The sequence below is a fragment of the Urocampus carinirostris genome, chromosome 15, assembly GCF_059441175.1.
Source record: "Urocampus carinirostris isolate Australia breed hairy pipefish chromosome 15, RoL_Ucar_1.0, whole genome shotgun sequence".
NCBI lineage: Eukaryota > Metazoa > Chordata > Actinopteri > Syngnathiformes > Syngnathidae > Urocampus > Urocampus carinirostris.
The window spans coordinates 2,581,797-2,634,050 of record NC_142363.1 but is presented as its reverse complement, the minus strand read 5'-3'; the positions used below and the strand labels follow the sequence as shown (position 1 = coordinate 2,634,050).

Below are 52,254 nucleotides of genomic sequence, written 5' to 3'. Positions count from 1 at the left end.
TCCATAGTCTCAGATATTAAATAAAAGCCTGAAGATATAATGGTTGTCTTTCATGTGAGATATTACATTCCAGTGAGATATTATATACAGGAAAAACAATGTTAAGCTTAACAAAGTAAATGCTAAGGTCACCAAAAACAAATGTTCTAAAGGATACCAAAATAAGAACCAATCTTTTAAATCCATTTGGTTTGACTCAAGTCACATTTATTTGTTTAGCCCTTAATCAAACAATGTCTCAAAGGACTGAACAGGTTGCAATTACACCATCCCCTGATCTTAAAACAAAATGCGGGCAAGGAAAAACTCAAAACCGCAATATGAGGAAAATAGGAAACCTTGAAAAGGGGCCACACAAGTGGTAATCCCCATTCCATGATGACCAGTCTGCAATAGAAGTTGCATTGGGTAACAGTACACACAACATGGTGAACATCAATTTAAAAAAAAAACATTAGTAAAAAAATCACCCAAAGAGTCCATGAGAGCAACAACGGAGCTAACCATCTCTGCCGGCTGGATAATGTAGACGTTGACATGCTTCATTGCAGAACTTGATCTTATTGTACCACCAACCAGGCAGCAGGGAATGACAGGAAAAGAAAGGTTTTAGGTGGGCATCAATCATAAGCTATTGAATAGAAGCTGGTCTTAAGTCTAGATTTAAAAACATCCACAGAGGTTGCAGATATTATCTCTGGGGTACAGCATTCCACAGCACCGGAGCCAAGATGCAGAATGCTCTCAAGCCTGCACATTTCTTCTGGGCTCTTTGAGTCACAAGTAGAACGACATTTTCCAGCGGAGGCTCCGTGCCGGAACACAGGGAAAAGTCAAATAAGAGAGATAAAAATAGCATCTTAACCAGCTAGCTTGCTCAGGTAGAATGGCAAACAGGTTAAAACATAAAAGGGAGCTTGATAGCTAGCTAAAAGAGTAAAGAGACAACTAAATAATCAGATAGAAACCAAAAACAAAAAAAGCTAGATAGCTAGCTAATTAAGGACGCCAACATTTAGCTTAATAACTCAAAATAAAAGATACTGTGTGCTAGATAGCTTGCAAAAAACCTAAAAAGGTAGTAAGATAGCTAGCTACAAATCTAAATGAGTAGCCAGATAGATAGTGGATTTTTTTTTTGCTCATTAGCTTCTAAAATCCATAGATTGGATTTTTTTTGTTGTATTTCCTTTAAAAAATTAATAAACAGATAGACGAATAAATGTGTTTAATACACACATAGATTCTCATTTTACTTTGTTAATACTTGGATGTATTTTATTTTGTCCGTGAAGCCCATGAACTGGAATTTATTTATTTGAATTTCTAAAAAGACCAAAAACAAAACAAAAACGTATTAAATTATTACTATGTTGTTACGATGTTGTTTTAAAGATTTTCATTCTACTCTCTTAATTAATTTCTTAAAAATAAGTATCAATACCTGAAGATATTTTATTTTGTCCATGAAGCCCATGAACTGGGATTTATTTTTTTTACATTCCAAAATAACAACTTATTGTGTTGTTAATATGTTGTTGCTATGTTATCACCAGGTTAATTATTATGAAATAGTGTAAAATTGACTCAGTCAACCAATAAAAAAAAAAATCAATTTACTAGAAAATCACAAAGACCCAGCACTGGTGAGCTATTTTTAGAACAGGTATGCAGGCATCCCAGCTGTCCAACGTGGAGTCCGCTGGTGCCCACGGGCTCCACGTTGGAGACCCCTGGTTTACCACAATCACCTGCAATCCACCACCCATTGAAGCGGACACTCAAGAATTCACAAAGAAAATAGCACAATATTTTTGAGAACTGATCAGACTTTTTTCACAATTAGGGGTATCAGATGGCGATGACTCACCAAACTAACATAAAAAGAATGAAGAAGAAACACACACAAAAACAGATGAAGTTATCAACGACTGAGCATTTTAAAGCAGGAATTACGTTCAGTACAGTTTGTAGATTGCGATGATGCGCTCATGTTTTTTCTGAACTCACTTTATGCTTGTAAATAAATGCTATCATATTTACGATCACAATTAGTCGTACACAGTTAGGTTTTATTTGGCGTGCTCTAGTAGCCTTATTGTAATACCTGTTTATTGTACGGAGTTGTGATCACTGTAACCAGAGCACCACTGTGAATGAGACACCTGCCTTAATTTAAGAGACAAAAAGTCTGAACGACTTCAAAATTGCTATGGTGACATATTGAGATTACTGAATTTTACCCTCGAAGCCACAAGGGACCACTTTGGCACGGGGTATTGACAGACCCCTCCCCTAAACTTCAGAGAGCAAAGTTTGAATCACCTCAAAATCACTGTGGTGTCATATACAGTAAGGCACGGGTGTCAAACATGCAGCCAGCAGGCCCACCAATATTTTCAATTCATTCGGCGAGACAACACCTAGAAGAGCACAAGAGAAAAATCAGCTTCAGTTTTAAATTAGTCTACCTGATTTCGAGAAAGCCAGGCATCACTCGCAAAGCAAATGGAGCCGTTTTATTTTCACTCTTTCTTTTTTCCCTTTTTCTTTCTTTCTCTAGTTCTCCTTTTTGTTTCTTTATCTTTCTATTTTTTATTTCTTTTTCTCTCTTTTTAACCTTTTTCACTCTATATTTTTCTTGTCTTTTTCTGTATCTCATTTTCTAATTTTTTTCTCTCTTCTCTCTATTACTATCTCTCTTCTCTTTCTTTTGCTTTCTCACTATCTCTCTTCTCTCTTTGTCTTTGTCTATCTATTTGTCTCTCCTTTTTTCTTTTCAGCTCTCTTTCATTTGCTTTCTTTTCTCTTATTATCCCCCTCCCGTTTTCCCTTTTTCATTATTTTGCTCTCTTTTGCACTCTCTTTTGTCTCTTTTTATCTCTCCTTGTTCTCTCGCTCTCATTTTTTCTTTTTTGTTGTTCTCTGAATCTCACTTTTTCGGTTCTCTCTTTTCTTGTTCTTCCTTTCTTTCTTTTTTAGTTTCCCTTTTAGTTAATGTATTTGCTTCATTTCTCTCCCTCTTGCACTCTCCCTCTCTCCCTTTTTCTCTTTCTCTCTCTTGCTTTCTCTGTCTGTCTTTCTTTCGCTTTTTCTTTTGTTTCTATTTCACCCTTTTTCCTTTTTTCTCTTATCGCACATCACACGTGAGGAGCATGTTAGAAAGCAGGTACAGCTCATGTTCGATTGGAAGATGGCTATAATTTGTGTGAAGATAGATAGATAGATAGATAGATACTTTATTCATCCCCGCAGGGAAATTCACATTTCCAACAGCATCCCTTCGCTGAGAACAATACAATAATAAAGCAAAAGGTATACAATATACAAATACCCAATGTGACGTGCTAATACCCACTGTAGCGTGTTGTCTAGAGTCTTTAAATAGTGCTACATAAAATGCACACTGCAATAAAAATACGGTAATATGCAATGTAGGAGGTGTGGTTTAATGTGGGCCTGTACTCCGCCGGGTGGAGTTAAAGAGCCTCATGGCATGAGGAAGAAATGATCTCATCAGTCTGTCCGTGGTACAGGACAGTGACAGCAGTCTGTCGCTGAAGCCGCACTTCTGTCTGGATATAATGCTGTGTAGTGGATGTGATGAATTGTCGATGATTGACCGCAGCTTTTTCAGTGCCCGTCTCTCAGCTACTGTTGTCAGGCTGTCCAGCTCTGTGCCCACAACAGAGCTCGCTTTCCTCGCCAGTTTATTGAGACGAGAGGCATCCTTCTTCATAACGCTGCCTCCTCAACACGCTGCCGCATAGAAGAGGGCGCTTGCCACAACTGTCTCATAGAATATTTTCAGAAGCTTTGCAGATGTTGAAGGAGGCCAGTCTTCTGAGGAAGTAAAGTCGGCTTTGACCTTTCCTACATAGGGCTTCTGTGTTGGCAGTCCAGTCCAGTTTGTTGTCCAGCTGCACACCCAGGTATTTGTAGGTCTGGACAAATTCTACACATTCTCCTTTGATGGTTACAGGAACCGGGTGAGTTCTAGTTCTCCTGAAGTCCACCACCATCTTCCTGATCTTGGTGGTGTTCAGGTGCAGGTGGTTTGCGTCGCTCCATTGGACAAAGTCCTGAATCAATTTCCTGTACACCTCCTCCTGCCCACTTTTGATACGTCCCACGATCGCAGTGTCATCTGCAAACTTTTGCACGTGGAAGGACTCAGAGTTGTATACAGAGTCAATAGAAACGGAGAGAGCACGGTTCCCTGCGGAGATCCTGTGCTGCTAACCACAGTGTCCGATGTACAGCCCCCCTGTTTCACATCCTGGGGTCTGCCTGTCAGGTAGTCCGTAATCCATTCTACAAGGTGTGAGCTAACTCTCATCTTTGTCAGTTTCCTACTAAGTAGCAGAGGCTGTGTGGTATTGAAGGCACTGGAGAAGTCCAAAAATGTAATCCTCACAGCCCCCTTAGCCCTATCCAGGTGAGAGAGGGATCGGTGTGGCTAGTAGACTATAGCATCCTCCACTCCCACCTTCTCCTGGTAAGCAAATTGCAGAGGGTCGATGGCGTGACGGACCTGTAGCCTCAGGTGGTGCAGCAGCAACCGCTCCAAGGTTTTCATCACATGTGATGTCAGGGCGACCGGCCTGAAGTCGTTGAGTTCCTCAGGTCTTGATTTCTTTGGGACTGGGATGATGCAGGATGTTTTCCACAGCTGAGAGACCCTCCCCTGTTCACGGCTCAGGTTGAAGATGCGCTGTAGAGGGTCTCCCAGCTCCAACGCACAAGCCTTCAGCAGTCGGGGGGATACTCCATCTGGACTAGCTGCCTTGCTAGTTCGCAGCCTCCTCAGCTCTCCACACACCTTGGTTGAAGTTATCTTGAGTGGGGGGATGTCCTCCGTGCTAGTGTCCAGAGGGGGAGGGATAGCTGCAGTACTCTTGGGTGAGGATGAGTTGGGGTGGTCAAACCTGTTGAAAAAGTTGTTTAACTGGTTGACCCTCCCCACATCTACATCCACAGCCACACCCTGCTCGGTGCTGCAGCCAGTAATGGTTTTCATCCCTTCTCACACCTCCTTCATGCTGTTGTTCTGCAGCTTTTTCTCCAACTTCCTCCTGTACTGCTCCTTCAACAATGGCTATAATAAGTGTGAATGTGGGTGGAGACAACTGTTTGGCTCCATGTGATGAATGCACACAAGGTTACTCTGGCATATAAAGTTTGGGGAATGGATGGAATGCTCCTACTTTGACAGCACTATTAAAAACGGCACCGAATGAACCTTGTAAACAGATGCTTGAGATGCAACTTATCTAATTATGCATACTTGGTCGAAATGTCACCTAAATAGTTCACAAACGAGACAATTCGCAACAGTGGTAATAAATGAAACAACTGATCAATTGCTATCTAACCAGGGTGGAGTAGGACCCAGGAATTCCAAACAAGCCTTAGGCATGTTTAAAATTACAAGTGCCTCAGACACATTGTTGAACCGTTTTTGATACAAAACACTCTACTAACAAATCTTTCAGGTTACAAAACTTTTCTCAGAAGGAAATTAATTTAGAGGTAGAGGTTACACTGTACAAGCGTGTAAATCACATGTGATAAAAAGATGGAGGGCCTGAATCGGCAGTAACCAGCTGACGTCATCCTCACATTCAGATTGGCTGAGAACAAGTGCTATCGGATCAATTAAATGAGTTCAATGTCCACAAAAATTGGCTTTGTTATTTCCAGGATAGTCCATTGAATCCAACCGTTTAAAATATTTACTCCAAAACACACGATAATTCCAACAGTATTGGCTGGCCATCGAATTTCCCAACATCAATGTATGCAATTTTTGTGTTCAATTCAGAGCTGAAAATAAATGCGAAAATACAACTTCGGATCAAACATTCACAACTCTTTTAAAACGTCTGTAAAAAATGGCCAAAGAAAAATACGCAGGTACAGAGTTTTTATAACCGGAAACTTTCCAAATGGCCACTTTTGGAAACAGCTAGACCTGACCTTAGAAAAATGTGTAACACACAATGTTTAGTTTTTCAGATTACAACCAAATTTGACCTGGGAACCGGGTAAGGCCTCATGCCATTGCCGCTGCTGTTTTCCAGCTAAGATAAAAATGCTACACTCTTGCAAGCAGGTGATAAAAAAATAAATTTTAAAAAAACATGACGCAAGAATAAAAAACCTTCTGTTTCGGTGTGTTCCTACTCAGATTACCGTATTTTCCGCACTATAGGGCGCACCGGGTTATAGGGCGCACCCCCAAAAAATAGTTTTTGGTCCTATATCTTCCATAGATAAGGCGCACCGGATTATAAGGCGCTACAATGGGAACGTCGACAAAACAGTCAGATGATTCAGTCAAACTGATTACCCCCTTAACATTCCCAAAGCTTGCAAAGAAGCAAATACGTGTCATAGACACGTGCGGATGCGGTGTCCGTACGATGTCACTTAAATGCGTCATTTCAAATATCATTCGGAAGGTTGAAGTTCTCACGTTCAATAAAGATACGCAATCATGGTCTTCTTACAACCGTGAGTGAAATAAATCCAGGAGAGTAGAATATTTACAAATACAGACTAATGAAACATGTTTCTTTATGGCGTACTTTAGCAAGCTTGCTACGCCATTGCTAAACTCGGCCGATTGCAGCGTTTGTTTTGGCCATCCAGCCAATCCGAGGCTCCGAATAACTTCAGCCAATAGCGATCGATTTAACGGATGATTGACACATCTTTTTCGGCCAATTGCAGGGTTTGTTTTGGCCCTCTAGCCAATCCGAGGCTCCGAATAACTTCAGCCAATAGCGATCGATTTAACGGATGATTGACACATTGGTTAGCCAATGAAACGCCGGTATATAAATCCCAGCATACACCGCGGACTTGCTACGCCATTGCTAAACTCGGCCGATTGCAGGGTTTGTTTTGGCCATCTAGCCAATCCGAGGCTCCGAATAACTTCAGCCAATAGTGATCGATTCAAATGATGATTGACACATTGGTTAGCCAATGAAACGCCGGTATATAAATCCCAGCATACACTGCGGACTACTCCACGTTCGGGGTAAAATCGAGTCGGCGACTGTTGAGTAAGTTGCGAGACCTTGCGAATTTAATATTGAGCCATATATAAGGCGCACTGTGTTATAAGGCGCATCGTCAGCTTTTGAAAAAAATTAAGACTTTTTTAAGAACAGCCTTCAATCTACTTTGGGTACGTCTTGGATTAGGATTTTAGGCAAAATTTAGAGGTATTTTAGGGGCTTAACCAAACAACCATCCTTCAGTCTGTAAATCCATCTGATGATTTAATCCATCAATCCAAGTCACCCATCCATTCAACCACCATTTACTTATCATCCATCCATGCATCAATCGTCTACCTATCCGTCCATTATGTACCCATTCGGCCATCCATCCATCAAATTATACAATCCATCAATTAATCCAATTTACCCATTCATCTCTCAGTCCGTCCAACCATCATCTACCTGGCATCCATCTATGCATCCATTATTTACATATGCATCAGTCATCTATACATCCATCTATTCATCCATCCATCATGCACCCATCCTCGACCTATGCACACATAATTCATGGTCAAGAAACCCACTACAATCACTACAAAAACTGTGGGTGAGACTGGAAGAAAAATGGACCAAAATTACACCAGATCATTGTGTGATACCAGTGCTATCCTGTGGCTGCAGATGTGCAGCAGTCATTCACAGCAGAAGCCTAACTGCTGACTAACCCTAACCATCAGAATTTTTTTCCATGCCATAGCCATTGATGTTCTCCAATTTTGATCAGAGCATTCTTTAATTTTTGATTGGTGCTTTTTCTAAAAATAATTTATTTTGTGAAATGCCTTTAGTCATTTTGTGAAAAAAAGCGTTGTAGTACCATGAAATAGACACAATAAAATGTAATTTAGCTGTAGAACGCTGAACAAGGTATTCTTTCAAAATGATTCATTTTTTATTAGTATGTCTCTAAATTTGATTTCTAGTGTATTTTCAGTACAGAACATATTAAGACTTTGTTCCTCCCCTATCCTCCTACAGTGGTTTGCAAAACTATTTGGCCCCTTTGAACTTTGTGACCTATTGCTTTCCACAGGTTCTCAATTGGATTGAGGTCTGGACATAGACTTGGCCATTCTAACACCTTGATATGTTTTTTGGGTGTACCATTCCATTATAGCTTTTTCTCTAAGTTTTGGATTATTGTCTTGTTGGAAGACAAATCTCCGTCCCAGTCTTAGGTCTTTTGCAGACTCCATCAGGTTGGTCCTGTATTTGGCTCTATCCATCTTCCCATCAAATTTAAACATCTTCCCTGTCCATGCTGAAGAAAAGCAGGCCCAAACCGTGATGCTGCCACCACCATGTTTGACGATGGGGATGGTGTGTTGAGGGTGATGAGCTGTGCTGCTTTTACGCCAAACATAACATCTTGCATCGTTGCCAAAAAGTTCGATTTTGGTCTCATCTGACCAGAGCACCTTCTTCAACATGTTTGGTATGTCTCCAAGGCGGCTTGTGGCAAACTTTAAACAACACTTTTTATGGATATCTTTAAGAAATGGCTTCCGTCTTGCCACTCTTCCATAAAGGCCAGATTTGAGAAGTATACGACTGATTGTTGTCCTATGGACAGTTTCTCCCACCTCAGCTGTAGACCTCTGCATTTCATCCAGAGTGATCATGGGCCTCTTGGCTGGATCTCTGATCATTTTTCTCCTTGTATGAGCTGATAGTTTAGGGGGACGGCCCGTTCCTGGTAGATTTGCAGAGGTCTGATACTCCTTCCATTTCAATAGTATTGCTTGCACAGTGCTCCTTGGGATGTTTAAAGCTTGGGAAATCTTTTTGTATCCAAATCCAGCTTTAAGGGGTTTTGGGGTTTTTAAGGGTTATTGTTCTATCTTCGTTATTCATTATCCATTATCCGTTATCGGTCAGTTCATAATACGCTACAAAGCCTAGGAGCCGGGACACTTACTCTCAGCCAAAAGGCCAAGTTAAGGTCCTAGTCCCACAAATTTAACTGAACATAAGGTACACAGTTCAAAAACCACAGCCAAACTTCTCCACAACAGTATCTTGGACCTGCCGGGTGTGTTACTCGTTCTTCATGATGCTCTCTGCGCTTTAAACAGACCTCTGTGACTATCACAGTGCAGGTGCATTTAAACAGGGACGTGATTACACACAGGTGCATTCCATTTATCATCGTTAGTCATTTAGATTAACATTGGATCATTCAGAGATCCTTACTGAATTTATGGACAGAGTTTGCTGCACTGAAAGTAAAGCGGCTGAATGATTTTGCACACCCACTTTAGTTTTTTATTTGTTGAAAAAGTTTAAAATATCCAATAAAGTGTGTCCCACTTCATGATTGTGTCCCATTTATTTTTACTGCTTCACAAGAAATTACAGCTTTATATCTTAATGTTTGAAGTCTGAAATGTGGCAAAAGGTCACAAAGTTCAAGGGGGCCAAATAGTTTCGCAGGCCACTGTATCTCTTAATAGGGAATGCTAGTTGTTTTCATTCCTTTGATCTTTTAATCAACCCCCCCGTTTTTACAGACACAATAAATGCATTTTAATGACTGGATGGAGGTCAACTCTACCATGTACTGTTTCATAGCACAATGAAAGCTGCTGTTTTATCCACTGTTACAGATGCTTTTGGCTGTCACGCAGTTTGTCATGCAGCGGTTTGTTCCATTCGCCAATATTTCAAAGCACTTGGGCCTCTCCCTTTACGGGAGGGGGAAACCGTTGCATTTCTGCTTTTATGACTCCCACGTGCAAAGTGCAATGCCTCTCCCTAGTTTCAAAACTTTAGAGTGTGACCCTAGCTAGACTAACCGAGCAACAAACATCAATTCCAACATAGCTGTGTTAAGTGAGTGCGAACATTTTGTTTACCCACTTGCAGATTATCTGGATTGCCAAAAGTACTCAGTGTCACTTTCAAGGGCTTTTTGCATAATGACACACGGAAATGTAACTTCAGGGTATTTGGACCAGGAGTTGGGAACCTATGGCTTGAGATCCATATATGGCTCTTTCCATTAGTTCATATGACTAAAATAGGTCTTGTGAAATTCTTATCTATTCCTTTAAAATTAAGCTGATAATTATCCATGTGAAGCCCCAGAGAATTTTGATACCTAAAATGTTTGGTCCAGTATATATATATGACACAATTTTAAACTAGTTTACTGTCTGGGTGTCACACCAGCAGACCCTGTTTCGGCTGACTAAATACTGCATTATATGGAAGCTCATCAAATAATTTAGGGTAACTATTGAGAAACTTTATGATATAAACTCACAGAACAAACCCCAAACAAACGTTTTACACCGAAGTTTGAGCAAAACACCTAGAATAATTTAATTGGGAGAGTGGAAGAAATGGGCGGAGCTATACACAGGACAAAATGCGCGCAATGAAGATACAGTATGTCACAAAAGTGAGTACACCCCTCACATTTCTGCAGGGATTTCATTATAGTGTTTAGTGCAACACTGAAGAAACATCAGTTAGACACAATGAAATGTGTAAAAGTATTATGGCAATGTAAGTTTCTTTTAACACCCAAAAAAACTCAAAATGTAGCTGTCAATAACGAAACCCCTTTGCAAAAAAGGGAGTACACCCTAAAGTGAAAGTTCCCGAGGTGTATGGTTTGAGTACTTCCAGGCTAACTCCCCACCTCTTCAATCTCTGCAGCAATGCTGACAGCACTTATGTCCCTATCTTTCTTAGATAGCATTTGGATGTAACGTTGTGCACGTTCACTCAGCTTCTTTGGACATCCAAGACAAGCCCTGTTGTGAGTGCATCTTGATTTTTTAAAACGCTGGAGGATCTTGGCCACTGTATTGCAGTTAAACTTTAGGGTAATGGCAATCATCTTGTAGCCTTGGACAGCCTTATGTAGTGCCAGAATTCATTTTTTTTGGTCACCGGGAAGTTCCTTGCCATGGTGTGCCATATCGGGATTTTTGGTGACTAGTATGACATAGTGGGCAGCACGGCGACGCAGTGGTTAGCGTGTGTGCGGCACAGTTCTAAGGTCTTAGGAACCTCCTGTGTGGGTTCAAATCCAGCTACCGGACTGACTGTCCGGAGTTTGTATGTTCTTCCCGTGCTTGCGTGGGTTTCCTCCGGGCACCCCGGTTTCCTCCCACATTCCAAAGACATGCATTTCAGGTGGATTGGTCGGTCCAAATTGTCCCTAGGTGTGAATGAGCGAGCGAGTTGTCTGTCCCTGTGTGCCCTGCGACTGGCTGGCAACCAGTTCAGGGTGTCCTCTGCCCACTGCCCGATGATTGCTGGGATGGGCTCCAGCACCCCCGCGACCCTACTGAGGATAAGCGGTGCAGCTAATGAGATGAGTATGACATAGTGTACTTCAAATTTAACACACCTGCTCCCTAGTCATACATGAGACCGAGTGAGAGTATCCAGTCACAAGGTAGGAAATGTGATGGTTGTACTCACTTTTGTGATATACTGAAAATACATTGGTATCCTCGTTTGCAGTAATTTGTGAAATGTTTACAAAAAATATTGCAACTTGTTTTGAAACCATTACTTAGGAAAAAAATGACAGTTAAACTGAGCCTTAACACTCTTAAGTAACTGCGGGGAGCGAGACAAATTTTATTTGGTATATTTATACTGACATGGAATACAGACTCTGGCATTACAGTTATTTCATAAATTGTATGAAACAATCAATTATAACACAGCGGAATAAAATGCGTTGGAGTATTAGCTTTTGTCTGGAGAGCATTATTGGCAATTTGTTTTCTTAAATTTTGTTTTAAGATATATGGTGTGGCTCTCTCAATAATAATAACAATAATAATAATAATACAATATGGCTCTTTGGGTCTAAAGGTTCCCGACTGCTGGTTTAGCCCATCTCCCTCTGTCTTTAATTATCGTAAACTCCGGACTATAAGCCGCTACTTTTTTCCCAAATGTCCAGCCCTGCGGCTTATTCAGTGAAGCGGACAATCTATGTAATTTTTTTAACGACCACCAGCGGCACTCGAGTGCAAAAAGTAAAATTTAGACCGATGGCATTGTGCGCCAAGGTAGACTGCGTCAAATCTTAAGTAATTATAGATCTGTGTCAAACCTACCTTTCCTCTCTAAAGTACTTGAAAAAGTAATGGCACAGCAGCTGAATGATTTCATATCCGAGAATAACCTTTTTGAATCCATGCAATCAGGATTCAGGGCTAACCACTCTACTGAGACAGCTCTGATCAAGGTAACAAATGCTCTCCTACTGGCAATGGATTCTGGCGCTTCATCACTTTTGCTGCTGCTGGATCTTAGTGCTGCTTTTGACACAGTGCACCACAATTTCCTACTAGAACGGTTGGAAAAATGGATTAGTCTCTCAGGAACCGTCCTCTCGTGGTTCAGATCCTACCTCTCAGATAGGACGCACTGTGTTAAATATGGTGAAATGACATCTGAGCCCTTTAATGTTACCTGCGGTGTTCCACAGGGTTCAGTGCTTGGCCCCCTTCTTTTCAGCATTTACATGATTCTATTAGGTGATATTATTCGCAAGTACAATATCAGCTTCCACTGCTACGCAGACGACACTCAACTATATCTTCCGTTGGGGGAATCTCCCACACTAAACTGTGGAAATTTGGAGGCCTGCCTCATTGAGATAAAAGAGTGGATGTCACTCAATTTCTTGCGTCTTAACTCTGAAAAGACCGAAATGTTAGTTAATTATAATTCATGCATTTGTTACCTCCCGTCTCGATTACTGTAATGCACTACTCTCTGGTCTCCTGAAGTCTAGAATCAAGTCTCTTCAGCTGGTACAAAATGCCGCAGCGAGGCTTTTAACTAGGACAAAAAAGTATGATCACATAACACCGATTTTGGCTAACCTGCATTGGCTCCCAGTTAGCCTTAGATGTGATTTCAAGGTTCTCTTAGTATTATACAAAATCATACATGGACTTGCTCCCTCTTATCTTTCAGATCTGATTTGCCCCTATGTCCCGGTCCGAAGCCTACGATCTGAGAGTGCCAGTCTTCTGGTGATCCCAAGAGCAAAGAAGTGTTCTGCTGGTTCGAGAGCGTTCTCCATCCGGGCACCGGTGCTGTGGAATGCTCTTCCCCCGGAGATCCGATCTGCAACCTCAGTGAAAATGTTTAAATCTAAACTTAAAACTCACTTCTACTCCATAGCATATGAATAACCTACTCTTGTCGTCGGCAGAAAAATGGTCTGTGTAATATAGTGTAATAATCTGTGAAGCCCTTTGAGGGCTATACAAATAAAAATGATGAATGATGATGATCGAATTGTCCGTATGACAGGGTACGGTGATTCGTTTCAAATATGAGGAAGACGCCCTTGATGGCGACATTCATGAGGAGGCAATCGGGGGGGGGGGGGGGGGGGGGGGGGGGGGATTAAGGGTTATTGATCTATCTTCGTTATTCATTATCCATTATCCGTTATCGGTCAGTTAATTATATGCTACAAAGCCTAGGAGCCGGGACACTTACTCTCAGCCAAAAGGCTAAGCTGATGTCCTAGCCCTAAAGCCTTGTTGCGATCATTGCGAATGCACCGTTCACGGAGGTACTGCAATACCGGGCCGATGCGTGGAGTGGACAGAGCAAGCTCTTATTCCATCTCCGGAATGCAAAAATCAATAGGCCAAGCTAAGGACCCAGTATCTAGGGCCAAGCTAAGGCCAAGCTAAGGACCGATCTGGTATACCGGGGGGGGGGGGGGGGGGGGGGTTTAAGGGTTATTGATCTATCTTCGTTATTCATTATCCATTATCCGTTATCGGTCAGTTCATAATACGCTTCAAAGCCTAGGAGCCGGGACACTTATTCTCAGCCAAAAGGCCAAGCTAAGGTCCTAGCCCTAAAGCCTTGCTGCGATTGGGGTTTTTGGGGTTTTTAAGGGTTATTGATCTATCTTCGTTATTCATTATCCATTATCCGTTATCGGTCAGTTCATAATACGCTACAAAGCCTAGGAGCCGGGACACTTACTCTCAGCCAAAAGGCCAAGCTAAGGTCCTAGCCCTAAAGCCTTGCTGCGATCACCGTTCCCGGAGGTACTGCAATACCGGGCCGATGCGTGGAGTGGACAGAGCAAGCTCATATTCCATCTCCGAAAATAAAGTACACAGTGAGGGGGGGGGGGTTTTAAGGGTTATTGATCTATCTTCGTTATTCATTATCCATTATCCGTTATCGGTCAGTTCATTATACGCTACAAAGCCTAGGAGCCGGGACACTTACTCTCAGCCAAAAGGCTAAGCTAAGGTCCTAGCCCTATAGCCTTGTTGCGATCATTGCGAATGCACCGTTCCCGGAGGTACTGCAATACCGGGCCGATGCGTGGAGTGGACACAGTGAGGGGGGTTTTGGGGTTTTTAAGGGTTATTGTTCTATCTTCGTTATTCATTATCCATTATCCGTTATCGGTCAGTTCATAATACGCTACAAAGCCTAGGAGCCGGGACACTTACTGGGGTTTTGGGGTTTTTAAGGGTTATTGATCTATCTTCGTTATTCATTATCCATTATCCGTTATCGGTCAGTTCATAATACGCTACAAAGCCTAGGAGCCGGGACACTTACTCTCAGCCAAAAGGCCAAGCTAAGGTCCTAGCCCTAAAGCCTTGCTGCGATCATTGCGAATGCACCGTTCCCGGAGGTACTGCAATACCGGGCCGATGCGTGGAGTGGACAGAGCAAGCTCAACATCACAGATAGCTGAACCGTGATTTTCTGCAGTTATCCAACACTTTTTTTGGTTTGAACAAATTTATTGACACTAAAAACAGAAAACAATCATGACAATCTCAACAGCAATTAAGCACATTCACAATATTATATTCCAATATTACGTTTTTAACAGCAAACACAAAGTGGTTAACTACTGTTAAAAGAAAATAACTCTGAAATTGTTTAATTAATGTTGAAAATGTCAGGAAAAAAATGATAAAAAGTCATATCGTCACGTCATATTGTCAAATATAAAAAAAAAATGTGAATATGCTTGATGGCTGTGTTTTGCTGCTGTTGGTGTCAGTGGATTTGTTCAGACCGAGGACAATCGACTTTGGCCTGGACGGATCTATTGACACTAACAAAGATGTTATATAATGAAATTGTGAATATGTTTGATTTTCGAGAAGGTTTGTTCAAACCTCACTTTGTGTTTGCTGTTAAAAACGTAATATTGGAATATAATATTGTGAATGTGCTTAATTGCTGTTGAGATTGTCATGATTGTTTTTCTGTTTTTAGTGTCAATAAATTTGTTCAAACCAAAAAATGGCATAATCGTAGCCTGACGAAACGGCAGCCTATGAGGTTTATCCGAGGCGCGATTACGCATCAGGTTAGCACTGCTCGTTCTATGCGTTTATACTGTCATTGGCGTCGGTTTTAAGAGTATTGTTAATTATTAATTTTAGAATTCTAACCATTTTAACATAGTTAGAAGTAAAGCAGCCGAGTCCTGCCATGGCCGGGCATTATACCGGCGGGCGGAGACGTAACTGCGTGAGATTCTTGCTCAAAGATGTTGTGGCAATTTCGGAGGGCATGTCAAGGACGGATTTTATTAACAAGTTTGTTGAAAAGATTCTGAAGTTTAAAAAGGAGGAGGTACATGCTGTCATAAAAATGACTTCTGGCAAAGGCTTTGATGTGAGTTTTGAAACGGCAGCTCTTTATCAAGAGTTTTGGAATCGCTTTGAGGGAGTGAGGTCCCAGTTTTCAGGATTTACAGTGGAGAAGCTGACTGATAATACTAACAAGATTGTCGTTGTTAGAATGTTTAGTGAAATGATCAGTGCTGATGACGTCTGTTATTGGTTGAGTAGATACTGCTCAGTAAAAGGCCAGGCTATGAAGGTGAGGTGTGAGAAAGGCTATTGGAATGGTGCCTGGAGGGTACCAGTCCAACTACGGCAAGATCCTCAGGGCTTTCAGGGAATGAAACAAATTCCGTCGACTATATTCCTGGGGGAAAACCGTGGCTTTATCCACTATCAAGGGCAACCGAAACTCTGTCGCAAATGTGGTGAGCATGGGCATCTGGCTGAGGTATGTGATCGAATTTTTTGTGGAAAGTGCAGAACAATTGGACATTCCTTTGAGGAATGTAGCAATAGCAGAAAATGCAATCTCTGTGGAGAAACGAATCACCTCTTTAGAAACTGCCCGAATTCGTTTGCTAACAAATTGAAAGCTAGGAAGGCAGTTAACAAAGACAACAAAGACAATGAAATGATGTCAGACAACATAGATAATGAAATGAATAAATGTCACAAAGACAATGAAGTGAATAAAGATAACAAAGACAATGAAATTAATAAAGTCATGGAAATACAAAATGAAAATGAACAAGAAATTAATGAAGTTATAGAAATACTCAATGAAGATGAACAGGAAATGAATAAAGTTATGGAAATACCCAATGAAATTGATCAAGAAATGCACAAAGAAATTGGACAAGACAAACAAATTGAAAAAACAGATGTACCTACCAAAACCCCTGGAGCAGAGACCAGAGAATCAAAATTGAAACAGGAAGAACCTGGAACTTCTGATTCGATTTCTCGTAAAATACCTGAATTTGGACATGACAAACGAATAGAAAAAGAAACTGCCACTCCGAAAACACATATTAATCAGGAAGGGCCTGGAAGAGAGTTCAAATTAGCAAATTTGTTTGCTATGCCATTGCCGGGATTTGGAGAAGTCAAACAAATCGAAAAGGCGAATGACTCTCCAAAAACCCATACGGGCACTGGAAAGAGGAGTAAAAGTAAGACAAAATTGGGAGTGGTGAAAAAACCAGAAACAAAGATAAGAGATTTAGAAGAAAGCCGATTGCCGGTGAATAAGCCCACAAGGGAACTGTGTGAAGTTGAGACGGAGGAAGTCGGGGAGGGAAAAAATCTGACCCTTAGTGGGCAAGGAAGTAAGAGACCCTTTGATAGGTCCTCTGGCTCACCCCCTAACCCAGAAAAAAGGGGAAGACCTGGAACCACAGACAGAGAGTCAGAGGGTCCCAGAGTTTTCCCCGGTGAGTCTCAAAATGAGGTACTACTCTTAAGTGATGTGTCTGACACAGGTGACACTCTCGATGATCTCGATGATCACCAAAGAATGGACTCAGATCCCCCGGTTTTGTCTAACTAGTTTAAATACTTTAACAACAATTATGAACATTACATTCTCTACTATCAATGTGAGAAGTGTGAGATCAAAGGTTAAGGCTCACAGTGTTTTATCGTTCTTAAAAACTATCAGAACGGATGTGTTTTTACTACAGGAATGCTGCATCCCCTTTCTAAAAAATTATAAACAGTGGGAAGAGATTTGGCCATATCCGTCATTATGGAGTGGCTCGAATGAAAACCGTAACGATGGGGTAGCCATTTTAATAAACAACCCTCAACTCATCATAAAGGGGAGTACTGTGATGAGAGACGGACGCGCAATCTTAGCAAGACTTTCTTATATAGGGAATGATTTTAACCTCATTAACATATACGGCCATGCCGACAGACAACTCAGGTACGAACTTTTAGAGGACATCCAGTCGCATATGCTAGGCCATCAACCACTAATCGTGGGAGGAGATTTTAATTGCATCCTAAGTAGGAAGGATAGAAAGAGGAATGATGAGGAGTTTAAAGTAGATAAAACATCAACTTTATTACAAGACATGTGCCGGACATTTAAACTGGTGGACTGTTTCAAATCCATACATCCAGGAGAGGAGGGCTTCACCTGGTTCAGTAGTGACAATGCCAGAGCCTCTCGAATAGACTACATATTTACGAGGGGTTTAGCACAGAGTGATGCAAGATTAATTCCAGTTTTTTTTTCGGATCACTTGCTACTGTCCTGCTCTTTCTCATTTCCTTCAGGTATGACTGTTGGGAAGGGTTTGTGGAAGTTAAACTGCTCCCTGCTGGAGGATGAGGCTCTAGCCGCACAATACAGGGAGCTGTACAAAGACTGGCAGACCCTTCAAGACTCGTATGATTCACGAGCACAATGGTGGGAAATGACAAAGAAACGAACACAGACCTTTTTTAAAAATGCAGGGAAAAACAAGAAACTCAAAGAGATGAAACGCATGTCGGGACTACAAAGAAGACTCCAACGCTATTTCATCCTAACAGAAAAGGGGATGGACTTTAATGATGAAATCAAAGAGATCAAACAAGAACTAAACGCTTTGGCGGAAATAAAGAGCAAAGGCATCATAATAAGAAGCAGAGAAAGAGAAATAGAAGAAGGGGAAAAATGTACACGCTACTTTTTAAAAAATATTATGGGCAAAAATGAGGGGATTTTTAAACTTCAAAACGAAAACGGGCAAATAACAAAGGAAAGTAGTGAAATAACCAGATTGGTCGAAGACTACTACAAAAAATTATTTGAAAAGAAAGAAACATATGAGAATGAAATGGGGCCTGTATTAGATCATATTTCAAGATCAGTGCGTCAAGACCCCTTTTTAACATCGGACTTTACCCAAGACCAACTGAATGATTGCATAAAGACTATGAAAAAAGGCAAATCACCCGGGGAGGACGGACTCAACCTCGAATTTTACCGGACTTTTTGGGATATTTTAGCACCAGATCTGTTAACTGTTTTTAACGAATTTTCCAGTCGAGACCATATGCCAGACAGTTTCAGAATCGGGATAGTTACTCTATTGCACAAAAAAGGAGACAAAATTGACTTAAAAAACTGGCGACCCATAACGCTTTTAAACGTGGACTGTAAAATTTTCAGCAAGCTTCTAGCAACACGAATGTCTGTTGTCTTGGGAGACTTGGTTGATCCAGACCAAACCTGTGCCATTGTGGGAAGGAAGATCAGCGACAGTCTAATGCTGATCCGTGACACCATTTGTTATGCAAGAGACAGAAACATGCGACTAGCGGTCCTAAACCTAGACTTTGAAAAAGCCTTTGATCGAGTCTCGCACCAATACCTCTTCAGGGTATTGCAAAAATGTGGTTTTCCCCAAAAATACATCAATTGGGTAGGACTGCTATACCGAGACATCTACAGCAAATTCATGATTAACGGGAATTTATCGGAAGCAATCGAGATCAACTGCGGTGTACGTCAAGGTTGCCCTATGTCTCCCCTTCTCTATGTTCTTTGCATTGAACCTTTGGCACAAATGTTAAGAAAAGATAGATTTGTCGAAGGCATCAATATCCCAGGAAGTGGGGGACAAATTACCAAGTGTGTTTTGTACATGGATGATTTTAATATTTTGTGTACTGACCGCGCATCTGTTGAAAGAGCCCTTGACTTGACTGACCTGTTTGGGAGGGCGTCTGGGTCAAGGCTAAATAGAGAAAAATCACAAGTGAAGTTTTATGGAATGTGGAAAGAGACAGAAAAGGCAGGGCGCCCGCTGACGGTGTTAAAGACAGACCAGAAAATCCTAGGGATAAAATTCAATGCGGATGGAGGAGGCGAGACCAACTGGGATGACGTGACAAGGAAAGTTAAGCAAAAACTTGTTTTTTGGTCACTAAGAAAACTGACAATAGAGGGGAAGGTCCTAATCATCAAAGCGATCATCCTCCCAATGCTTTTGTCAATCAGTTTAATTTTTATGCCTAAAAGAAACGTGCTGTTACAAATGGACCGAGCCATCTTTCGCTTTGTCTGGGGCTCAAAGTGGGAAAGGATAAAAAGAGATACAATGAAAAAGAAAAAGGAAAAAGGGGGGAAAGGAGTGCCTGACCTCCAGCTTTTCCTGGGAAGCAAATATGTCTCTCTCCACTTCCAAAACGCTGTGGGCCCACCCAACAACCCGAAAAGTCAAGCAATGACCCGTTTTTGGATGGGCTCATATTTGCGGAAGCTAAAGCTTGTACCAGACAATCGTTTGATTCCAGTTTCGTTTAACTTGCCACCAACACATCTCTTTATTCTGGCTTTTTTGAAGAAGTTTGATTTGGAAACACAAGAATGTCACACTTTACAAAACCACAAGGCCCTTATTGCTATTGTGCAAGAGCGAGCTACAGTAAGCCCTGTGCGGGGGCTTGCGTTTGGCGAATCCACAACGGTTTGGAGCAACGTCAATCATCCTGCCCTCCCAAACAGACTACGAGACTTGTCATGGATGGTGGCTCATGAAGTTCTCCCAGTCAGAGCTGTAATGCACCACCGAGGAATGTCAGCGACTTCGACGTGCCCTCGACCTGGCTGTGGCGCCCAGGAGTCGGTGAGGCACCTTTTTTGTGAGTGCAGCGCTGCCAAGGTCTTGTGGACAATGGCCGAACAACTAGGAAAGTTCCCGGACTTGCCAGCAGGAGAGGTCCCTGATGCACAGTACGTGCTTTACGGGGTGAGTCGGTCGAGGAGGCATCGGAACGACTTTGCCAGGGACTGGCTCACTCTCGCCGCCATCAAGGACGCCATCTGGACCTCCAGAAACCTGCTGGTATGGAGGTGCAGGCAGATCCCCCCCGTGGCTGTGCTCCAAATGGCTGCAGATACCATACAATCTGCGAGCGGCGGGCCTAGGACGCAGCCATAAAGAAGACTCGTCTGTACCCACCCGGAGGGGGGAGCCGGAGCTACACTGTGGGAGTCCCGGCAGCAACGGCCTGGGTTGTGGAACCCAGAAGGGAGAGGACCCACGCAGAATGGAAAGGACCCACACAGAGGACTGGAAGAATGCTGCTTGGGAGGGTGGGATGGCAGAGCTATGCCCTTGCACAATAGTATTGCCTTTTACACGCTGGTTAACTACTGTTAAAAGAAAATAACTCTGAAATTGTTTAATTGATGTTGAAAATGTCAGGAAAAAATGTTAAAACGTCATATCGTCACGTCATATTGTCAAATATAAAAAAAATGTGAATATGCTTGATGGCTGTGTTTTGCTGCTGTTGGTGTCGGTGGATTTGTTCAGACCGAGGACAATCGACTTTGGCCTGGACGGATCTATTGACACTAACAAAGATGTTATATAATGAAATTGTGAATATATTTGATTTTCGAGAAGGTTTGTTCAAACCTCACTTTGTGTTTGCTGTTAAAAACGTAATATTGGAATATAATATTGTGAATGTGCTTAATTGCTGTTGAGATTGTCATGATTGTTTTCTGTTTTTAGTGTCAATAAATTTGTTCAAACCAAAAAAATGATCTTTGATTTTTGCATTTCGGAGATGGAATAAGAGCTTGCTCTGTCCACTTCACGCATCGGCCCGGTATTGCAGTACCTCCGGGAACGGTGCATTCGCAATGATCGCAGCAAGGCTTTAGGGCTAGGACCTTAGCTTGGCCTTTTGGCTGAGAGTAAGTGTCCCGGCTCCTAGGCTTTGTAGCGTATTATGAACTGACCGATAACGGATAATGAATAATGAATAACGAAGATAGAACAATAACCCTTAAAAACCCCAAAACCCCCCCGGTTGATGGTGGACACATCAGGTTAGCACTGCTCGTTCTATGCGTTAATACTGTCATTGGCGTCGGTTTTAAGAGTATTGTTAATTATTAATTTTACAATTCTAACCATTTTAACATAGTTAGAAGTAAAGCAGCCGAGTCCTGCCATGGCCGGGCATTATACCGGCGGGCGGAGACGTAACTGTGTGAGATTCTTGCTCAAAGATGTTGTGGCAATTTCGGAGGGAATGTCAAGGACGGATTTTATTAACAAGTTTGTTGAAAAGATTCTGAAGTTTAAAAAGGAGGAGGTACATGCTGTCATAAAAATGACTTCTGGCAAAGGCTTTGATGTGAGTTTTGAAACGGCAGCTCTTTATCAAGAGTTTTGGAATCGCTTTGAGGGAGTGAAGTCCCAGTTTTCAGGATTTACAGTGGAGAAGCTGACTGATAATACTAACAAGATTGTCGTTGTTAGAATGTTTAGTGAAATGATCAGTGCTGATGACGTCTGTTATTGGTTGAGTAGATACTGCTCAGTAAAAGGCCAGGCTATGAAGGTGAGGTGTGAGAAAGGCTATTGGAATGGTGCCTGGAGGGTACCAGTCCAACTACGGCAAGATCCTCAGGGCTTTCAGGGACTGAAACAAATTCCGTCGACTATATTCCTGGGGGAAAACCGTGGCTTTATCCACTATCAAGGGCAACCGAAACTCTGTCGCAAATGTGGTGAGCATGGGCATCTGGCTGAGGTATGTGATCGAATTTTTTGTGGAAAGTGCAGAACAATTGGACATTCCTTTGAGGAATGTAGCAATAGCAGAAAATGCAATCTCTGTGGAGAAACGAATCACCTCTTTAGAAACTGCCCGAATTCGTTTGCTAACAAATTGAAAGCTAGGAAGGCAGTTAACAAAGACAACAAAAACAATGAAATGATGTCAGACAACATAGATAATGAAATGAATAAATGTCACAAAGACAATGAAGTAAATAAAGATAACAAAGACAATGAAATTAATAAAGTCATGGAAATACAAAATGAAAATGAACAAGAAATTAATGAAGTTATAGAAATACCCAATGAAGATGAACAGGAAATGAATAAAGTTATGGAAATACCCAATAAAATTGATCAAGAAATGCACAAAGAAATTGGACAAGACAAACAAATTGAAAAAACAGATGTACCTACCAAAACCCCTGGAGCAGAGACCAGAGAATCAAAATTGAAACAGGAAGAACCTGGAAATTCTAATTCAATTTCTCATAAAATACCTGAATTTGGACATGACAAACGAATAGAAAAAGCAACTGCCACTCCGAAAACACATATTAATCAGGAAGAGCCTGGAAGAGAGTTCAAATTAGCAAATTTGTTTGCTACGCCATTGCCGGGATTTGGAGAAGACAAACAAATCGAAAAGGCGAATGACTCTCCAAAAACCCATACGGGCACTGGAAAGAGGAGTAAAAGTAAGACAAAATTGGGAGTGGTGAAAAAACCAGAAACAAAGATAAGAGATTTAGAAGAAAGCCGATTGCTGGTAAATAAGCCCACAAGGGAACTGTATGAAGTTGAGACGGAGGAAGTCGGGGAGGGAAAAAATCTGACCCTTAGTGGGCAAGGAAGTAAGAGACCCCTTGATAGGTCCTCTGGCTCACCCCCTAACCCAGAAAAAAGGGGAAGACCTGGAACCACAGACAGAGAGTCAGAGGGTCCCAGAGTTTTCCCCGGTGAGTCTCAAAATGAGGTACTACTCTTAAGTGATGTGTCTGACACAGGTGACACTCTCGATGATCTCGATGATCACCAAAGAATGGACTCAGATCCCCCAGTTTTGTCTAACTAGTTTAAATACTTTTACAACAATTATGAACATTACATTCTCTACTATCAATGTGAGAAGTGTGAGATCAAAGGTTAAGGCTCACAGTGTTTTATCGTTCTTAAAAACTATCAGAACGGATGTGTTTTTACTACAGGAATGCTGCATCCCCTTTCTAAAAAATTATAAACAGTGGGAAGAGATTTGGCCATATCCGTCATTATGGAGTGGCTCGAATGAAAACCGTAACGATGGGGTAGCCATTTTAATAAACAACCCTCAACTCATCATAAAGGGGAGTACTGTGATGAGAGACGGACGCGCAATCTTAGCAAGACTTTCTTATATAGGGAATGATTTTAACCTCATTAACATATACGGCCATGCCGACAGACAACTCAGGTACGAACTTTTAGAGGACATCCAGTCGCATATGCTAGGCCATCAACCACTAATCGTGGGAGGAGATTTTAATTGCATCCTAAGTAGGAAGGATAGAAAGAGGAATGATGAGGAGTTTAAAGTAGATAAAACATCAACTTTATTACAAGACATGTGCCGGACATTTAAACTGGTGGACTGTTTCAAATCCATACATCCAGGAGAGGAGGGCTTCACCTGGTTCAGTAGTGACAATGCCAGAGCCTCTCGAATAGACTACATATTTACGAGGGGTTTAGCACAGAGTGATGCAAGATTAATTCCAGTTTTTTTTTCGGATCACTTGCTACTGTCCTGCTCTTTCTCATTTCCTTCAGGTATGACTGTTGGGAAGGGTTTGTGGAAGTTAAACTGCTCCCTGCTGGAGGATGAGGCTCTAGCCGCACAATACAGGGAGCTGTACAAAGACTGGCAGACCCTTCAAGACTCGTATGATTCACGAGCACATTGGTGGGAAATGACAAAGAAACGAACACAGACCTTTTTTAAAAATGCAGGGAAAAACAAGAAACTCAAAGAGATGAAACGCATGTCGGGACTACAAAGAAGACTCCAACGCTATTTCATCCTAACAGAAAAGGGGATGGACTTTAATGATGAAATCAAAGAGACCAAACAAGAACTAAACGCTTTGGCGGAAATAAAGAGCAAAGGCATCATACTAAGAAGCAGAGAAAGAGAAATAGAAGAAGGGGAAAAATGTACACGCTACTTTTTAAAAAAAATTATGGGCAAAAATGAGGGGATTTTTAAACTTCAAAACGAAAACAGGCAAATAACAAAGGAAAGTAGTGAAATAACCAGATTGGTCGAAGACTACTACAAAAAATTATTTGAAAAGAAAGAAACATATGAGAATGAAATGGGGCATGTATTAGATCATATTTCAAGATCAGTGCGTCAAGACCCCTTTTTAACATCGGACTTTACCCAAGACCAACTGAATGATTGCATAAAGACTATGAAAAAAGGCAAATCACCCGGGGAGGACGGACTCAACCTCGAATTTTACCGGACTTTTTGGGATATTTTAGCACCAGATCTGTTAACTGTTTTTAACGAATTTTCCAGTCGAGACCATATGCCAGACAGTTTCAGAATCGGGATAGTTACTCTATTGCACAAAAAAGGAGACAAAATTGACTTAAAAAACTGGCGACCCATAACGCTTTTAAACGTGGACTGTAAAATTTTCAGCAAGCTTCTAGCAACACGAATGTCTGTTGTCTTGGGAGACTTGGTTGATCCAGACCAAACCTGCGCCATTGTGGGAAGGAAGATCAGCGACAGTCTCATGCTGATCCGTGACACCATTTGTTATGCAAGAGACAGAAACATGCGACTAGCGGTCCTAAACCTAGACTTTGAAAAAGCCTTTGATCGAGTCTCGCACCAATACCTCTTCAGGGTATTGCAAAAATGTGGTTTTCCCCAAAAATACATCAATTGGGTAGGACTGCTATACCGAGACATCTACAGCAAATTCATGATTAACGGGAATTTATCGGAAGCAATCGAGATCAACTGCGGTGTACGTCAAGGTTGCCCTATGTCTCCCCTTCTCTATGTTCTTTGCATTGAACCTTTGGCACAAATGTTAAGAAAAGATAGATTTGTCGAAGGCATCAATATCCCAGGAAGTGGGGGACAAATTACCAAGTGTGTTTTGTACATGGATGATTTTAATATTTTGTGTACTGACCGCGCATCTGTTGAAAGAGCCCTTGACTTGACTGACCTGTTTGGGAGGGCGCCTGGGTCAAGGCTAAATAGAGAAAAATCACAAGTGAAGTTTTATGGAATGTGGAAAGAGACAGAAAAGGCAGGACTCCCGCTGACGGTGTTAAAGACAGACCAGAAAATCCTAGGGATAAAATTCAATGCGGATGGAGGAGGCGAGACCAACTGGGATGACGTGACAAGGAAAGTTAAGCAAAAACTTGTTTTTTGGTCACTAAGAAAACTGACAATAGAGGGGAAGGTCCTAATCATCAAAGCGATCATCCTCCCAATGCTTTTGTCAATCAGTTTAATTTTTATGCCTAAAAGAAACGTGCTGTTACAAATGGACCGAGCCATCTTTCGCTTTGTCTGGGGCTCAAAGTGGGAAAGGATAAAAAGAGATACAATGAAAAAAAAAAAGGAAAAAGGGGGGAAAGGAGTGCCTGACTTCCAGCTTTTCCTGGGAAGCAAATATGTCTCTCTCCACTTCCAAAACGCTGTGGGCCCACCCAACAACCCGAAAAGTCAAGCAATGACCCGTTTTTGGATGGGCTCATATTTGCGGAAGCTAAAGCTTGTACCAGACAATCGTTTGATTCCAGTTTCGTTTAACTTGCCACCAACACATCTCTTTATTCGGGCTTTTTTGAAGAAGTTTGATTTGGAAACACAAGAATGTCACACTTTACAAAACCACAGGGCCCTTATTGCTATTGTGCAAGAGCGAGCTACAGTAAGCCCTGTGCGGGGGCTTGCGTTTGGCGATTCCACAACGGTTTGGAGCAACGTCAATCATCCTGCCCTCCCAAACAGACTACGAGACTTGTCATGGATGGTGGCTCATGAAGTTCTCCCAGTCAGAGCTGTAATGCACCACCGAGGAATGTCAGCGACTTCGACGTGCCCTCGACCTGGCTGTGGCGCCCAGGAGTCGGTGAGGCACCTTTTTTGTGAGTGCAGCGCTGCCAAGGTCTTGTGGACAATGGCCGAACAACTAGGAAAGTTCCCGGACTTGCCAGCAGGAGAGGTCCCTGATGCACAGTACGTGCTTTACGGGGTGAGTCGGTCGAGGAGGCATCGGAACGACTTTGCCAGGGACTGGCTCACTCTCGCCGCCATCAAGGACGCCATCTGGACCTCCAGAAACCTGCTGGTATGGAGGTGCAGGCAGATCCCCCCCGTGGCTGTGCTCCAAATGGCTGCAGATACCATACAATCTGCGAGCGGCGGGCCTAGGACGCAGCCATAAAGAAGACTCGTCTGTACCCACCCGGAGGGGGGAGCCGGAGCTACGCTGTGGGAGTCCCGGCAGCAACGGCCTGGGTTGTGGAACCCAGAAGGGAGAGGACCCACGCAGAAGGGAAAGGACCCACACAGAGGACTGGAAGAATGCTGCTTGGGAGGGTGGGATGGCAGAGCTATGCCCTTGCACAATAGTATTGCCTTTTACACGCTGGTTAACTACTGTTAAAAGAAAATAACTCTGAAATTGTTTAATTGATGTTGGAAATGTCAGGAAAAAATGTTAAAACGTCATATCGTCACGTCATATTGTCAAATATAAAAAAATTGTGAATATGCTTGATGGCTGTGTTTTGCTGCTGTTGGTGTCAGTGGATTTGTTCAGACCGAGGACAATCGACTTTGGCCTGGACGGATCTATTGACACTAACAAAGATGTTATATAATGAAATTGTGAATATGTTTGATTTTCGAGAAGGTTTGTTCAAACCTCACTTTGTGTTTGCTGTTAAAAACGTAATATTGGAATATAATATTGTGAATGTGCTTAATTGCTGTTGAGATTGTCATGATTGTTTTCTGTTTTTAGTGTCAATAAATTTGTTCAAACCAAAAAACAAAGTGGGAAAGGATAAAAAGAGATACAATGAAAAAGAAAAAGGAAAAAGGGGGGAAAGGAGTGCCTGACCTCCAGCTTTTCCTGGGAAGCAAATATGTCTCTCTCCACTTCCAAAACGCTGTGGGCCCACCCAACAACCCGAAAAGTCAAGCAATGACCCGTTTTTGGATGGGCTCATATTTGCGGAAGCTAAAGCTTGTACCAGACAATCGTTTGATTCCAGTTTCGTTTAACTTGCCACCAACACATCTCTTTATCCGGGATTTTTTGAAGAAGTTTGATTTGGAAACACAAGAATGTCACACTTTACAAAACCACAGGGCCCTTATTGCTATTGTGCAAGAGCGAGCTACAGTAAGCCCTGTGCGGGGGCTTGCGTTTGGCGAATCCACAACGGTTTGGAGCAACGTCAATCATCCTGCCCTCCCAAACAGACTACGAGACTTGTCATGGATGGTGGCTCATGAAGTTCTCCCAGTCAGAGCTGTAATGCACCACCGAGGAATGTCAGCGACTTCGACGTGCCCTCGACCTGGCTGTGGCGCCCAGGAGTCGGTGAGGCACCTTTTTTGTGAGTGCAGCGCTGCCAAGGTCTTGTGGACAATGGCCGAACAACTAGGAAAGTTCCCGGACTTGCCAGCAGGAGAGGTCCCTGATGCACAGTACGTGCTTTACGGGGTGAGTCGGTCAAGGAGGCATCGGAACGACTTTGCCAGGGACTGGCTCACTCTCGCCGCCATCAAGGACGCCATCTGGACCTCCAGAAACCTGCTGGTATGGAGGTGCAGGCAGATCCCCCCCGTGGCTGTGCTCCAAATGGCTGCAGATACCATACAATCTGCGAGCGGCGGGCCTAGGACGCAGCCATAAAGAAGACTCGTCTGTACCCACCCGGAGGGGGGAGCCGGAGCTACACTGTGGGAGTCCCGGCAGCAACGGCCTGGGTTGTGGAACCCAGAAGGGAGAGGACCCACGCAGAATGGAAAGGACCCACACAGAGGACTGGAAGAATGCTGCTTGGGAGGGTGGGATGGCAGAGCTATGCCCTTGCACAATAGTATTGCCTTTTACACGCTGGTTAACTACTGTTAAAAGAAAATAACTCTGAAATTGTTTAATTGATGTTGAAAATGTCAGGAAAAAATGTTAAAACGTCATATCGTCACGTCATATTGTCAAATATAAAAAAAAATGTGAATATGCTTGATGGCTGTGTTTTGCTGCTGTTGGTGTCGGTGGATTTGTTCAGACCGAGGACAATCGACTTTGGCCTGGACGGATCTATTGACACTAACAAAGATGTTATATAATGAAATTGTGAATATGTTTGATTTTCGAGAAGGTTTGTTCAAACCTCACTTTGTGTTTGCTGTTAAAAACGTAATATTGGAATATAATATTGTGAATGTGCTTAATTGCTGTTGAGATTGTCATGATTGTTTTCTGTTTTTAGTGTCAATAAATTTGTTCAAACCAAAAAAAAAAAAAAAAAACCTGCCGGCTGTAGTTTTTAAACTGTGTACTTCCGGAGATGGAATAAGAGCTTGCTCTGTCCACTCCACGCATCGGCCCGGTATTGCAGTACCTCCGGGAACGGTGCATTCGCAATGATCGCACCAAGGCTATAGGGCTAGGACTTTAGCTTAGCCTTTTGGCTGAGAGTAAGTGTCCCGGCTCCTAGGCTTTGTAGCGTATAATGAACTGACCGATAACGGATAATGGATAATGAATAACGAAGATAGATCAATAACCCTTAAAAACCCCCCCTCCGGGAACGGTGCATTCGCAATGATCGCAGCATGGCTTTAGGACTAGGACCTTAGCTTGGCCTTTTGGCTGAGAGTAAGTGTCCCGGCTCCTAGGCTTTGTAGCGTATTATGAACTGACCGATAACGGATAATGGATAATGAATAACGAAGATAGATCAATAACCCTTAAAAACCCCCGTGTAGGTGGTTGTTCAAACCTCACATTAAAGCTAGGACCTTAACTTTGCCTTTTGACTTAAGGCTTTGATGCTAGGTCCTTGGCTCGGCCTTTTAAGTCCTTAGCTTGGCCTTTTGTGTACTTTCTATGAAGTCACTATCTTTGATTTTTGCATTTCGGAGATGGAATATGAGCTTGCTCCGTCCACTCCACGCATCGGCCCGGTATTGCAGTACCTCCGGGAACGGTGCATTCGCAATGATCGCAGCAAGGCTTTAGGGCTAGGACCTTAGCTTGGCCTTTTGGCTGAGAGTAAGTGTCCCGGCTCCTAGGCTTTGTAGCGTATTATGAACTGACCGATATCGGATAATGGATAATGAATAATGAATAACGAAGATAGATCAATAACCCTTAAAAACCCCAAAAACCCCAATTAGGCTAAGAGCTTGCTCTGTCCACTCCACGCATCGGCCCGGTATTGCAGTACCTCCGGGAACGGTGCATTCGCAATGATCGCAGCAAGGCTTTAGGACTAGGACCTTAGCTTGGCCTTTTGGCTGAGAGTAAGTGTCCCGGCTCCTAGGCTTTGTAGCGTATTATGAACTGACCGATAACGGATAATGGATAATGAATAACGAAGATAGATCAATAACCCTTAAAACCCCAAAACCCCAAGTCATATCGTCACGTCATATTGTCAAATATAAAAAAATTGTGAATATGCTTGATGGCTGTGTTTTGCTGCTGTTGGTGTCGGTGGATTTGTTCAGACCGAGGACAATCGACTTTGGCCTGGACGGATCTATTGACACTAACAAAGATGTTATATAATGAAATTGTGAATATGTTTGATTTTCGAGAAGGTTTGTTCAAACCTCACTTTGTGTTTGCTGTTAAAAACGTAATATTGGAATATAATATTGTGAATGTGCTTAATTGCTGTTGAGATTGTCATGATTGTTTTCTGTTTTTAGTGTCAATAAATTTGTTCAAACCAAAAAATTAGGCTAGGGCCTTGACTCAAACTCTCCGCTGATATCAAGTGTCTCGGCTTGATGGCATTAAAGTATATTTCAATATGACTGATAATGGAAAAATGATAAAGGAATTATAAATTTATATGAGTTGCCCCCATTAAATTTGATCAATCTCAAAGAATCCCTACTTTTAAAGTGGGTGAATGCGGCTAATATATCGGTGCGGCTTGTGTGTGTACTAGATCGGATTTCCTCTTGAAATGTGGGGGGTGCGGCATATAATCAGGTGCGCCTTATAGTCCGGAATTTACGGTAAGTGAATATGTTGGTGTGTTTTCCAGTCAGTCATTGTTTAATAAATGACTGTCCAGTAAAACTGAATACATAAATCACAAGCTCCTGGACAACAAACTGTCCAAGTTTCAAGCTCTAAGTCAGGCATAATAAGTTAAATTCAAACTAACTTTTTCTTTAAAAAAAGATTCTTAAGTTAACCACATGATTTGGACTGGGATGTGGAATAGTGTGATACTGAAAGGCGACCAAAATAAGCCAGAGGTGTCAAACTTTTAAGTGGGGGCCACATGCTAGAAGAAAATTCTCAAGGGGGCCGCACTAGTAGGTTTAAGAGAAAGAAAGAAAGGGATGAAAAGAGATAGATGGATAGATACTTTATTCATCCCCGTAGGGAAATTCACACTTCCAGCAGTATCCTTGTGTTGAAAAAGAAAATAATAAAATAAAAGAAATATAATACAGAAATAAAGATAAAGAGAAAAATAGAAAGAGAACAACAGAGATAGAGAAAGAGAGCTAAATAGAGAGAGAGAAGGAGAGAGAGAGAGAGCACAATAAAGAGAAAGGAGAGGGCAAAAGAAAGAAAAATGGGTGGAAAAAGAAATAGAGAAAGAGAAAGCAAAATATAAAGGGAGAGAGAGAGAGAAAGAGAATAAGAGTGAGAGGAGAAAGAGACAGAGAAAGAGACAAAGAAAGAAAGAGAGACAAAACAGTAAGTGTGAGAAACAGAGAGAAAGAAAGAATGTGAAAGAGAGAAAGTGAGAAAAGAAAGAGCAAAAGAGAAAGAAAAAGAGTAAAAAAGAGAGGGAAAGATGGAAAAGGGATGAGAAATAAAGAGGGTGAAAAAGAAAGGGGAAAAAGAAGAGCGTCTAAGAAGGAGTGAAAAAGAGTGTGAGAAAATGAGAAAGAGATAGAGAGGGGAAAACAGTGAAAAAAGAAAAAAGAGAAAGAAAAAGTGGGAATGAGAGAGAGGAAAAAAAAAGAAAAGAAAGGGACAAATACAGCCCCAGTTTCTTTGGGAGTGTTGCCTGGCTTTGGTGTGTTGTCCATCATACAAAGTATCTTTTAACCTCCTGGTAGATGATGTCCACCCCCAAGCAGCAGGACCACTTATTGCTGAGTGTCTTGATCTGTGCATTAAAGACAAGACACAGGAGCTTAAACAACTTAATCACGAAAAATAATTTATTTATTGTATTTCCCTGTACTACCTGAAGAACAGTGATTAGTGTATACAATATACTGTAAATGATCTGTTGCCACCGACTGATACGTAAGAATTTTACAGTTCACTCTGTCAGCACCCTGGCAAGCAACAGCAAACAACGCATTGCCGATACAGTACAATATTGGCTCCGTTTTCCCCCCTCCTCAATCAAGAAAGCGTGTGCACGTGTGTCCCAGTAATGAATGGCTGCCTGTGGTGCATGCGGGACACAGCACCACAGTCACCATAAACGATTTTCAGGCTCCGCTGCAATCAAACAAATGACAATGATGGAGTTAAAATATTGAAAAACTGTTAAAGTTTATTACTAAGTTCAAAAGACATGTTTTGTTTTAATGGCTGCACAATTAATGATTAGTAGAAGTGTAATATTTTATTTGTATTTAATTTAAGAGTTCATTTTTGTTCCTACTAAAGGATTTTATACATTTGACTATAAAGGATTTTGTACGATCAAAAACAAATTACATTTAAATGCAAAAGTCCCCTGATCCCTCTTATTTTCCCTTCGACTCCCTTCGCTTTTACAATAATATCCACTACATCCCGAGGGATATACAGAGACCACCGGATCTCCCTGGAAGATTTGCCGCCTGCCGACAATGACAACGACGGAGCAAAGGCTGAGCTAAGCTAAGAAGGCGACCACACAGACCAGCGCTCCCAAGCATGTTCAACCAACGCCAGATCCATCGTCCACAATGAGTGAATTGAGCTGTGGATCGCCACCAACAACGTCCGGAATTGGAGGACTTTTTTTTTGCCATCACGGAGTCTTGGCTTTCCCGACGCCGCATTACATCACCGGCTCGAACGAGACGAAGACTCCGGTAAAAACAGGGGTTGGAGACTACGCGCTACAATAATAGCGGAACCATTGACACACACTGCTCACTCGATATGGAGTTTCTAGCTATGTACCGGAGAGTTAACTGTGGTCTTTGTGTTTGCTGTATACTTTCCACCGCTAACAGTTTCACCGGATGCTAACGTTAGCATAGCGCTAAATCTCCTGCCCGCTGCTAAACAGCAGCTTGCACACCCCAACGGAGCTTTATCGTCGACGGCGACTTTAATCGGGCATGTTTACGGACTGTACTCCCAATCCATTCAATTGTGGACTCAGCAATTCGGAAAAACACTGGACTATGTGTAATGTAATGTAAGATCAAACATTCGGTTGTGTCCGGCAACTCTGTTTGACCCTCTTAAATTAATTAATTGTATTAGAATTCTTGTTTCGGAAGTGCATTAAGGTTCCCTTTGTGGTACTCTGTGCCCTTGAAGTTGCTCTCTGCCTCAAAAGGGTTAGAGACCTCTGATCTAGAACTTGCTGCATCGATTGATATTTTGAAACAGAAAGCTTGTTGTTGCTGTCGAGTCTACTTTTAGCATGATTTCTGTTCTAACATCTAGTTGATGTTGACTCCATATTTTCTGTTGATATCTTGCAACATTCATTGCACTCTGATCATCCTGAAATGGGGTTTGTATCATTTGCAATCCCTTCTCAGGCTTTCTTCTTCCTTGTGTGAGTTTTTGGGGTTTATCCTTGCCCTGATGTACGTTACAGATCAGGGGATGTTGTAATGTTGGTCTGTGCAGCCCTTTGATTATTCTCATGAACAGGGGCTTTACAAATAAATGCGACTTGACTTACAGTCACTACCTAATTTGTTGAAAAACACTAATATAATGTGTTCGTACACACTAGCCAACAAATATTAAGCATCCATGAATGAAAGTGTCTTTGTGTGAATAGAATAGAATAGAATAGAATACAAAAGACCATTCTGGTATTGAATAATGGAGCACAACTCAAGGTTTGCATTTCAAGAATAAACAAATACAAACTGAATTAAAATTGTTTTACACAAAATGTTAAAGTTTAATCAAAGATTTAAACTAAACTATTTTACTAACTATTTTTCAGGTGACATCCAGACAACGCACAATGCTTCATATCACCACTGGTCATACTGAAAGGCTAGAGAAAAGATGGCTTCTGCACTGATGATATTCTCAACTAAAATTTCACTTATGACTAAGAACCAGTGATCCCCAAATTTAGCCTGTGGGCCAGATACGGACCACCTACATTCGATTCAGCTCCAGCAAATTATGTTCTCTTTTTCAAACCTAAAACCTAAAAAAGTCTGGGAGTTATTTCTGGGAAACGACAGGATTTAAACCCAGGTCGCGACAGAGTGGTATTTGTGCAGTCTGATTTTTGTAGTATTTCTTTATTTTTTATAATGTTATCGTACTTTTATTTTGTAGTATTTCTACAGTGTTTTGGGGAATTATTTTCTCAGGATATTTTTTTACTATATCTGTGGTATTTTTCTTGTATTACTGTAGTTGTACTTTTGAAGTATTTATTTCATAATTATTCTGCAGCAGTGTTTTTGTAGTTTTTCTTGGGTAATATTTATTTAGTAGTATTTTTGTATTATAGTATTACTGTAGTGCTATCTTTGTAGTATTTCTGTAGAAATATTTTGAAGGATTTCCAGTATCTTTGTAGTATCTATCTTTTACTATTACTGTAGTCATTTTTTTGTAGTTTTTCTGTTGTAATATTTCTGTAATAGTATTTTTTATCATATTAGTTTTGTAGTATTTCTATAGTATTTTTTTCTTATCAGAAGGAAGCCAAAATGATATATTTGCTCCCTGTTTAGAAGCACTACGTTTAATAATTGGGTTTTTTTTGAAATTGTGAAGTATATTTGTAGTATTTTTGCCAATTTAATCTTTATGCATTTACCACAACCACCACATTCCATTTATACAACCCTGCCTTGCTGCGTTTACAGACCAATGGTGACAAGATGGGCCGTTGAGTTGCTAGTATTAAATAAAACAGCCTTTTGGCTGTTCACTGGTCATTCTGGGGTCTGAGAAAATTCCTCAGACTTCTAGTGTTAATTTCATTGTACAGTGGAACCTCGGTTCTCGACCATAATCCGTTCCAGAACCCTGTTCGAAAACCGATTTGTTCGATCATCGAAATCATTTTTCCCATCAAAAATAATGTAAATTGTTTTAATTCGTTCCAACACCCTGAATGTTTACCTTGAATGTTTAACGTAAACATAAAGCTAACCCAGGCTAATCGTACGTTCGCGTTATCGTAATCTTGCATACGTAAGATTACGCTAACATGAACGTGTACAAATACAAAAATCAGGTCGTTTACAAGTAATTTAGCAGCTGGGTCTCCACAACAAGTGGTGAGCGGTTCATTGGAAAGGAGGCTCCGCTCCAACACCCTCAATGTTGGGCTCTGTTCCAACACCCCGGATGTTTACGTTGAATGTTTAACGTAAACTTAAAGCTAACCCAGGCTAATCGTACGTTCGCGTTATCGTAATCTTCCGTACGAAAGATGACGCTAACATGAACGTGTAAAAAAAAAAATGGAGAAAGAAAAGAATTATGAATAGGATTTCTTACCTTTGTGGTGGTTTCTTTCTTAAATGCAATAGTTGTACGCACAACTTTTCTTTTTTCACCTGTAGCAACTTTGCTGCTTGCACTGACTTTCTTCAAAGGCATAATTAGGGGCTAAAACACTTCGTACACCTATATTAAAAGCGAAAGCAAAACGAAGCACGTCCGCTCCGATAACAGTTGGTCACGAAAAGAGCGATCTACACCCGTACGGCGCTCAGCATCGCACCCTAGCGTACGCACTCACGCATTACCGGCGTTCGAACTCCGATTTTTTGACCGAACAGCGAAGCAAGAATTTCTCGAAATTCCTGGTCGGACTCCGATTTGTTCGAACTGAGAGGCGTTCGAAAACCGAGGTTCCACTGTACCTTGTAACCTGAAATTTATGTATGTAAGGACATTTGTAAGTATAAGTACCACTCTATATTCCGACATACACAACGTCAGATTTATTTTCAAATATGCTCTATGCACAGAATATAGCACAGAGGAAATTGCCTACTGTTCTCCGCGTGCGAACATGGAATAAATAGGGCATAATACAAATAACAACTAACCAATGGTTGTAAGAAATTATAGAAACAAGTTTAATCAACAAAGTCCAGAATATTAAAATCAGCCTCTTACTATAGGAGGTGGAGAATGTGAGAGGTTTTGAATTCCTGGGCGTAACAGTGACTGAAGACCTGTCCTGCCCAACCAGGAGGACATTGCCAGCTTTTAAATTTTATAAAAGATTCTTTTCACCCCAGTCACCACCTCTTTGACCTTTTGCCATCTGGTAGGCGCTGCAGGTTCCTTATAACAAGGACAATGGCCGGTTTTAGTGAACTGTCACTTGATGATCTCAAACAAGTGGTGAATGCGGCCAAACCGACAACTTGCCAGTTCGACCCGCTCCCAGGTTCACTTATTAAAAGTCTTTTTAGCGTCCTTGGGCCTTCAGTTCTAAATATTATAAATACATCACTCTCCTCAGGTGTAGTTCCAGCAGCTTTTAAGTCCGCCGTTATTAAACCCACACTGAAACGACCCAACCTTGATCCAGAAATATTAAGTAATTACAGACCTGTGTCAAACCTACCTTTCCTCTCTAAAGTATTTGAAAGAGTAGTGGCACAGCAGCTGAATGCTTTCATATCGGAGAATAACCTTTTTGAATCCATGCAATCAGGATTCAGGGCTAACCACTCTACTGAGACAGCTCTGATCAAGGTAACAAATGGATTCTGGCGCTTCATCACTTTTGCTGCTGCTGGATCTTAGTGCTGCTTTTGACACAGTGCGCCACAATATCCTACTAGAACGGTTGGAAAAATGGATTGGTCTCTCAGGAGCCGTCCTCTCGTGGTTCAAATCCTACCTCTCAGATAGGACGCACTGTGTTAAATATGGTGAAACGACATCTGAGCCCTTTAATGTTACCTGCGGTGTTCCGCAGGGTTCAGTGCTCGGCCCCCTACTTTTCAACATTTACATGCTTCCATTAGGTGATATTATTCGCAAGTACAATATCAGCTTCCACTGCTACGCAGACGACACTCAACTATATCTTCCGTTGGAGGAATCTTCCACACTAAACTGTGGAAATTTGGAGGCCTGTCTCACTGAGATAAAAGAGTGGATGTCACTCAATTTATTGCGTCTTAACTCTGAAAAGACCGAAATGTTAGTCATTGGTCCTTCTAAATGCCGGGACTTATTCTCAAAAACTGCTGTGAACATTGACAAATGTCACATCACACAGAGTGACTCAGTTAAAAATTTAGGTGTCATATTTGACCCTGATCTATCCTTTGAGATGCATGTAAAGCAAATTACTAGAACTGCCTTCTTCCATCTTCGCAACATTGCTAAAATCCGTTCAATACTGTCTCAGTCTGATGCGGAAACAATAATTCATGCATTTGTTACCTCCCGTCTCGATTACTGCAATGCACTACTCTCCGGTCTCCCGAAGTCCAGAATCAAGTCTCTTCAGCTAGTACAAAATGCCGCAGCGAGGCTTTTAACTAGTACAAAAAAGTACGATCACATAACACCGATTTTGGCTAACCTGCATTGGCTCCCAGTTAGCCAAAGATGTGACTTCAAAGTTCTCTTAGTATTGTACAAAATCATACATGGACTTGCTCCCTCTTATCTTTCAGATCTGATCTGCCACTATGTCCCGGTCCGAAGCCTACGATCTGAGAGTGCTGGTCTTCTGATGATCCCGAGAGCAAAGAAGTCTTCTGCTGGTTCGAGAGCGTTCTCCATCCGGGCACCGGGGGTGTGGAATGCTCTTCCCCCTGAGATTCGATCTGCAACCTCAGTGGAAATGTTTAAATCTAAACTTAAAACTCACTTCTACTCCATTGCATACGAGTAACCTACTCCTCTTGTCGGTTGAAAATAGTTTGTGTAATATAGTGTAACAATCTGTGAAGCCCTTTGAGACTCTTCGTGATTTAGGGCTATACAAATAAAAATGACTTGACTTGACTTGACTTGACAAACAGGCTCAGAGACAGTTTCTTTCCCAGGGCCATAACCATCCTAAACAAACATGCAAAAAAGGGAAAAAGTTCATCTTGCGACTTATTTTGGAATTTCTGTTGCTGCTAAATGTTTTTTATTGCACTTCTTTTCATTGCACTAGGGTTACGATGCACTATTCTTTCATTTCATTGGTATTATAAGTTAGGCCGGTCTTCAGGCACTAGTTTGTTAATATTTTCCCTATGCAGATACACCTCTACTTACAAATTTAATTTGATCTAGGAGTAGCTTTGTAACCTAAAGTAAGTAGACGCCTTTTGAATGTAAATGCACCAATCTGTTCCAAGGCCCACAAAAGTATGATAAATATTTTTTAAACAAATCATAAAAGAGCATCTGAAACAAATACATATTCAAATTAGATCACCGCACAAAAACAAAACAAGAGGCACATAATGTAAAAGAATAAAGGAAATAAGATATTCATTTACCCTTTGACTGTCCTCTTTGTTTGCCAGTCTTCGGCAGTGTTCTTTGCCTGGCGTTTTTCTTGAAAAACTGATCCAATGATGTCTGCTTTTGCCGGCTATTGACAATCCATCGAATTGATTGAAATCAGTTCCGAAAATTGGGCCAAAATGGCTTTAATTCTGGGCTGATGGAATGATGGCTGCATCTTTCTCATTGTCATCTCTTAAATCCTCCTGCTTGGTGGTGAGTTTTCATCCCTTTTTATAATCTCTTGCTTTGTTTCGATGACCAGAACATGTCTCTCTTTCTTCTTTTCTCCTTGTCCACTTCAAAGGGCTATCATTTCTCCTTAAATGATTTTTTGTAGCAGTAACACATAGTAGACCGTTTAGAGAGCGGGAAGGGGACATGGAGAGCATGCCAGGATTCCTGCATATGCATCAGATTGCCAGATAGAACTATGGGAGCGGCAAATGACAGCACTTAATGTACTGTATTTTTTACTTTTTATCCTGAAAAACCTTTATAACTAGAGGCAATGTTTTAACGTTCAGGTACAGTGGAACCTCGGTTCTCAACCATAATCCGTTCCAGAACCCTGTTCGAAAACCGATTTGTTCGATCACCGAAATCATTTTTCCCATTAAAAGTAATGTAAATCGTTTTAATCCGTTCCAACCCCCTGAATGTTTACCTTGAATGTTTAACTTAAACTAAAGCTAACCCAGGCTAATGGTACTTGCGCGTATCGTAATCTTCCGTACGAAAGATTACGCTAACATAAACGTGTAAAAATAACAAAAAGGATAAAGAAAAGAATTATGAATAGGATTTCTTACCTTTGTGGTGGTCAGCAGAAGGTGCAGGTAGACGGTGGGGTATTCCCTAAAAAGATCAGACACTCGCACACCTCCTTCATATTTTGCTATTATTTCTTTCTTAAATTCAATCGTTGTACGCACTATTTTTCTTTTTTCACCTGGAGCAACTTTACTGCTTGCACTGACTTTCTTCAGAGGTATAATTAGGGGCTAAAACACTTCGTACACCTATATTAAAAGCGAAAGCAAAGCGAAGCACGTCCGCACGGGATAGCAGTCGGTCACGAAAAGAGCGATATGCACCCGTACGCCGCTCAGCATCGCACCCTAGCGTACGCACTAGGGTGGTCCTTAATGGGGGTCGAAATTTTTGGGGGGGAAATATTGGGCTCTGACCCCCCGCATATGTTCTTATATCGATAAAAACACACTGTGTGCAATTTTGAACAATTTGGATAATATTTAGAGGTAGCTCAACGACTTTGAAATTTCCCAAAATGGTAAAATTTTGGCAATTTTCGAGAAAAAAACGGAAATCTTATAATTGTAACACAAGAAAAGTTACAAGTAAATATAACAATATTGTATTTATTTTTACCTCAACAGCCACCACCCTTTCGAGGTTTCATTCACTGTGCGTGATCGGCATTTCCAAATAACATCCAAATTTGGGCGTCAATAAAATGAACTAAATTTGCAACTTCACCAACACAGATCATGTGCATTATGCAAAACAGTGTGAAAACAAATCTTACAGTTTGATGTGCATACAGTACAAAAACAATATGATAAGTGAAAATAGAACCAAGCCAACACCAAACAGTCTACCGAGTAATAGTCGAATAATAATTTCCAAATCACCAGTTCAGAGTTCACATAAAACAGGCCGATTGTCTTTGGAAAAACAATGCGTTTGCTCTCAGTTCAGCAATTACCTCAACGAATCATTAAGATTATCATTGTAACATAGCCTATCATCAAATGTTGTGTATGTTCACAAAGTGTTCATTTCTGTTTCACGATGGTCTGTTTTTGAGTATTCGGGAACCTTTTGCGATGTTCTGCAACCACCAGTAACAGGTACTGTAATTGTTCTTCATTGTGGGTGAGACGACCATTGAAGTTTTGAATCAGTGCGACGCCTCGCTCTGCGTGGTCATTGATGACAGACAATGCTTTCACCTTGTCACATGCCTCTCTATAATCAATGCGGCCATTCCATGTGGTCGGTTCTGCATCCAAGAAGCTGGTGGAGATCTCGAGAAGCTGCAGCAGCTTGATGGTATTAGTGGTTGCAAAATCTGCGAGTTTCTTGTCATTGACGCACTTCAGATCCACCTGGCCTTTAACTTCTGGTTCTTCCGCTCCTGGGGTTGACTTCATGGCACTCGAGATGTCAGTTTTCGTTTCATGCGATACGTCGGGATCAAAAAGGGACAAGCCAACAAGGACTTCAGAAAGATACCAGAGATGAGTTGCAAACTTTTTGCTTGTCGCTTGAGAGATGGCTTTGTTGATGTTCCCATAGTTCACCAGGTCCTTTAGAAAAGCGAAATCATGGCGAGGAGCACTGGCTGCCACAGGACACAGGAACCAAGCCTTAACATATATCCTAGCATAGAAAAGACACACGTCACGAAGACCTTTTTCCTCACGGGCAGTCAGTCGGAACTGGTGTCGAAACATACACACCTTGAATGAATATATGACCTTGGCCATCCATCTCGCCTGATGCATCGCCCCTGGTGCCATAAACTTCACTTCTCGCTCAGGTATGCCTCCGAGATAGACAAGGACAAGCTCGAGCAACTCCCGGTAGTCGTCTCTTGGTTGGTTCGCTTGAAGGGTTTCAGAAATGAAACCGTTGAGGCTGTCTCTAACATCTGCGATGTTCTGTCTGGTGTACTCATCACTGTTTGCATTCTGAAAGTCACTGGAGTCGATGAAGCTCCATTGCGTTTTAAATCGCTTGAAGATTTGGATTTCTGGACTAGAAGACGATCCCATGCACGTCCAAAATGCACAACCTGCAATAAGCTCCATGACATGGTGACGGCATCCCAAGTGCATCAGGTCACGGCCAAGCATCTGCTCCAAAAGCACGCAAGCTCCGGATTGGCGACTGGTGTTGGAACTGGTTGTGTCGAAGCACATACCCTTCACCTGATCAGATATACCCCACTGATTTAAGGTGTCTGTCACAGCACAAGCCTGTTCCTGTCCCGTGCCAGATCCAAGTTTCGGTACAGCCAAGAGTTGTGAAATTCCAGGTCCAGACACTAAAACTGGTAGCCGATCTACCTTCTCGGAGCCAGTCAAATCACGAAGAAGTTTACCATCCCAGTGAACAACCAGTTGAGCTTTTGGATCAAAGGCATGCTTAATAGCTGTGGCCTGTGTTTTTCTGTGTTCATGCCGCTGTCGCCGAATTGAGCTTCGATTTAAAGAGAATTCTGAGAGATCATGTCCCAAACTCTTTGCTGTCTCACTGACAAGAAGCATTGCTTTCCTATCGGAAATACCGGTTCGATCCAGACTAGACGACAGCTCTGGGGAGATGATTTGCTTTCTGCCTCTTTTAGATTGTTTGGTATCGGAAGTTGAGCTACTGCAGGCAACGCTGTCTGGAGAAAAGTTGCCAGACTCCTCCTCATCCGAAGTTTCACTGCTGCCCTCCAATGTCACTGATTGACTCATCGCCTCAATTTCTTGATCGGATCTACGCTTTCTTTTTTCCTCTTTATATTGACTCTTCTGTGTGGCTTTTTCTTTTTTCTCAAGGACCTTGTCTACCGATGTCATCGAGCCACGTCGTCCATCTTCTCTCTGTGCCAAAAGAAACTCGCGGTCTTCCTCCATCTTAATTAGAGTCAAGGCTTCAACATGTGCCACATCAAACAGGTTGTTGAAGTTGGCTTTGAACGCATTCTCCTTTTTTCTCTGTGTCTCTGTTTCACGAGTTGAATTCTTTTTCAGTCCCTGCCACTCAGCAAATAGTTTCTCAACTTTTTTCACCATGTCTTGTGTGTGACGTACAGGAATCCGTGCTCTGAGCCAGAAAGATGTCAATTTCTCTACAGTGGCTGTTGCTGCAACTCTGATAGTCTCTTTGCAATCGATGTGTTGATAGAAAAAATAACCCAAAACTTGTTGAATCGAAGGTAGTTTACACCCTGTTATATCCTCTTCATGAGGCAGAAGATATTTTTTTGATCTCTTCGATGAAGCCATCTTGATTTTTGTGACACGTTTGACAATCAGAACTCGATGTGGTGAATATCTGAAACCACTAAGGCACTGTGATACTAATCGATAATAGAAAGCCAGTCAAAACGAATGCCACAATAATCCCAATCCATTTTGTGACAATTGTTCTCCTTGAAATCCGAAAGACAGTCAAAATTATTTACTGGTGTGGTCAGATAAGTATTTCGTTGACATGTATTTATGCAGTTTTATTATTGAACAATTATTTATTGTGCCAGTAACTTTGTACACTAGGTCTGATATAATGTGCGAAAAATCCTTATTTTTCATACCAAAATTTCAGAGGCCTTGAGCGACCTCTAAATATCCTTTGATTTTGATGAAACTTTGCCTAATTACGTTTTGTATATATTGGAACATATTCAAGGGGTCAGAGCATGACATTTTAAAAGTCGAAAAATAAGGACCACCCTAGTACGCACTCACGCATTACCGGCGTTCGAACTCCGATTTTTTGACCGAACAGCAAAGCAAGAATTTCTCGAAATATTTGGTCGGACTCCGATTTGTTCGAACTGAGAGGCGTTCGAAAACCGAGGTTCCACGGTACTCTGTAACCTGAAATGTATGTATGTAAGGACATTTGTAAGTATAAGTACCACTCTTTATTCCGACATTTTTTAATGATATTTTTCTTTTAGAAGTCTTTATTACAGGTTTATCCTGGAGGGCAATGTTTAAACTCGTTGCATACAATGTTATACAACGTTGATATCAATTACAACAAGGAAATCAATTCAATTCAAAATCATTATTTACTTTGTGATTAAGTGTTGAACCACTTACACTTATGCTTCAATTAGGTTTGCGGTCTTCAAGACACTTTAAAGTAAGGAAAAAGGGAAAATATCACATTTTGCTCCACCCTTAAATCAGTGAGGAGCAAGACATTCTACAGCACGGGTGTCAAAATCATTTTAGCTTGGGGCCACATACTGAAGAAAAAAAAACTCAAGGGAGCCAGACAAGTAGATTTAAGAGAAAGAGAGAAATAAAAGGGGAGAAGGAGAAAGACAAATAATTATATATAGCACAATAGAGAAAGAAAGTGAGCAAAGGGAGAAACAAAAAGACGGAAAAGGGGAAAGATCTAAAGAGAGAAATAAAGTGAGAAAGAAAAAGAGGAAGATGAAGAGAGAGACAAACAATCGGAAATGTAAAAAAGAGAGGGACTCAAATAAAGACAGTGAGAGTAAAAGAGTAAGTGTGAAAATGAGAGGGAAAAGAAAGAGCGTAAGAAAGGGAGAAAGAGAAAAAAGAGGAATGAAAAAATGGGGAAGAGAGAGGGTGAGAAAGAAAGGGAGGAATATGGAAGGGAAAGAAAAAAGAGATAGAAGGAGAGAGTGTAAAGAATGAGAGAACAAAAAGGAGAGCGAGAGAAAGAAAGAGAGAAAACAAGATAAAGAAAGATCAAGACTGAAAGGGAGAGAAAATAAAGAGCAAAAAAAGAAGAGAGAGAGAAAGAGAAAGACAGAAAGAGAGAGAGGGATAGAAAGAGAAAGAGAGAGAGAGAGAGAGAGAAATACACCCTGGCACCTGGCTTTGGTGACATCAAGTGAACATGTTTAGAACTGCATTTTTTTTCTTGCGTTTCCATTGCCGCTGTCTCACAAGACGGATAAAGATCCTTGGCGGGCCTGATCCGGCCCACGGGCCGCATGATTGACACCATTGTTCTACAGGCTGAAAAATATGATCTCAAATTAACATGTCTTGCAGAATTCTTAAAAAGAGAATTACTGTACCATGTTTTTGAAAGAAAAACATATTTTTTCAAGGTTTCTGTGCCACACACATGCGTCATGCACTGCAAATGATAAAATAATCTCACAACGCCCGTCAGATTCTTATGCAATTTTCACTAAATGATAAAACACACACTTTGATATAATCCCCTGACCACTCTACTAACCCGAAGCCCAAAGCAATTGCAACTGGAATAGAACAAATGTGTTTTTGTGGTCAACATGATTATGTAAGCCATACTGGAACTACTGACATTTTCACCAAACTCAATTCTTTCAGACCCTAAATTATGTGTTACGTATCATATTTTCTCACTACCATAATTGGAGTTTCCATTCAAATATGCCGGCTACCAAAAAAAAAATGGTCAAGATTTTTATAGGTGACTCCACTGGCCTGGGAGGGAGTGCTATTCAAGCAGAAGGCTCACATGCTCACTCCAGTCCTGGGGTAAAGGGCAAAGATATTAAGCAAAACCTGTGACTGCTATCAGATCTTGTAAGTCATACGTGGAAGTTTTATGAGATAAAAAATACGTAACTTGTGAGTTCAACTGAAATTGCACCTGTGTCTGATGGTGATATAAGATTCCTCTTTTACGATCTATTGTAGTTGTACCTATTATGCAACCTCTAAATATGGCTGACTTGCCCAAGACACACCACAGGAAGTGGTGCCCCGACGAACGTAGCGGTTGGGGATATCCAAACATTTCAGAAAGTGGGCCAGATTTGGTAAGCCGAAAATGTGTGATGACCGACTATTAAGCCTGGCATTCAAAATGGTTGCTTCCCTGCATTGCCTTTAATGTCCGTCAGCTAGTTCCCACAAACACTTGCTGGGAAATTGTCTAATTTGTTTAGTTTTGAGCCTTAATGCATAGTGTCACTTTCAAAAATGTCCTCAGTCAGTTGAAAATGCTAAAACACAATCATGTAAGAATGTATTTTTCTCACGAACACGTAAGGGCTAGACCTTTTATGCGTTGGAATGAATGTCTTGAAGCTAGTTCCAGCAGGCATTTGCTGGAAAAGGTTCTCATTTGTTTTAGTTTTGAGCCGTTCTGCATAGTTTCACGGTCAAAAATGCCATCCCAATGAGTTCATTTAGCTAAAACACAATCATGTAAGAAGGCTATTTTCTCACAAAATGTAAAGGCTAAAACCAATGTTTTGCTTTCTTTCGTAGCACTTAATGTCCTAAAGCAGGGGAGTCAAACTCGTTTTAGCTGGAGGCCACAAATGCTATAAAAAAATCTCACGGGGGCCGGACCACTAAGTTTAAGAGAAAGAGAGAGGGAGAAAAAGACAGAGAAAGAGAGGGAGGGAAAGAGAGCAATAACAGTTAGGGAGAACAAGGGAGACAGAGTAACAGTGAGAGAAAAAGAGAGAGGAGAATAGAGATATGAATGGAGAAGGGGGAAATTAATATCGAGAGAAAAAATGAGTTTAAACAGCTAAAACGCAATCATGTAGGAAGGCTATTTTCCCCAAAACCATAAGGCCAAGATCCAAAGTTCTTGCTATCCTGCGTAGCATTTAAGATCCTGAATCTAGTTCCAACAGACATTTGCTGAAAAAGGTTCTTATGTTTTTAGTTTTGAGCTGTTAGGCATATTATCATTGTCAAAAATGCCCTCCCAATGAGCCTAAAAAGCTAAAAAAGAATCATATACGAAGGCTATTTTTCTCACAAACCGTCTTTCATAAATTCACCCTCCATGAAAAGTTTGCAGTGCTTGGCTTGAGTTGTGGCCAGCTAGATCGTCTTTGTAGAATTTTCATTTGACTCGCTGCTGTGCTGTTAGAATTTACTGGTGGGACACATATTATTGATTTTATGAAGGAGCTAGTAAAATTTGATCACGGGCCGCAACTTGGCCCCCAGGCTGGACTTTGGACATGCCTGCCTTACACAAAAAAGATCTAAAAGTTAAAAAAAACATCAAAGGGACAGTGTGTAATATTTAAAGCTTCCTAGTGTTAATTTGTGAACGAGGCAAAGAAAAACAGAGGGGCGCGGGGGGCACTACCTCGAGAAAACTGAATAAAGGCAGTCTGAAAAAAAAGAAAAGAAAAACAAACAAAAGGAAAAAAAAGAAAAAAGAGTAAAAAAGAGAAAATAACAAAGCAAGACAAAAGAAGTAAAAAGCTAGGATAAAAAGAAACAAAAGAAAAATGAAAAAGAAAAATACAAGAATAGAGGCAAAAATGAAACGAGAAAATGGAAAAAGCTAGGAAAAAGAAACAAAAAAACAAGAAAAAAAAATTAAAGGAGAAATTAGAAGAAAAAAATACGAAGCAATAAAAATGGAAAAAAAGCTAAGGGGAAATAAAAGAATAAAATGAAAAAGAAGAAAAAAGGACAATGGAGAATAGTGTGTATAAATAGAGAGAGAGAGAGACAGAGACAGAGACAGAGACAGAGAGAGTGTCTGTTATTTGATCCTTTGTCTGAAAAGTGCCATACAAGCAAGTTCTTCACATTGCTCATAAGTTAGTTGAAAAGTAATCCTGTTGGAATTTTCTCTGATAGTTAACATTTTATTGCATAATCACAACCTTTACCCTTTAGGTGAACTCGGTTTTTGAATACTTTTTGACCTCATAAAGTCTTGGCCACACACACTGTTGCACAATTGTGTGCAAGATGACAAACAAGAAAGAAAGCAAGAAAGAAAGCAAATAAGCAAGGCTGATTTTTGTAATGATTGTTGATTAAAGAATGCAGCAAACTCGGGTGAGTCTGTGAATTTGAGACAGAAACTGTCCACGACCCCCGCCCCACCGCTTACCCGTTTTATTCCTTTTTGTCTTCGACCTGTGTGAAAGGAGGACGTACAAATAAGATTCAGGCTCTTTTTAGCTTGAATAAAAGGAATAAAATATCACGGGGAACAGCCGAAGTTCCTAGGGACTTTGGGGTCCTTTTATGGATTACAATCTAAGAAGTGTCTCGTCTGCTTCCGTGGCGACTCTTAAGGAGCACTTGAGCATGGATTTGATTTCAATCAAATGATCTGAATCTATTATTCTTTTTGATGGGTTTCCGCATATTATATAAGTTGTGTTGAGCATTTGTGATAAACTTGCTCTTTATCAACCTTATGAGCATTCATTTTTATGACACCTTTCTCATAACTAGCATTACTCAATCTTTACAACAGGACTGATTTTAAGAACTGTACTACAATGATAAGTCCTGATTGGTACATACTATTACGTTCTTATTAAAAGATGGCCCACTCATTTTTTTAAACCGTTTCACAAACTTATTTTATTCCTTGCAAAATCCTTCAAATAATTCATTACAAGCCACAGTGAGCACCACCACCAGAACAACACATTCCTGAATGTCCAGTTGCTGGTTTCCAGTCTCATCCAAGTTAGTTTTTGTCCACAAAATGTTGAGTGGCTTCTGGGTCTCTACTGGTTGGGCTTAGGGGGTCGAGGAATAAAAATAATTTTGACATTTACATTTCTGTCTTAATGACATGAATTTACACGATAAAGATACAGGCTGCAACAGACAGCTCTGGGACCAGTCACCGCGGTTTGGTTTCAAGCGACAATAAAAGCTGTTTAATACACGGGTCAGGAACTAATGGCTCGTGAGCCATATATGGCTCTTTTCACGAGTGCATATGGCTCAGACATAAAATATAAATTGTACAACTAATTCATATATCGATTTGGGGCGGCAGTAGCTCAGGAGGTAGAGCGCTCGTCTTGGGATCAAGGGTTCCTAGTTCGAATCCCGGCTTGTCCGTGTTACATGTCGAAGTGTCTTTGTCAAGACACTGAACCCTAATACCCCCAATAAGCAGGTTAGCGTCTTACATGGCTGCAATTCAAGGCCGTATTGGGAAATGTGAAGCACACTATAAAGCGCTTTGGGAAGTCATTGACTTGAAAAGCGCTATATGAAAATGCATATCAGATCATAAAATGCAGATACATGTAAGGCAGATTGACTCACCAGCGAAACCGAATATGAGCTGATGTGCATAGAGCTAGGTCCAGTATATATAAGACATAATTTTCACTACAAATTACAATCACAGTGTCACACCAACAGACACGGCTGTGGCTGTAAATCACAAAAATATCCTATATATGGAGGCTCATTTAACAAATCTATGATCATTGTTGAGACACTTTATAATGAAAAGCCACAACACAAACTTTAACCAAAACAAACTAATCCTTATGTATTTTCTCTGATATTTCACATTTTATAGCGCAATCACAACACTTATCCTTTAGGTGAACTCAGTTTTGGAATACTTATTGACCTCATAAAGTCTTGGCCACACTTACTGCTGCACAATTGTGTGCAAGAGGATAACCCAAAAGCTCTCACAAAGCAGCTAGAGCAATTTGATTAGGTGAGCGGTAGGACTGGGCGGACCTATACGCGCGTGCACTCCTTCTCGCCCTGCACCGTTTACACTGAAGGTAAATACGTCGGTATCCTCGTTTGCAGTATTTTGTGACATTTTTACCCAAGTAACTGCGAGAGGGAGACACATTTTAAGTCGTATATTTTTAATGATATGGGACACAGGCTCTGACATTATTATTATTTCATAGATTTGATCTAAAAATCAAACATCACACAGTAAAATAAAATATGCTGAAGAATTAGCTTTGTCTGGAAAGACAGTTTGGCGGTTTTATTGAATTTTGTCTTAAAATATGGTGTGGCTCTTGTAAGAGAAAAATGAAAATATTTTTGCCTTTATGGCTCTTTGGGTCAAAAAGGTTCCCTGACCCCTGGTATAATAGATTGCAGATTTCCTTACTGCAGAGGAGGAACAAAACACACAACACACAAACAAAAGGTGTGGGAAGCAGTTCCTATGTCTTTTCACATAGTCCACACACGAACATGCGCACATGGTGTTAAAAATAACTCTTTGAATGGAACGACACTACAATACAAAACAAAACAGGACTTACACAAGTAACATGCAAAACATTGAGGATGGAATAAATGCTCATACAGCTTTTATTCTCGTGATAAGGAATAAAAACTGTTTTGCAGAAAGATGTACAAACAATACTCTCATTTATAACTACCGTAAATTTCGGACTATAGAGCGCACCTGATTATAAGCCGCACCCACCAAATTTTAAGAGGACAACCACATTGTACTTACACAAGCCGCACCTGTATATAAGCCGCATGCGCCCACATTAAAATATGTAACACAATCACAAAATTAACCCAAACCCTACTCTGAGTCCCGCGATTTTAACTGAACATAAAGTACACAGTTCAAAAACCACAGCCGGTAAATTGAACAGAAAATAATATCGGTAGTTAAGATTTGATGCAGACCTGCAGAGTCCAGGTCCCGTTAACAGTAATCCAAGGAAAAAAAGTGTATATTTCCAAGGGTAAGGGTGGGAAAAATATATATCCACTATTGTCTGCCGTGTCCACAAACACTCACCTTTACCGGTCCCCACTTTCCGTCATCCCCCGCGTCTGTTACGCCCCTTCTTTTTAATTGGTCAGTGCAAGACTTATCAGAATAAGTGTCCAAAATAAATACAAATAAATACAGTACAAAAATATACAGTTGCAAATACATATTATACATGCTTACACATATTAACAAAGAAAGACGGTACACCGAGAGAGTTTTCAAAGCTTTGATGATAATATTATAACTTTGATCCAAACCGCGCCTGTGAAGGGTAGCAAAACGCTACTAAGAACACGCTCGCAGTACAGTTAGCGGGTCTGTTAGAAAAACCATACCGTACATGTAGAAGTCACGGTAAACCGTTCTCATCTTCCCCCCTATAACTGACCTTATCAAAGTTGTCCTCCTTTAGTATGGGAAAGAGACTGTCTTACAGACTACGTCCCACGCTCCCTTATTCAAAAGCATGCTAGCCACGCGCTCGCAAGGTAAAGTTTGCGTGCAGTAGCTCTGTTTCCTCCTTTATCGGACTGCTCGATTGCGTTTAGCTTGTAAGCTGCGTCATGTGCCTTTAACTCGAGCGCCGCTGGCGGCTGTTAGAAAAATTACATAAATTGGCCGCATCACTGAATAAGCCGCAGGGTTGAACATTTGGGAAAAAAGTAGCAGCTTATAGTCCGGAATTTACGGTATATCGGGCAGGTATGTCGGTCAAGATGTGCCGATCTGTCAAATAAATGATCATTCAAAGCTATTTTACATAAGTGTATTAATTTTTTTACTTTGGATTACTACATCGCCAAAAGTTCAGTTGGAAAAATGCAGTAAAAAATAATAATCACTGTTTAAGGTAAATGTTCTTGTTCTGCTGGTAATACATGTAAATGCAAATGTACAGCCCTTTACAAAAAATCCTTTCAATATACCAAAGTGCTTTACAGTGATAAGAGAAACAGTTGTTAAAATAAATCCATAAATAAATGAAAAATTAAAACAAGGGGCGGCATGGCAGCTGAGTAGTTAGCGTGTCATTGGCACAGTTCTGATGTCATGGGTTCAAATCCAGCTACCAGTCTTCCTGTGCGGAGTTTGCATTTTCTCCCCATGCTTGTGTGGATTTTCTCCGGGCCCTTCGGTTTCCTTCTACATTCCAAAAACATGCATTTCAGGTGGATTGGCCGGTCCAAATTGTCTCTAGGTGTGAATGAGCGAATGAGTTGTCGGTCTCTGTGTGCCCCACGACTGGCTGGCAAACAGTTCAGGGTGTCCCTTGCCCACTGCCCAAAGATAATGGATAGATGGATGAATAAAACCAGGTTTGCTTATTCTAAATAAAGTTTAGTGAATGAAGTTCTTTTGGGATTAGCACAAAAAGAAATAGGAACAGCATAGACCACCAATAAACAAAAGGGAATAACAAAATATTTGTATTATTTCACAATAAAAATTATTTCTGGTACATGAGCAAAATAATTGGCTTAATTTTGCTCATTCTTAATGTGTTTTTTACAACACCTCATCTCATCTCATCTCATTAACTGCACCGCTTATCCTCAGTAGGGTCGCGGGGGTGCTGGAGCCCATCCCAGCAATCATCGGGCAGTGGGCAAGGGACACCCTGAACTGGTTGCCAGCCAGTCGCAGGGCACTCAGGGACAGACAACTCGCTCGCTCATTTAAACCTAGGGACAATTTTGACCGGCCAATCCACCTGAAATGCATGTCTTTGGAATGTGGGAGGAAACCGGAGTGCCCGGAGGAAACCCACGCAAGCACAGGGAGAACATACAAACTCTGCACAGGTAGTCCGATAGCTGGATTTGAACCCACACAGGAGGTTCCCGAGACCTTAGAACTGTGCCGCACACGCGCTAACCACTGCGCCGCCGTGCTGCCCTTTTTACAACACAATATATATTATTATTTTTGGTAAAATAATATTTAAATATATTTTATATTTAACAATATCAACATGGAGAAAAAAATAACAATAACAACAACAACTTATTAGCAGATAAGTCATAATACCCCCCAGTAATAGCAAGGTAATAATAATACATTGTATCTTAGAGTGCCTTTCCGGACCCCAAAATTTGCTGTATACAGAATAAAAACAGTGATATCAATAAAACAGAAATAGAAACAGACAAGTATTACAAACAGAGAAAACAAAGTACAGTAAAAAGTTAGCAAAAACCTTTTATTAAGCTACATAATACTCTTGAGGATCATTTTATAATTTTAACTGAAATTGAGGGGTATAATGGCAGAAAAAAAGGCCCAGTGACCAAAACAAAATATGAAAATAATATTTTCACAGCTAAGGAAGCCTAACAAGGCTACCGACAGATTAGGAAAAAAACGGATGTTTTATTGTTTTTAATGTATATCCCAGCTGATTTAAGACACAGGTCGCCACCGACCCACAAACATCGGTTGAGAGTCACCTAAAAGTTAACACAAGAGGAGTGCTACAATTGAAAATATTACCTGGATGGTGTGATTGATTATATTATATACATATACATATACTATATATATATATATATATATATATATATATATATATATATATATGTAACCGCGGTGTACCAGTCCCACCAAAGATCCACATCCACGCTGGACTGGATGATGAGGTTTTATTATAGTTGCTGCAAATGAATGAGTCACAACACATGGTAAGCTTCTTTGCTGGCTTTGATCTCTTTGATCTCGTTGGCAGCTCGTTGCAGACTGCCCACAAACCATATCAAAGAGCTTTCTTTTCAATTTACATAAAATACATTTTAGGTTTTCAACCATCACAATA

At 41.1% G+C, this 52,254-nt stretch overlaps 1 protein-coding gene and 5 pseudogenes across 1 annotated transcript; 3 read left to right on the top strand and 3 right to left on the bottom strand.

Annotated features, from left to right (window-relative positions):
• Window positions 1-13,619: 13,619 nt before the first annotated feature.
• Window positions 13,620-13,769, bottom strand: LOC148351329 (U2 spliceosomal RNA; annotated as a pseudogene).
• Window positions 13,770-14,109: 340 nt separating this feature from the next.
• On the bottom strand, window positions 14,110-14,344 carry LOC148351328 (U2 spliceosomal RNA; annotated as a pseudogene).
• Window positions 14,345-21,189: 6,845 nt separating this feature from the next.
• Window positions 21,190-21,338, top strand: LOC148351327 (U2 spliceosomal RNA; annotated as a pseudogene).
• A 7,435-nt stretch (window positions 21,339-28,773) lies between these two features.
• Window positions 28,774-28,945, top strand: LOC148351326 (U2 spliceosomal RNA; annotated as a pseudogene).
• A 415-nt stretch (window positions 28,946-29,360) lies between these two features.
• On the top strand, window positions 29,361-29,522 carry LOC148351325 (U2 spliceosomal RNA; annotated as a pseudogene).
• A 10,467-nt stretch (window positions 29,523-39,989) lies between these two features.
• LOC148351324 (uncharacterized) lies at window positions 39,990-41,050 on the bottom strand. Its single transcript, XM_088354785.1, has one exon. The coding sequence runs from the start codon at window positions 41,039-41,041 to the stop codon at window positions 40,004-40,006; it is 1,038 nt and encodes a 345-aa protein (XP_088210911.1). The 5' UTR covers window positions 41,042-41,050; the 3' UTR covers window positions 39,990-40,003.
• Window positions 41,051-52,254: the final 11,204 nt, after the last annotated feature.

Coding starts and splice junctions, on each gene's coding strand:
- LOC148351324 (XM_088354785.1), bottom strand. CDS start 41,041: ATGGAGCTTATTGCAGGTTGTGCATTTTGGACGTGCATGGGATCGTCT.